General features: G+C 44.8%; 3 protein-coding genes and 2 long non-coding RNA genes across 5 annotated transcripts; 2 read left to right on the top strand and 3 right to left on the bottom strand.

Annotated features, from left to right (window-relative positions):
• Positions 1 to 8,994: 8,994 nt before the first annotated feature.
• Positions 8,995 to 13,411, bottom strand: LOC125507625 (uncharacterized). Its single transcript, XM_048672153.2, has 3 exons — positions 13,308 to 13,411; positions 12,107 to 12,272; positions 8,995 to 11,791 (listed from the first exon to the last, which is right to left on the bottom strand). Exons 1-3 carry the CDS (start codon positions 13,409 to 13,411, stop codon positions 11,231 to 11,233), a joined length of 831 nt encoding a protein of 276 aa, XP_048528110.2. The 3' UTR covers positions 8,995 to 11,230.
• Positions 13,412 to 15,743: 2,332 nt separating this feature from the next.
• Positions 15,744 to 17,674, bottom strand: LOC147974001 (uncharacterized). Its single transcript, XR_015603080.1, has 2 exons — positions 17,124 to 17,674; positions 15,744 to 16,168 (listed from the first exon to the last, which is right to left on the bottom strand). It is a non-coding gene; the product is annotated as an uncharacterized LOC147974001 (long non-coding RNA).
• Positions 17,675 to 29,112: 11,438 nt separating this feature from the next.
• On the top strand, positions 29,113 to 30,143 carry LOC125506487 (uncharacterized). The gene is made up of 2 exons (XR_015603716.1): positions 29,113 to 29,285; positions 29,633 to 30,143. It is a non-coding gene; the product is annotated as an uncharacterized LOC125506487 (long non-coding RNA).
• A 731-nt stretch (positions 30,144 to 30,874) lies between these two features.
• On the top strand, positions 30,875 to 33,738 carry LOC125511593 (uncharacterized). The gene is made up of 2 exons (XM_087522323.1): positions 30,875 to 32,424; positions 32,550 to 33,738. The coding sequence occupies exons 1-2, from the start codon at positions 31,652 to 31,654 to the stop codon at positions 33,172 to 33,174; spliced, it is 1,398 nt and encodes a 465-aa protein (XP_087378449.1). The 5' UTR covers positions 30,875 to 31,651; the 3' UTR covers positions 33,175 to 33,738.
• A 74-nt stretch (positions 33,739 to 33,812) lies between these two features.
• Positions 33,813 to 41,227, bottom strand: ASG3 (SNF2 domain-containing protein / helicase domain-containing protein). Its single transcript, XM_048676998.2, has 17 exons — positions 40,967 to 41,227; positions 40,831 to 40,838; positions 40,586 to 40,664; positions 40,339 to 40,496; positions 40,005 to 40,130; positions 39,737 to 39,917; positions 38,678 to 38,813; positions 38,475 to 38,592; positions 37,854 to 37,943; positions 37,618 to 37,725; positions 37,318 to 37,521; positions 37,000 to 37,125; positions 36,257 to 36,915; positions 35,867 to 36,012; positions 34,746 to 34,904; positions 34,206 to 34,320; positions 33,813 to 34,112 (listed from the first exon to the last, which is right to left on the bottom strand). Exons 1-17 carry the CDS (start codon positions 41,154 to 41,156, stop codon positions 34,067 to 34,069), a joined length of 2,649 nt encoding a protein of 882 aa, XP_048532955.2. The 5' UTR covers positions 41,157 to 41,227; the 3' UTR covers positions 33,813 to 34,066.
• Positions 41,228 to 60,948: the final 19,721 nt, after the last annotated feature.

Here is a 60,948-nt window from a genome sequence, read left to right as displayed (position 1 = left end):
TGGGTCTTAGATGACATCAACTATTATTCGTTTGGTTCTCAGCCTCCAGAAGACAACAAGAAAGCAAGAGTTGAGGAGTTTGAGTGGAGCTCAGAGAATGATGATGATGATGATGATGCTGATGACAAGAGTGAGATTGTCGGAGAAAACAACTATGAAACATTTCGTTCACAACTTCCGGAAGTCAACGAGAAAGCAATGGTTCAAGGGAGACTTGAGCGGATGCACAATACCGAGGCGGTTGATGACAACGAAGACATGGTTGGTGAGCGTCACCATGCATGTGACGTGCTCGGATTTCATCCCTACAAAGAGATTCTCTTCTTGAGCAGCTTCAAGGAAAGGGAATGGAAGGCTACGGTGCATGCATATCATTTGAATAGCTCAAGGGTCGAATGCTTAGGAAACATGTGCCCAACGCAATACCAGCAAATCGAAGACTAAGAAGAGCAGGAGCTGGGAGTACGTGAATATTTTCCATACACGCCATGCTGGACCGGTGACTATCCTAGAAACAAATAATTTATAATTTCACCTGGAGCTTTAGTATGTTGCTTTGGTTTTGTTTATTTCCTAGAAAGAATTTGATCGTTATTGTTTTGTTATAAGCTAGCAGTACGTAACTCTTCTTACAATATAGCTAGATTTTCGTGTGAATCATGCATGCGAGTTTGTCATTGTTTTCTACTGGTCTTTCAATGGGAAATAATCTATAACTCCATCTGGACATTTAGTAGGTTGCTTCAGTTTTGTTTATTTCGTGGAAACAAATGGATAGATTCTCCTGTGCATCATGCATGTGAGTTTGAATCAACTATAAGCATCTAGCTAGCATAAACAAGTAGATCAGTATGCGACAGGTTTGCATGACAAGGCCAGAGACGAACATACTGAGCAGTGTTTTGTGCACTCGTGCCGTACCAAAGGAGTTCAAACTCTTAACTGAAACGCACTCTTAATTAATGGATAAATATCTGGATAGACTACCGCAAGACTCAAGAAACACCACATCGTCCAATTTATTACCAGAGCTAGGTTTGTGTGTTTTTCCCCGGAGTTTTTTTTTTTCGTGGGAGATTGGCCCTTGCGTGGACCGGTTGGTGGTATGGAGTTAGCAGAGATGACATTATTCTCTCTCCCTGTCTTGTGCATCTCTGTTGGTTCCTTCTTGTTCCAATCCTTCGGTTTGGTGCTTGCTATTTGTAGCATAACAGCTCCCCCCCTCCCCCCGTCCTTTCTTTTTAAGAAACATGATATCGAGTTGGGTCGATGCATCCTTTGATCCTCCTCCAGGTGAATTAGGTGCCACAGAATGACATTTTGTCAATCCTGCGCGTGCTGGGATGCATTGTTTCTTTGTCAAAGGCTTAATCTTGGTTGGTGTCTCACTTGGCGCTCCTAGAGTGTCCCTAGTGGCGCTTTGCATCCTGCCCTTGCCCGTGGCCATGAGCGGCGTGTACAAATGCAGGACAACAATGGTGTCATTGTCCCATTTTATAGATAAAACAGACTACTATCAAATACTAACAACAACGTACAAAAGTAGCAAGAAAGAAACGAAAGAGCCTGCTGTCCTGCTGAGGCCACAACACAAGTAAGAGCGTAATAAGACCCAATTAAAAAGAAAAGATACACGAAGGACAACAAAGGCCCCACCTTCAAGTGCCATAGATATCCCAAAGTGAAAAGAGAAAAGTATATTTTGGGTACCTCAGGTTTACCGAAAGTCAATATCCGGTCCCTCAACATTTTTTGGGGGACATTTTGTGCCTCATGTCTCAAAACCATATTAGAGGGAAATACCGCTCATGTGTCATTGGTTTTCTCTCTTCTTACTTGCAACGTCGAAAGGTCCTATTTTTCGCCGTTATCTCTCTTCTCCTCCTCACCCCATCCCGATGTACCACCACCATGTGACGACCCTCCTACCTTGACCGCGTTGCCGCATGTCTCCCCTCCTTCCCCAGCCAGCCACTTCGCCACACATCCCCCCCCCCCCCCACACACACACACCACTACCAAGCAGGCCGCCCCAGGCTGCTTTCGTATGCTGTAGCAATTGCTACAGTATACAAAGGATTTGGGCACCATGCCCCGGGCCTGGGCCCTAGATCCAACACTGCCACCACCTACCACCTACCCTACCTCACCCAACCCCCGGCGCCTCCACCTCCTTCACCAGCCATGGGGGCCTCAGGGGCACCAGATCTGGCGAGATCCGCAACGACGCGCGAGTGAGCTCCTCCGCGCCATGCCTTGTCCTACACCATAGTCAAAGAAGCAACGACACTCTCAGGCTTGAGCATGTGGCGGGCCTCATCGGTCGGGAGCTTCCCTGTGGACTGCTCGAGGTCATTGAGCGTGTCGAGCTGGCAGGTGAGCGATGCATCCGAGGAGTCAGAGGCAAAGGTGTGGTCAGTGAGGAGGTCGCCATAGAAATGGTCGAAGCCGAGGAGTACTAGGGCCATGCAGCGCCAGCTGAGGCGTGCCACAACGGTACCGATATGGTTGAGCGTGTCGAGCTTCTTGGCAAGTGTGAGGGCCAGGAGCCTTGCGTCGTCGCTTGGGATGAGGGCCTTGGAGCCGAGGCTGAGAGGGTTCAACAGGTTTCAGTCACTTGGGATGGTCAACTCAAAATAAGGGACACGTCAGCCGAATACCGCTTTGTTTCTGGTTTTGGATGAATTGTGTCCGGTTTTGAGACATGGGGGACTAAATGTCGCCCAAAAATGATGAGGGGCTGCATGTCAACTCTTGGTAAAAAAATGCGAGGGACTCTTGCTAAATTTGAGGTAACCAAATATATACTTTTCTTTTTTAACCTAATATACCTTTTCTTTTGATAAAAAAGCCTTTAAGAGAAAGATGAGAAAAACAAGTTCCGGATGCGACTGAACAAAATAATTTCAGATGCAAATTAACTAGTTACATGAATAGCAAAACTGATCAACAAAACAATGGGAGGGCAATTCTGAAACATTTAAGAAACTGGACTCTAGGTTCTTTACTTCTCTTTGTTGTGTTTACGCACGGTACAGGGTTTCCTGCGTATATACGATGCATTGTTCTTCCGTCTATGCATCCAGCTGTTCCGCCTTCCGCATACGTACGTACTACCGGCCGGCACATCCAAACTCGGTCGATGGAACGCCAGCGGCTGAAAGCTCGCGAAGACCACGACCTACCCGACGACGTGCTGGCCGACGTCCTCCGAGTCTCCCGCCTCGCTGGCTCGCCGCGTCACGGTGCGTCTGCAAGGCCTGGCGCCGCGTCATGGAGGACCGCCACCTCCTCCACGCCGGCCTGCTCCCGCTCTCGCTCGCCGGTATCTTTATCCAGTTTGAGGAGCACGCGTTCCCGGAGTTCTTCGCCCGCCCCTCCTCTTCCCCGGTTAACACCAAGCTCGACTTCATGTCTCCGGTCGTCTCCCCCTCCACTGAGATAGGTGATGGTTTCGATGAAGACTACTTCGTGCGAGACCACTGTAATGGCCTCCTCTTGCTCAGCAACTACGTGGTTAACCCTGCCACGCAGCGCTGGGATCCTCTGCCTCCTAGTCCAGACCTTGACCCCATGGGGATCGCCCATGGTTTCGATAGGTATCTAGCCTTTGATCCTACCATATCGCCTCACTACCAGGTGTTCAGCATCCCTTATTTGCATGAGACGAGTGTCTACAACGGTATGGCCAACCGCGGTACTGCCCAAGTAGACCCCTTTGTGGAGAAATCCGAATGGCCGCCATCCACATGCATCATGAATGTCTTCTCGTCAAGGTCGGGTCATTGGGAACGGATGTCTTTCGCTAGAGAAGGTGCTGTGGTGGGGTCTATTGCTGAGATGCGTCACGGCTGGCCCAATTGTGGTGGCGTCTATGGTCGACCAGCACTTTATGTGTACTGCCAAACTATCTTTGTCATGAGGTATCTACTCGGTCTACAGGATCAGTTACTAGTTTTATATGCCAAAAACTTAATTATTTGTGCCATAATTAAAGGATTGCTGCATTAATTATATGGATATGTTTTCAATGTATTTGCCAATGATCGATTTTTGCAGGATATCTCTAACCGATGATACAAACCGTGTGATTAAAGTGCCGTTGGACGCACTCGGTTATCTGGGAAGATCAAAAATGGGTGTGTACTTTGCATCAACTCGCAGTGATGGCCTTAAGGTTTGGATCCTCGATGAATCATGTGATGAAATGAAGTGGGTGTTAAAGGGACAGTGCGACCTTAAGCCTGTGCAAGCGTTCAATCGGCGAGTTCATGGTCCCTGGGTCTTGCAAGACATTAACTATGAGTTCTTTCATTGTCAACTTCCGAAAGTCAACAAGAAAGCACTAGGTGAAGAGGAATTCGAATGGGACTCCGACAATGATGACGTTGTTGACAATATAGACGTGGTTCAAGACGGTCGCAATTTATGCAACATACTTGGATTTCACCCATTCAAGGAGATTCTCTTCTTGAGCAGCTTTCGAGGAAAAGAATGCAGGGCTACAGTACACGCTTATCACTTGAATAGCTCGAGAGTTGAATGCTTAGGAAACATGAGCCCAACCCATTATGATAGTTTTGAGCCATTGCACACACCCCTGCGAGAATACCAATATTTTCCGTACACACCATGCTGGATGGGTGAACTCCCTAGCAACATATAATATAGAAGAATATCGTCCGCAGAAGGCTAGAAGCATTCGTGTATCATTTTAGTTATGTTTATTTTATATTGCTATTGCAAGTGCTATTGATAATCGTTATGTTGTCACTGCAATATATCGTACCTTACAAGGTACATGACCCCACGTAAGTTCAGCCAAGTGACGGGGACAAATCTTTTAGCAACTTTGTCACAGTGGATGACAACTTCATCTCATAATCCTAGCCACTCCGATCAGATGAAGTTGTCTTCTGCTCCTTGTTGGGCTACCATGACATTAGCCATTCCAACAATGTGGCAATTCTTTGATCCACTTGTTTATTGTTTGTTTTGAGATAGCTAATCAGACTCGATCGTCCAATAATCACTGCTATCGCCTATCATGGCACTAGCCATTCTAACAAAGTGGCGATTACTTTGCCTATGAGCAACATCGTTGATGACTCCACCCAACTAAAACTTGCATCAAAGATCAGACGACATAAATCTCACCTATTAAAAACTATAAGTTTCAAAATCAACTGAATGAACGTAAAAATGAATCAAACTTGAAAAAGAATAAAGAAAATAATTAAATTTGGTGTATTAGTAGCATGAACCATTTGTATTTTCACCTCAAGAATATGTTTTTTTTCACCATCCGAATAGAACCATATATAGCATATCTAGACATTTCACCTAAAGTCAAGGTCTTGAGATCTCTTGAGCTAAAATATACTTGAAAAAAAAAATGAGAAAACAAATCTCGGGTGCGACTAAGCAAATTAGTGGACTGAATAATCTCGGAAGCAAATAAAGAACAGAAGTCAACAAAACAATGGGAATCTAAAAACAATGGGAATCTAAATCTTTTTGCCTCTATAAGTAGTGTCAAATATTATGGTTTGTACCTAAAAAAATTATGTTTTCTTTTTCATCATTTTTTATTGCCAGAAAGTAAATGAAAGCTACACACGCACAAATCTTGAACATTTAATAGGCCGTGGGGAAACTGGACTCTAGAGGCCCGTACTTTCATTTGTGTGCGACACCAGGCTTCGCTTATAAAAGCATCTACGGGCATCCCAAATCTCAAATACTCGGGCGGACTGCCCGGTCAGTGATTGGTCACGTTGTTTCGATTTAGACGGACGCCTCAAAGAGACTTCAAACGTTCGGGCTGATCAACATCCTCATATCCAGCCCAAATACGGGGCGGATATGGGCGTTCGGGCACGCCCGTCACGTCAGACCCGGCACATGTTGGCCCACCCGACCCCACATATATTCGTCCTCATCCGCTTGCCGGAGCAAACCCTAGCCACTTCATCTCAGTCCCCTTCATCACCCGAGCTCACCTTCAGCGGTTTCTGGCCTTCTCCGGCGTGTCATGCAGCGGATCGAACTCCGACCAGTCCGGATCCGTCGACTGGGGTGTCATCCCGTGTGGGTTGGAGGAGGCAATGGCAGTCTGCATTGCACTCCGCCGCTCCCGCGAGAACAACGCCCGGCCGACGGACGGATCCGTTCGCCGCGACGCCATAGCGTCGGCACACTGGGCGCTCGGGTCCTCTAGTGTTGGATCCTCGTGGTCCTGGCAGCCAGAACACCTATCCTTCCCCATCACCGGTCGGGCAGACTATGAGTCCCATCGGGAACGGGCGGTTCGCCGTGGGAAGGAGAGGATAAGGGTCGCCGAGGCCCGTATCACGGCGGAAATGGAGGCGGCTGATGCGGCGGCGCCGGAGGCCGGTGAGGAGGAAGCCATCCACGCCCGCATTATAAAGAAACGGCAACAGAAGAACAAGCGCACCCTCACTCGAGAGCAGAATCGGGCGGTCCGTGCCATGACCGGATTGCCACCGAAGGAGGAGGAGAACAGCTCCGACGACAAGCAAATCCGGCTTGATCCTACCGCATCTTTGGCCTGTACTTCTGCAAGAAGGACGGCAAGGACGCCGGGAAGGGCAAAGGCAGCCCTGGATGAACAAGCGCTGGGAAGGAGCGTCCGACTGGACCGGCCAATGGCAGAAAAATAGCAAAAAAGCCGCCAACCTGGGCGGAATTGAACTCGCAGTGTGACAATCACCACCGCATGCTGCTAGACACTACGCATTATGGCTGCCTGTGAATTATTTTTAAAAACTCACTAGAGCGGGATATTTACTGTAGCATGCAGATTATTCAATTGTTTGAACATTTTAGAAAACATGAACAATTTTTGGAAAATGCAAAGGAAATTCTGAAATTTTAAAATAGTTTTCTAGTTGCACGAACATATTTTGAAAAACAAAAACATTTGCAAACATTTTATAAAAAAAAGAAAAAAATTCTAATAATGATTTTTACTCCCTCTGTACCGAAATAGTTGTCGCTACTCCAGTGACAACTATTTCGGTACAGAGGGAGTATGTTCGAACAATTTTTGAGATTTTTCAAACAAATTTAGAAAATCCGAACATTTTTTGAAACACATAGAAAAAACTATAAAATTCTTGACCAGTTTAAAAAGCATGAACAAAAATTATTGAAATTCCGAAAATTTTCTTTCGAATTTTTAAAAAAATTCTGAAAATATGAACATTTCTTGAAAATATTAAATAAACTTTAAAATCCTGAAGTAGCATGAACAAATATTTGGAATTCCAACCATTTCTTCCAACATTTCAAACAAAATTTTGAAAATGTTTTCTTGGAAACACTGAACAATATTCGAAATTCTGAACATTTTTTTAAACATGAAGAAAAACTCAATATTTGCAAACATTTTTTGAAAAAGAAGGGAATAAAATTTGAAAATCTGAACATTTTTGAAAAAATTGACTTTATAAAGAAAATAAAAATGAAATATACAAATAAAATGAAAAAAATAAAAGAAAAAAGAGAAGAAACCAAAAAAGTACCAACGAAAAACTAAAAAACCATATGTGAACCAGTAGGGAACTGGGACCTCCTATGCGCAGCATTCTGCGGCGAATATGGAGCGCGACAAATAGTTAACAGTAGTAAAAATCGAAATATTGTCTCAAAAAAAAGTAAAAATCGAAATATCATACCGACAAGGCAAATATAGGAGCCGTGTGGCTGGGCCCGCCCACTAAGACACACCGCCAGCAGCTAACAGTAGTAAAAATCGAAAAATCATACCAACACGGGGAATACAGGAGCCGTGTGACTGGGCCGGTCCACTAAGACACACGGCCAGTAGTAAAAATCGAAAAATCAAAAGAGATGCTAGTGTAAATGGACACATATGACGAAAAACGCATGGCAAATTTATTTACGTACTTACCGTTGCAGGATATTCCTAGTTAGCATATATATATTTTTGAAAATTTGAACACATTTCGAAAACACAGGAAAGAATTTTTAAAGAAATGTGAACAAAATGTGAAATTCTAAAATAGTCTTTGAAAAACAAGAGCAAAATTTGGAATTTCAAACCTATTTGACAAAATACGAAATAGTCTTAAAAAATAAGAAAAAAATTGTGAACGAGTTATATTTACTTTGGAACAAAATTTCAAAATATTAGAACACGTTTAAAAAATAAAGGAATTAATTTTGAAACCCCGAACATATTTCAAAAGAATTAACAAAAATTGACGTTCCAAACATTTTAATTCAAAAATAGAATGTTCTACAAAACACAAACTCTTTCCAAATTTCTGAATATTTTTTCTAAAAACTGTTTTTCAAAAAACAGGATTTTTTTGAAAATCATGAAGATTTCTTGGAATGGGAACATTTTTCCAAATTCCAAAACAAAATTTGGAGACGCGGACATGTTTTGAAATTCCTAAACATTGAAACCACAAACATTTTTTGAAACTTGCAAACAATTTATCAAACTGGCACATTTTTTGAAAATCCGGAAAAAATGAAAACGTGAACATTTTTTGCAGTTGGCGAACAATTATTGAAAATGGGAACAATTTTTTTAATGCCCAAACATTTTATGAATAGGTGTGAAAACAATGAACAAAAGCATTCGCAACACTTTTATAAAAAATCGAACATTTTTTGAAATTAGGAACACAAGAACAATTCATGAAATTGGCCTAACATTTTTGAATTTTGAATTGTTTTTGGAAAAATGAACATTTTTTTGTAAAAATGCGAATTTTGTTTCCTCTAAAAATGAACAATTTAATCAAAACAGGAACAATTGATGAAATTTCCCTAACATTATTGAATTTACAAACAATTTTTGGAAAACATGAACTTTTTTGAATTTGTAAACAATTTTTGAAAGCAGGAACATGTTCTGAAATCCGATATTTTTTCAATTTGTGAACAATATAGGAAAGATTTTGAGAAATTTTAAATTTTTTTGAATATATTGGCATATTTGGAAATGAAGTGAACACATTTTGAAATACTAAAACTTTTTTGAAATTTCTGAACAAAATTCGAAAATAGGTACAAAATCTGGAACATAAACAAGTTTTAAGAAATAGGACATTTGAAATTGCTGAAAATTTGTTGAAAAAAGAAATTAACTTGAAAAGGAAAAAAGAAAAGAAAAGAAAAAAGAAAAATAAAAAACAGGAGAGAAAAAAGAAATAAAAAACAGGTTCAGGAACCTTCCCGAAGATTCCCAAAACCGGTAAAAACGGCTGGGAATCCTCTAAGGTTCCTAAAACCGGAACCTGAAAACTGTAGGTATGTTACAGATGGGCCGGCCCAAATCGTTCGCTATGTCGCGACACCTATGCGATTCGCCGACAGTTTGACGCAGAGCGCGTTGAATAGGATTTTCCTTAGGAACCTTCTATAAGGTTCACAAAATTGGGATGAAACGGGCCGGCCCAGTTAATCGCTTGCCTGGTTTGGTCTATGCGTTTGCCCACGACTTGATGCAGTAAGCGTCATATAGGGTATTCCAATATACAGAGTGGTGCAATAAAACTAGGATGAAAACCATAATAAAAGAAGAAGAAAAAACCTGACTAGAAACCAAACAGACTAGCACCACCAAGCACGACCTCCATCAAGGGCGATTATGAGCGAGGTCTTCAGTAACACCTTCAAGAAGGTCACCGGCACCAACCCCAACCCCAACCCCAGTCAACCACAAAGCTTTCGCCCAAAACTACACAAGACAGCCCCGCCGAATCTTGGCAACAAACTACCACCGCTCGAACATGTCCCGGTGATAAGGGAAGTGCTCCTCGACAATGCCTCCAAGGAGTGAAAGGACACCCACGCCCTTATTGCCGGCAATGACCCCTTGTCAAATCCAAAGCTTCCGCCCAGAGTCTAATGCCTCACCACGTTAATAGACCCCTTGGAAGGAGCCTAACCGCTACGAACATGCGAGACAGAGCCGAGACTTTGCTGGCATTCATCAGCAACGAACCAAGCCAAACGGAGTAGACGACCATGGAGGAAAGTTTGGAACCATGCCGACACCTCCTCTGCAAGGCCAACAAATCCACCACCACAAGCTCCGTACGCAGTCAATGCAAGCCAGGAGACCACGCAACATGGCATGCCCAAGCCATGACGACGGCGCCCGCATGCCGCTGCTCCACCTCAACTGCTGCAAAGATGCAGCTCACTTGACCCAGATCGGCCACACCACCGCGACGTCCAACCATGGCAACGCCATTGTGGTTGTCCTTTCGTATTGACTGCGAACTGCGACCACCGCCATGGCATCACCGCTTGGTGGGCTGCGAACTGCGACCACCGCAGACGAAGGGCGCTGCAGCCAGCCGCCAGAAGTGTCGGAGCGACAGAGGTTCGATCTTGTCCCCCATCTCCCTCACCGCCCGACCCGCCAAAGACCATGCAGCTCGCCGGATCAGCCGCACTGCCGGCCACCTTCCGCACCCCACGCGCCACCGGAGAAGCGCTGCGCGGCTGCCCAACCACCGCCGCGGGCTCCCCACATCGCTAGCGGAAGAGAGATGAGTCCCACCACCGTCGGCTCCATAGAAGTCGTCTGTTCCAAGTGATGTTCCCATGTTTTTCATTGACTGACTAATGTTATTCTGATTTCACGATGTACTTGCTGAGTATTTCTGCATTCGCTCGTGCGTTCGTAAAGGTGAGTGCATGTGTGTATATGTATGCATCTGCGTTGTACAACGTGTTCGAAAACTTGTTACAATCACGGCCTCAGCCGAGCCGATCAAACACCATGAAGCGAACATTTGTCCCATATATATATATTTTTCGTACATCTCTTCTCCCTAATAATAAAGCGCCTGCTACAAATCAGGCGGATGATTTCCTAGAGAAATCATCCGCCCAGCCAGCCGTTCGATCCTGCACCGATGGCCGTTTGATTGAGTCACCACAGGCTTGGCCTTCCTTCTCTAATCCCCATCCATCTGATTCTGATACAGAGCAACGCCGCCTGATGCAAAGCAGGAGAGCACCCCCCTGGCACCTTGCATCGGCGATCTTGCGTCGGTGACCTCGCGTCACTGGAGCCGCCGGCAACTGCTGCATCGCAGCTCCAAGAGTCGTCGGCAACCGCTGCATCACACCATCGAAGCCACCGGGTGCTTCTCCATAGCAACACCGAGCGTGGCGAAGAAACTTGGATGCATCGCCGATGAGCTCTGGCGAAGCTTCATTGACGCACCCGCGAAGCTTCATTGGAGCTCTGGCGAAGCTTCATTGCAGCATCGCTTGCTGTCGTCGCAGCACTGGCGAAGCTCCATCGTAGCGCCGGTGCGGCAAAATCTACAGGGTGAGGGCAGCAGCTCGGCGAAGCTCCATTGCAGCGTCGTAGTTGCAACGCCATGGCCGGCCCGTCGCGGTCGTCGTCTCGGCACCGGCAAAGCTCCAGTGCAGCGCTGGAGTTGCAACCGCCATGGCCGTCGCAGTCATCATCACAGTGCCGACGATGCTCCAATGCAGCAGCGACGGGCGCGCGCGATGCTCCGTCGTAGCGTCGGCAGCCACGGTCGGAGGCGCTGATCAATTGCAGCACACCGTGCTCGCCTAGCTGATCTCCATGGATGTTGCTTTTTTGGAGAGGTAGCAGGGCAGTAGCAGTGTTGGGGCGGGCTATACGGCAACGGGTGACGGTGGTCAGCGACGAGGAGTTTGCAGCGTGTCTTTTGGGAGAGGTAGCAGGGTAATAGGAGTCGTGTGTAACGGCGGCGGTGGTCGGGAGAGGTAGCACCACCTGAGGAAGAAGAAGGCCTGTGAGAAGAAAAACTTGTGGACGGGAGCTTTCCCGTGAAGATAACGCTACGAGGAGAAAGCGATGGGTGGGCCAGTAGGGGACGCGTGTCGTTCGCTCGAGGGGGCTTACAATCCAGTGGGATCATTCGGTTGTTTTTAAACATTTTCCTAATAATAATAAACCACGCAATGATTCGTGGTACGTCGTCGGCGCTTTTGCATAAAAGTCCCTTCGTTTTCTAGAAATTAACCCGCAGTCCTCCTAACATGTCAAACCGAACCAGTACGGGCGATGGAAAAGAAAAAAAAAGCTTACCTCCCCCGTCTCCACCTCCAGCGCGCCGCCGCAGTCGGCCCTCGCCCCTCCGCCGCACGCCGCACGTCGCCACCGCCCCAGCGGCTTTCCACCACCGGCGACACTCGACGCCGGCGCCGCACCTTCCCCCAACTCCTCTCTCTCCTCCTCCTTCGCCGTCACCGCTCTTCATCATCCGGCAGACTCCGTCGAAATGGGCAGGCGGCGCTGGAGTTCACCGGAACGGGTAGGCGGGCGGCGGGCGGCGCGAGGAAGATGGCGGATCCGGGCGCGGCGTCGAGGGTTCAGGCGGCTGGTGCGGCAGCTTGCTCCGATGGCGGCGGTGTCCTGCTCATCCAGAGAAAGAGAGAGACATGGCGTGAGGGGGAGAGGAAAGAGAGGAAGAAATGAGAAGGAGAAGGAGCGCAGGGTGAGGGAGGCAGTCGCCGGCGGTGGTGCCGCTCTGCCGCTGCATCTTTCTTCCCCCACGTCCCTACTGCTGCTCCTCTAACTCCATCTCTCTGCTGTCGATTCTCTGTCCGCTGCTACCTCTCCTCTCTGCTCCTTGCTGCCTGTGGCTGTCCCGTCTCTCCTAGCGCTGCTGCTGCTGCACTTCTTCTGAAGCTATTCTCAAATCCGTTGATGCAGTTCTTCTCTGAACTCCAACCTGCTGCTGCTTCTCTCTCTCTCTCTCTCAATTTTTCTGTAATTCTGTGAACCATTGTTGTGCAATTATATGATTTGTGGTATTTGCTTGAGTGAACCCGTAAGGTTTGTACCTTCTGGAAGGTTTGTACCTTCTGGAAAGTGCTAGCACCTACATATTATCCAATTTTTTATAAATGTCATGAGGCATGAGCCACAATTTTTCTCAACAACGACCCTTGGTATATATAAGGCATGCATACAATTTTAATAACACTCGTTTTGCTCTCATTTATCTGTTGGCATAGAGCATCGTATAATATAGAAGATTCATTCAAACACAGCTCTTTGAATATCGGAAAAAATATTGGTTGCCTGATTTATTTATAAGAAGATTCTTCTATGTATTTAGTTACATGATTTTAATTTGATCGTCTTCTTTCAACTTTTTTTTGCTGAGTATGATATTTCCTTAGGTTCACCTTGACCTTCACTGCTCTTGTGTAAGAGCTTAAGTAAATTGATGTTGTATCATCAGAATCTGTAGCCTTGCACAGTTTTTTTTGTCTGTACATACACTTCAATTTCTTTCTCGCACTGAAATCCCTCTTTGTCACAGGATGAATCAGAAACTGAAGATGATGATCCCATGGACACAGAAGAAGCTTCCTCTATCCTCATCGCTGCACTGCAGTCTTTCAGTAAAGCTCTGGTGAACTTTGAAATCCAGTTTAGAGAATTGTTCATGACTTGACAGAAATCATTCTTATGAGCACATCGTTTGATTCTATTACTAGGTCAATCAACTTCAACTACCATGTGGAAGTGGAACTATTGTTGTCTGTCAGTTAAGACAGTCGGGAACTTGGTGTTGTCATTCCTGGCTATTGTATTAGGATACTAGCAGCACTTACATGCAGATATGCTTGTGATTCTAAAGATAGTACACTAGGTGATTGATGTGTGGGTCGCTCAAGTCCTGTGGGGTGCTGGGCTAAAGGTGTTCCATATACATGAACCATAAACTGGAATTGAAATTATTCTCCGCACGCACAAGTAAAACCTATGCAAAGTGAACAATCTCACAGTTGCAGCTTATATTCAGTACTTCTTCATTACAACTGTCGGTTTCAAAGCATTTTCTTTCTCTAATTCTGCAACTTTATAAACTGCAACTCAGTTTTGCTCACAAATGTTTTGCTCCTCATAAAACTAATTTTCTACTAACTGATTTTCGTATTTCCATTATAGTTTATTCATTACCATGGTCAAGGAATTATCAGCGTTTTTTCTGACTTGGTCAACTTACCCTTGCAGTAATCTGCCATAAAAGACAGAATGTAAGAAAGGGTCTACTTTAGCAGTTGAGATCAAGATGCTACTCCAATCTATATATGAAACCAAATCAGGTGGGCTCGATGACAAAGAGGTAATAAGAGATGGACTCTTCCAGTATAAAAAGTTGATGGTCCTAATTAGTTTATAGCTTATTTCTTGATCACTTTAATTTGGTAATATATTTGATTATAGTCACAGCTTACGCAAGATGATTATTTACGTTCTTAATTTATCTTCCTCTATCATGGTGGTAGGGAAACATCGCCGTTAGTTTGCCTGAGATAGAAGGGCTTCACATAATTTTGTCAATAGCATTGATCAGGATATCTTTTTTCTCATTCCTTTCTATTTGTAGACAAGGAAGAATCATAGAGAATCTCGATCCTTACACTGTAGCAGTACCTGAAGCAGAGCAAACCGCTGTCTCAAATTTAATAGTAGATGGAAAGGAATGGTTGTTTTTGTTGCAGGTTACTCCAAGAACAAGTGCATTGTCAAGCTAGATGTTTTATATTATCCGTCCATAATCTGGATGCTTGTGTATCCTGCGACTTGGTTCATCCTGGAGATATTTGTGTTCAAACACAAGTGTGGGCTGCTTGCAGGCTAGAGCATAATTGGATTTTAAAGCCATTTATAATGTCCCGCAAAACTATAAGTTTGAACAAAGGTACATTAAGTTGTGTCACTCACATGGACAGTGTTGCCATCTATAATGCCTTACAAGTCTGAGCTCCATCACGATAATCTGATTAGTGTGTCGCAAGTCTGCTATTTCTAACTGTACAAATTCTGCACTTATTTAGCATTTTACATGATGCGTAGATTTTTCAGAATAGAAATAAGTGAATCCTTTTAACCTGATTTTGCTATATTATTTAGTTCGAAGTTACTTTGTAAATCCCAGTTTCTCCAGTATTGTAACTCTGTGTCAAATCAAACTGATATTTCTCTTGTGGACAACTTCAATTTGTAATATCATGATTTTCTTTTTCAGAAACCACTTCAACTAGCCTAGGGCTATGTCTATTAGTCCTCCAGTATTTCTTGGAATGAGATAACACATGTTTCTTCAAGTGTCTACACACTACATGAAGTAATTAAGTTTCTTATAGAAGTAGTCAAACCTGGATACCAATTTATTGGAACATTATATTTCTTATAGAAGTAGTCAAACAAGGATATCAATTTATTGGAACCATCAAGGAAGAGACACTCCTGGAGGGTCAGAAGTAATGCAATATATTCTCCCTCTTATGCCTATTTGAAATACAGTTGTAGGGTTGTACTTTGCCACTCATATTGCAGTACTCAACTGTAGCATGGATGGAGCAGGAAAGTGTGCTAAACCTTCTAACATGGACACTGCACTTGTACGAGCTACGGGCCACTATTGTTTGTCATATGGATTGTAGATGTAGTGGTAATGTACCACATTTTTCTTTTAGTAAGGATGATATTTGTACGGAGTATAACAATCTGGTTGCTGTGATCTTCCTATTGTCCTTAGAGCCAGAAGAAAAATAGAATAAAAAATTTCATTAGACAAATAATAGAATTGGTGATTGAATATCACATGGCTGTAATTTTATATCTATGTGGGAGCTTGACGTAAGAATACACGTAGAGTATACAAGTGAAAAACATTATTTATTTACAGGCGTTATTACCAGAGTTTTTTTAACAGGGAGGGATCCCGAAGCTTTATTATCATCGTAATAACATGATACAACACATATGACATCCAGGCCCTAAAGAAATAAGAAAAATACATAACAAGTCAATGGACTTTTACAAAAAGGACCTCAAACTGAGAGACAAAAACATGATCAGGTCCTTGCGTCAGTGTAGGTTGCATCTCGCCGCCGTCGGGGATGAGCCACTTGGGGCAACGAGGTTGCTATGGCAGTATGGCTCGAGGCCATACATAGCCCCCACATAGAAGAAACAATGCCTCCTTGTTGGCATAGCCCTAGAAGGAAGAAAGAGGCGTGCAGACAGACCCATCGCCTTAAAAGGTTGCACTTCAGCTTGAAGATTCATCAGAGCGACGAAGACCGTCCATCGATTGCGAAAGACCAACTTCAGCGAGCAGCGTAGCTTCATAACAATTGCCGGTGAAAATAAGCTCATATCGGATCATATATTATATTTTTGGATGAAGTTAACACCAAAGCTTCTACTGGTAAAAATTAGGGCCAGTTCGGAAGTGAAAATCCTAATGAAGTCTTGTTAACCTCAAATATTGGCTTTACAAGAAAAGACTCTTTTTTTCGCAATAATGGATGAGCAAGAATTTTAGAAACCAATGTTTCATTGTTGTTTCCCGTGGCAACGCACGGGCATTATTTTACCAGTAATCGTCCTTCATGGCAGTTTTGCAAAAATGTCCCCGCATTTCGGAGAAATTAACCCTCAATCCTACTTAAAGTGTGGTACTGGTTGATAACGTTTCGTTTTTTTGCAAAAAAAAACCCTCCCACCTCCACCACTTATCCATTGCTTGCCTGTACCGTCGAGCACGCCCCGCCTCTTGCCGCCGGCGTCTACGCCGCAGAAGCCAAGGAAGGGGAATGGGGCAAGGCGTCGCGGCGGGTGTTGTAGAGCGTGGTGGACTGAGGCGTCGCGGCGGAGGACGATAAGGAGGCCGGCGTGCTCTCTTGGGGCGAGGCGTCGCGGCGCCCCGGCGGCAAGCGAGGGCTGTGTTGGATACTGTGGAGCGCGCTGTGGCGGGGCGGCGTCAGGCCGTAGTGGCTGAACTGGAGTGCGTGCGCTACCGCAACGACGAACTAGAGAGAGGCTCCGGCAGAGGACACGGCTATGGCAGAGCAGACTGGGGCGAGGCGACTGCTGGGCCGTGCCTGGACGAGGCACTGGCTTCCTCGCGGTCAACGCGAGCCGCGAGCAGAGGAAGCAACGAGGATGAAGCAGTGGGCCAAATCGGACGACAACAGAGGACGAGCTCGAAGATGAAGCGGGTCAGGTGATGGATTGGAGGCTTCTGGGCGGTCTGAATCGGGGTTATCGAATAGAGGGAGGCGGTCGAGGCCAGTACCGGAGATCCTCCTGCTGACGCGGGCATGCTGGGTCGCAACGGCGGGTGTCGGTGTGCAGATTCGGGCGACTTGACGCGAGTGTGACGGCGGAGTTATGGGCTCCATGGTGGCGGCGCCATTGTTGTTGTTTGAGTTCTTCTGTTCAAAAGAGAAGAGAGAGGGCGAGGAGAGAGATGAGATTGATGGTAGAATTGGATGGGAGAAGTGCGGGAAAGAGCTCACCGGCGGGGTCCTGCTACTGTTGTTGCAGATCGCCGGCGAGGATGACTGGCTCGAGCTACTCGGGTTCGAGCTGTGGGAGAGGGGCGCCTCGGAGGCTGCCTGCTTCCTCGACAAGGGCGCGAGGAGGCTGGATCTGGGGGAGAAGAGGACTGTGCTATGTTGTTGTTTTTTGGGGGGAGAAGGCGACAGTGTTGTGCCGCTGTTTGCACGTATTTGGATGGACGATGGAGAATTGATCTAATCCAGCACATCGTAAATGCCTAGCCGCCTTGTGTGAGATACACACGCGTCCACTAGGAGGTCCCACGCACCGCCACATCATCTCTCCTGGTCCAGTTGTTTATTTCCACTTATCCCCATCCACATGCGACCTCTCTCCTCCATAAGCCTATACCCACACCAAGTGACACGCAAGGTTTTGCTCTCAAAAAAGTGACACACAGGTTTTTTTTAACAGGTGGTTGGATCCGAAGGACCCAGAAGCTGCAGTAGATAAAAGAACTACTCCCACCCGGACCCCTATTTCATCTCTAAACGCCTAAAACGCCTGCCTGATCCGGTTAGTGTTCTGTCAAAAAAGTGACTCAGCCAAACCCCTTATTTTCTTCTTAATCATCCGGACTGACTAGCGTGTCTCAAACTGGGACCAAATTTGCGGGCAATATAAAAGTGGCCAGAATCGCAAGGGCACCTTGCTCCACGTCATAGCCATTATAGACTGTCCCACCTATGGCCACCTACTCCTTCTCTCTCTACCCCGGCAACGGCACAGACAGAGGAGATGGTGCCTCACGATGGCGACGGTGTTGGCAGAGGCGGCGGCTAGTGCTCGCGCCCGCTGGGGATGGAGCTCGTGGGCGTCGGGGCTACCGTGCCGCGCCGGGGACAGAGCGGAGCCCATGTGCACCGCGGCCGAGCCGGATTTTAAACCCCATACCGTTTGTATAATGAACCCACGATCCATCTTTCTTTCATACCAACACCGACCGAGATTGCAATGAACACCTCATCAAAACCAAATTGGAGACAAAAGAAACCGTCAATAACAGTGCATGTACGCCTCGGCAGAATCTTGCATGAAAAAAACAACAGATTTTTCATCTTATGTTGAGAAAGAGAGACCCTCATCAAGACTTATTGGGGTCTTACTCATGATTATTGGATTAGGCCCGTGTAATATTTTCTTCTACCGTTGCAACGCATGTGCTCTTTTGCTAGTAATAATAAAAATAACAACCACAGTACGCCCAATTTTTTATTAATAATAAATAATAATGCTGTAATTCCGAAACTAGTAATGATAAGTTGGAATTTCAAGAAATAGGAAGGACGCCATCAATAGTAGCGTCCAGACCTGGTCGCTGTTGCAAACAACGTCCACACCTGGACGTTATTCTTAGCAGCGTCCAGTGTTTAGTTCAACCTAGCCTAGAAAAGTCCTCGCCTTCGTCCGATCTAAGGGCAACTCCGACGCGGCAACCTAAACTGATACAAATTTTGTCCGTTCTTTGTTCATTTGGATCGGTCAATCGGACGTCAATTTCTGTTTTTGTCCGCCGGTCCGAAGATGCTCGGACAAGCATATTTCACATTTGCACTGGATTTTGATTTTTTTAATAAAACAGCAAGCAGAATCCAATTTACATTAATTAAAACTAAAAAAATATTAAATGAAAAGATAAAAGAAACAGTTAGCGGCGGGCAGTAGATCATCGTCATTTTCTTCCTCCTCCTTGGCCTGGTCGACGTAGACTGGTGTCTCCATCCACGGGAACGCCTGCTGGATGGCTGGCAACGTAGCCACTTGCTGCACCACCAGCTGATGCTTCTCCTGCCGCTCGGCCTTCATCGCCCGCTCTGCAGCCTACCACTCGGCCTCCTCGTCTATCGTGCCCATCCACACGGGCATGCATGATATACGATGGCAACATGCTCGTCCACGACCATGATTGCCCAAGCCGTGGCCATGGCTCCTCCTCCATAGGCTCGGGCGCAAGCGGTGCTAGGGGCGGTGGGGGCATGTTAGCCTCCACTCTGGCCGCCGATTCAACCAGTGAGTGTGCAAGGCTAGGCCACTTGGCGAGCTCCTTGCGCTCGGCCTCCTCAATGGACCTCCTTGTGGCCTCCTCGAGGGCCACAATGTAGGCCTCCTAATCCCCCCCCCCTTCACCATGACCGACGGTGATGGTGGACCAGTGAGCGTGCGTGGTGCACAAGACGCATCCTTGTAGCACGACCGACAATGCTGGTCGTGCTCAGTGGCGAACTACGCGTCCTAGTTCGACGAATCCATTGTGGACGCTGGGTTGCGGCAAAGGTCGTCCGAGAGTAGACACGACAATGGTGGATCTCCATCAGCTGCGTGCGGCCTGAGTCCGGCACGGTCGGCACCAGAACCCTATCGAGGTTGAGGTGCCACCCATGCGGCAGGTTCACGTTGGGCTACGACACCGGCACACCATGCTTCCAGAATTGCTGGCAGTGGTGCACTGACATGTAGAGGCAAAAGCACGACAGCCGACTCAAGATCAACTTATCTATTATCATAAACTAGCCAGTTACCAATTGTATTGCCCAAAATAACAACCTAGCCAAATATATAATATACATTTGTAACCATTGAATAAATTATACACAAGACCAGACAAAGAAGATTCAACCGAGGCCATGGAACAACTCACATGCTCCAACCATAGGTCTGGTGGATGATCCTAATGATGAGCGAATGATCCTAATGACAAGCAGCTAGTGAGACGATGTTGCTCCTGTGATGATTGATGATGTCCGTGCTATAGCTTGCTTACCACCTAGCAAGGTAAGAAGCGATGGCTGCAGGTGTATTAGAGTATATTGGTCATGAAATATCTATCTATCAAAGTAAAACGACTCGGTTGAGCCTAATCAGAGCACCAATGAAAGGCAATGACTGGACGCCATCCGTACTAGCGTCCAGACCTGGACGCAGTTAGCAATAGAGTCCATCCTGGACGCTGTTATTCCTGGCGTCCTTCCTATTTTTATAATTTTCACCAGCTCTTTACCAGTTTCGAAATTACAGAATTATCATTTACTATTAATAAAAAATCCAGCCGCTGCGGTACACGCTTATCATTTGAATAGCTCCAGGGTTGAATGCTTAGGTAACATGCGGCCAGCGCAATATCATCTTTATGAAGGCACAGCACCTTGCCAAGAGCGAGAATACAAATATTTTCCATACACGCCATGTTGGATCGGAGAGTTCCATAGCAACAAGTGCAATTTATAACGTCGATTATCTGGAACCTGGGTATGCGGTTTAATTTTGATTATTTAGTTTTACATTATTGTTATGTTATTAAGTAGCGATATATTTGTAATTGTTGTTATCAACTAGCTAGATTCTTGCAAATGCTTTTGACTGAAATTAAGCAACTATCTCCGTTTCTAAGTATAAGTCTTTTTAGAGATTTCAACATAGACTACATACAGATGTATATAGACTTATTTGAATATAGATTCACTCATTTTACTCCGTATTTGAATCTCTAAAAAAGACTTATATTTAGGAACGGAAAGAGTGGTAGCTAGTATGAACAAGTCGATCAGTATGAGCAGCGCTTGCACTGCAAAGACTGGCTATTAACTCTCAACTGAAACGCTACTAATTAATGGATAGACAGTGAGGTACTCCCTCCGTTCCAAATTACTCGTCGCAGAAATGGATGTATCTATAACTAAAATATATCTAGATACATCCATTTATGCGACGAGTAATTCAGAACGGAGGGAATGCCTGATGTCGTACGAAACATCACATCGTCCAATTTGCGTCATCACACGTCAACCTGAAACAGCTTTAATGCCAGATAATCAGATATGCAACAACAGGCAGCTTTTTGTTTACTTGCCTCATCATCCTAGCATCAGACAGCACTATCAGTGTCCAGGGCGTGTCAAGACATTACCTGAAAAGGATAACAAAACAAAACTTATAACAACAAGAGCTTTTGCTGTAAAACAACTATGACCTGAGCCCTGAATCTTCATGTAATATTGACTTCAGAGGAAATGAAAAACGAATGCTGCATCACGGAGAAAGGACAACGACTGCAAACTGAAGTTAAATGTTCCAATATTTCTCACATGAAACATGACATGCAAAAGTTACATATATGCTACATCCATGGTCCCTGATTCTTCTTGTGCCCAGGTTACAGCAGGAACATCGCTACATACACGGCTACACATAGCGAGGTTGAATGCTTAAGATGGACATGGATTAATCTGAGTCTGGCTGTTGCCTGGATGGTCGCCGGAAGTAGTACCTGTTACCAGAAAACAAAGATGATTATTCATTCAATAGCAAGCATTTACCAATGAAAAACTAATAACAAATTTGAAGTGAGACTGTCGCATACACGAAAATGTGGTTCATTAGTACACAACTGCACCGGCATTTGATTCATTAGTACAAAGTGTGGTTCAGAAGAAACTAAGGAGTGCTGGAAGGAATTCAAAGAAATTTAAATCACGCATTTCAAGTTAAGCAGTTTAAAATCTGATCTCAAATCTCAAAGCCTTCTATAAATGAATCATGTGATGAAATGTAGTGGGTGTTAAAGGGACAATACGACCTTAAGCCTGTGCGAGCGTTCAATCGGCGAGTTCATGGTCCCTGGGTCTTGCAAGACATTAACTACGAGTTCTTTCGTTGTCAACTTCAGGAAGTCAACAAGAAAGCACTAGGTGAAGAGGAATTCGGATGGGACTCCGACAATGATGACGTTGTTGACAACCTAGACGTGGTTCAAGAGGGTCGCGATTTATGCAACATAATTGGATTTCACCCATCCAAGGAGATTCTCTTCTTGAGCAGCTTCCGAGGAAAAGAATGGAGGGCTACAGTACACGCTTATCACTTGAATAGCTCGAGACTTGAATGCTTAGGCAACATGAGCCCAACCCATTATGATTGTTTTGAGCTATTGCACACCTGTCACGTCCTCGATGCGGCTATATCTCCCACGTGTCGAAGCACGACTTAGAGGCATAACCGCATTGAAAGCAATGTCGCAAGTGAGGTAATCTTCACACAACCCATGTAATACATAAGGGAAAGATACATAGTTGGCTTACAATCGCCACTTCACACAATTACATGAATAAAGCATTACATCATCCAAATACACTCAAGGTCCGACTACGGAACCAAAATAAAAGAAGAACCCCAAATGCGACAAAGGTCCCGGATCGACCCCAACTGGGCTCCACTACTGATCAACTAGAACGAAGCAAGACAAAGGACAAGATCTTCAACGAGCTCCTCCTGAGCTTGGTTGCGTCATCTGCACGGTCTCATCGGCACCTGCAAGCTGGTTTTGGAAGTATCCGTGAGCCACGGGGACTCAGCAATTTCACACCCTCGCGATCAAGACTATTTAAGCTTATGGGTAAGGTAAAAGTATGAGGTGGAGCTGCAGCAAGCGACTAGCATATATGGTGGCTAACCTATTCGCAAAAGAGAGCGAGAAGAGAAAGCAAAAGCACAGTCGAACAACTATGATCAAGAAGTGATCCTAGAACAACCTACGTCAAGCATAACTCCAACACCGTGTTCACTTCCCGGACTCCGCCGGAAAGAGACCATCACGGTTACACACGCGGTTGATACATTTTAATTACGGTCAACTTCAGGTTTTCTACAACCGGACGTTAACAAATTCCCATCTGCCCATAACCGCGGGCACGGCTTTTGAAAGTTCAAATCCCTGCAGGGGTGTCCCAACTTAGCCCATCACAAGCTCTCACGGTCAACGAAGGAATAGACCTCCTCTCGAGACATTCCGATCAGACTCGGTATCCCGGTTCTACAAGACATTTCGACAGGGTAAAAACTAAACCAGCAACACCGCCCAAATGTGCCGACAAATCCCGATAGGAGCTGCACATATCTCTTTCTCAGGGCACACCGGATTGTCCAAACTTCCGGTAGGCCAGCCCAGAGTTGCCCCTGGTGGCCATCGACGGCTGACAAGTTGGACCAACACTCAGAGGAGCACTGGCCCGGGGAGGGGGGGGGGTAAAATAATGATGACCCTCAGGAGCGCGACTCCCAAGGGAAAAGAAAAGGCTAGGTGGCAAATGGTAAAACCAATGTTGGGCATTGCTGGAAGAGCTTTACTTAAGGCGAACTGTCAAGGGGTTCCCATTATTCCCCAACCGCGTAAGGAACGCAAAATCCGGGAACATAACACCGATATGACGGAAACTAGGGCGGCAAGAGTGGAACAAAACACCAGGCATAAGGCCGAGCCTTCCACCCTTTACCAAGTATATAGATGCATTAATTAAATAAGATATATTGTGATATCTCAACAAGTAAACAATGTTCCAACAAGGAACAATCTCCATGTTCCAACAAGGAACAAACTTCAATCTTCACCTGCAACTAACAATGCTATAAGAGGGGCTGAGGAAAGCGGTAACATAGCCAAACAACGGTTTGCTAGGACAAGGTGGGTTAGAGGCTTGGTTCAACAATATAGGAGGCATGATAAGCAAGTGGTAGGTATCGCAGCATAGGCATAGCAAAAGAGCGAGCAACTAGCAAGCAAAGATAGAAGTGATTTCGAGGGTATGATCATCTTGCCTGAAATCCCGCAAGGAAGAAGAACGAGTCCACGAAGAAGACAAACGGACGTAGTCGAACGAATCCTCACAACACGACGTTATCGGAACCAACCCGAAGAAGCAACACCGGAAAGAAGCAAACAATCATGGTAAACAACCACCACATAATCATGGCATGATGCACAATCAAGTATGATGCATGTCCGGTTTAATGAAGCATGGCATGGCGAGGTGCACAAGCAATTCTACAAATTAAGTGGAGCTCAATATGCAACTCCGTTGCATATTGACGAAACACCACGTTCAAGTTATTTAGTTCGATCTCGTTTATGTACCCAACAATATTAAATGTTGTTAAACATGGCAAGAGGGTGAAGCAAAAGAAAACTACCTATCTAGTCAAGTTTAAATGAGGCCGGAAACAACAAAACAACAAGTCCGGAAACTCCTCATATGCATATATATTAGGTTTGGTACTGTTCTGCCCTAAACACAATTTTATAGTTGTTAAACATGCAAAGTAAAGCCATCATGTTAAATTAGGCATTTTTCTACCCCATTTACATATAAAGTTTATTAAAATCCGAGTTACGGTTATTTAGATATGAATTAAAGCATTTTAACATGGCATTTAAGCAAATTTAACTAAACATCAATTTAGACATTTTAAACATGGATGAAAGTGGCATATTATTAAACTAGATGAAAAACTAAGCAAGTTTCATATTAAGTTTGTTTTAATCCGATGCACGGTTGTGAAGTTATTAAATGCATGATCCCAAAGGGGTTTTCTGTAAAACTGCAAAACCTGAGATAAATAGCTAAATTCGCAGAGCCTAAAAAAATAGATACTGGGCCAAATCCTGTTGGCCCAACAGGAAGAGGGGATCTGGAGGGCGGCTCACATCGGCCCGACTGGCGCTGCGGATCTGGACCGGGGTGAACTGGGCCTTGGCGCTGGAGGAGGTCTATGTTGTGGCTGGAGTTGGGCCAGGGTGAGGCCACGGTCAACGAAGGCTCGAGGCAGGGGCGTCTCCCTCCTGCTCGACTGCAGAAGCAGAGGCGCGGCAGCGAGCCTGCAGCGGCGCGAGGCTGCGATGGCGCTGGAGGCGATCGAGGCCTGCAGCGGTGTGGTCCACCCAGTGGATCTGGAGGTCAACGCGGCGCGGAGCTGGGCCAATTCCCGATCGAAGCGAGGCGGCGGACCGGGCGCGGGGTCAGCAGGAACTCCGGCGGCCATGGGGGGCCTGAACATGGCAGGAGAGAGAGAGGTTAGAGGAAGGAGGAGAGGGAGACGGCCAGGGAAAAGAGCAGTGCGGCGGGGTACTGGCCTGGTCGGTTTGTCCGACAGCGGCGCTCGCCGGCGACGAGGTAAGGAGGAGGAGGAGGTTCGGCCGGCGCGGGGACGCACCAGATCGAGCGGGAGGAGCTCGATGCGGCGTACGGGCGATGCGGCGTTGTTCGGTTCCTGCAGGGGAGGCGAGGTGATGGTGACTCCGGCAGTGCAGCTGCTACGGGTTGGAGCTAGGATCTCCACGGCGGCGCTGCGAGACAACACAGAGAGAGAGAGTAGCGTGAGAGAGAGAGAAAAGAGAGAGCAGGTGGGGAATGAAGGGAGCAGGGCACGGCGGGGAACTCATCTCCGGCGAGGTCCGATCTCCGGCGGGGATGAGAAGGCGTCGGGGTCCTCACCCGCTTGGGATCGAGCGAGGAGGCAGAGGCGGCCCTCATGTCTGTTGGATGGATGGATGGATTTGTGGATGGCCGCGAGCTGGTTGGGTGGATCGGGCAGGGGAGATCCCGATGAGGATTTGGTGGAGAGGCGGCGCTGCGATGGGACAAACCTCCTAGAAATTAGGGTTGGGTTGATTTGGTAGGTGGTGGGCTTATATATAGTAAGAAGGTCCAAAAGAGGCTAGATCGGACCCTCCGATTTAAATCGGGCGGTCGAGAAAAATAGGCTAGGGAGTCCAAATAAGAAAACGGTGATGTTTTGTTGATGTTTGGGGATGTTCCGGACACAACGGTAGCGACAGCCCGAGTCGGGTCCGGGACAGCTTTCGGACGCGCGCGAGGAGGATCGCGGGCTGACGAGAGAGGTTAGGTAGGGCCTGGAGGTAGGTTGTGAGCTGTGTAGACGGTCTCGAGCTGAGAGAAGAGAAGAGAGGGAGGCCCGGCGACTGTTTTCGGAGATCGAAAACGTCCGACGTTAGACCGGCTACTATCGCCGCTATATTTATCCGTTGGGGCATCAAACGGACTCCGAATGCGATGAAACTTGGCAGGCGGTCTACTGACAACAAAACAACACCGCATGCCAACTCTCATCCCATTCCGAGAACATTTTCCGGCCAATTATAAAATAATATTTCGGACATGCCGCAGGCGCGTGCAAGTGTGTCTGGGCTCAGAACGGACAACGGAAGGAACGAGGAGACCGGGACGGATGCAAGTTTTGAAAAACATGATGATGCAATGCACATGATGACATAGCAAGATGCAACACGCAAGCAAATGACATGGCAACGACAGCGAATAACTGGAAGACACCTGGCACATCGGTCACGGGGCGTTACAACACCCCCTGCGAAAATACCAATATTTTCCGTACACACCGTGCTGAATGGGCGAATTTCCTAGCAACATATAATATAGAAGAATATCGTCCGTGGAAGGCTAAAAGCATTCGTGTATCATTTTAGTTACGTTTATTTTATATTGCTATTGCAAGTGCTATTAACGATAAAGGGTTTCCTCTGTTCTATACCCTCCGTCCGGAAATACTTGTCATCACATCCCCTTTTATCCATTTTGATGACAAGTATTTTCGGATGAAGGGAGTATTATATAAAGCAACCAACCGATACAGTCAACGATAGGTGCCCTGGTGGAAGCAGTACAATTACGCCCAAAAGAAAAGAGAGAAAAGACAAAAGGAACAAATGCTGACAATGATGGATGAACAAAAACAAAGAAGCCTCGTGACTGTTGCGCCCACCGGAGATCTCCCACCAAGCTCCTAGGCTTCGAAGCGCTGGTACCCATCAACACCTCCAAGAAGAAACGCATCAATGACGATGCTACTACCAAGGGTTTCCCTCGGTACATGATGAGGATAAAGGGAGGGTAGCACCCGACGCCCTTTAGGAAGGTCCGGCGGCACCTCAGGTGCCACCGTGTCGGTGTCGGATAGGCTGACATGGATTTCTCCCGATCCCAACCATCATCCTGGGCGCTCCAGAGCCCGCCAACATACCGTCCACCACCTTACGCCAACCCGGTCATCAAGCCACCCACGCTGTCTCACTACAACAGCGCGAAGTGGGGCCTGCACAACAAAGAAGAAGAGCTGAGACTAGGGGCAGCGGCACCATCAGCATGCGAGAGGGACCGACCTCCACCGTCAATGACGGTAACCGATCGAACGCAACATCAGGAGCATACTAGGCCCGACCGGGCCCTGAGATGCATGTAAAGCTCCCACTGTCGTGCTGCAGAAGGCACGCCGTCGGCGACGCCGCCTCCCGTCCGAGCCGCTCCTCCTCTTCACCAAGCAGAAGGCAGTGAGGCCGCACCGGAGCCGGCCTACTAGGACCCAGATGGGGCCCAAAGAGACCCCGCGCCACCAGGCCGCCTCGCCGCCAAGGAGCAGCGCCACGATCGCGCCTGCCGCCGGCCACCGCCACCAGCCTAGCCTCACCACCGCCAACCCCTTGCCCCGGGAAGGAGGGCCAAGCGCGCGGGTACAGAAGATCTCGTCGCCGCTGACACCATCCGGGCCAGATCCATGTGCACCCCCCGGCAGCGGCAGGGGGAAGTGAGAGGATGAGGGGGTGGAGGAAGGGGGGCGCGTGCCTCCCCGGCCGCCTCACGGGGAGACGACGCTAGGGCAGGTCGGAGTCGGGGTCGGGCAGATCCTAGATTCTTGCAAGTGCTATTGATAATAGTTATGTTGGCACTGCAATATATCATTCCTTACAAGGTACTTGTCCCCACGTAAGTTCAGCCAAGCCACCGGGGACAAATCTTTTGAGCAACTCTGTTACGATGGATGACAAATCCATCTCACAATCGTAGCCACTTCGATCCGATGAAGTTGTCTTCTACTTCTTGTTGGGCTACCATGACACTAGCCATTCCAAGAGTGGCAATTCTTTGGTCCACTTGTTTATTGTTCGTTTTGAGATAGCTAACCAGACTCGATCGTCTCATAATCACTGCTATTGCCTATCAGGCTGATCGTAATGGTAATATCATAGCTGGTATCATGTATGTCAACTAGGCAATTTTAATAAGGTGTTATAAACTTAAATGAAGAAAGAAAGGGTTGAGTATCATATCATGATACTGTATCATAATAAATATTATGCTACTATGTGTCATGTATGATAACAAATAAAATACTGTATGATACTAATATATGATACTATGCATTTGAGAGGTATCATATGCATGATACTAGTATATGATTCTCCCTATTACAACCAGCCTCATGGCACTAGCCATTCTAACAAAGTGGCGATTACTTGGCCTATGAGGAACGTCGTTGCAACAACAACAACGACAAAAGGTCTGGGGCAGTTGAACCAGGCTTGAGGCCGTCGGGGAAGGCAGTGTGGGGGAGGAGGTGCACTTGAGGCCGTAGGAAGGGGAGGATGAGCCCGCCGGCTCAAACCTCGTCCAGATCTGGCTGACCATGGCGGAGCGGCAGCAGCGGGCGACAGGCCACGGCGAAGCGGTGGGTGCATACGTCGTGGTGGCGCAACGGGGGCCACCTCCCTTCCGCCGGCGAGCAGCTCCACCACCCATCCTCCCTCCTTCCTGTAGCTCCACACGCTCCTTCTTGCGCGGCAGCCGAAGCTGCAGTCCGCATCCTGCGCGCGGAGCTGGACTCCGGCGAGACGCGGCGGCTCGACGACTTTTAGGCGACAGCCGAGCGGAACCGGGTGGAGACGATGCCGACGGCGTTTGGTGCGGCATGAGCAAGGGAGGCTGGAGGAGCCCGACTTCCATGACGGCGTGGGGAGAAAAGAAAGGAGGGGGAGTCACGGGCAGCACGCCGGAGTTGGAGACTGACGGGCGGTGTGGTTCCAGGCACGGGACCAGAGACCGACGGAGGTGCCAGAGAAACTCCTCGCAGCCAGCAGCCAGGGCGCCACAACGGCCAAGGCACCTCGCGGCAACGGCCAGGGCGTGGCACCAACACGCGGCGACGTACTCGGGCGCATCTCGGGCAGCCACGCCCGGAGGAGTGCCTGAATCGCCGGCCTTCAGCGAGACTCCGGCAGGTGCTTCCGGCGGCGGTGATGTGGAATCGAGAGGAGAGGGTGGGTGGCTCCGCTGACTCCTTTTCTTCTTTCTAATTAATGGGCTAGATTGGTTTTCTCAACAGATGACATGTGGGCCTCTGTCCATTTTAACAGTCAACGCTTACCGCTTCACGATATTCTTCCCTTTTCGAAAAGCGTCTCACATGAGCAAATTTATGCTTCTTTGTGGAACCATATTTTTTTCATTTTCCTCTATCATTTCGTTTTCCGAAAACTGTCATTCTTTCAAAAATGTTTCATGTTGTTGAAAAGAATCAGAAAATTTAAAAAATGTTAGTCAAAATTTCAAAAAATGTTCTTGTTTTTAAATTTTTGTTCTTAATTTCACAATTTCTAATTTTTAGGAAGCTTCAGAGTCAGACACTCCGCTGAGGTCACCTACTAGCTCAGGGAGGTTAGAGGTCGCCGAGACGATGTGGTCGAAGGCAACTACGCAGTCACAAATTCATGACCACATGGCCGACGGCGGAGGCGGCGGCCGTAACTCTCTTCCCCAAGAACCAGCGTGCAACTCTTGCTCTCTTCCTCGGGACCCGGCGGCAGGCAACCAGGTAGCTCGCATGGGAGGCCACAGGGCGGCAGCTAGTAGGGGGGGGGGGGGGGGTGGCTGACGCGACGATCTGCGGCGACCGGTTAGCAAATAGCGACGGTGCGGCGCTGCGTGCCAGAGAGAGAAAAAGGAATTTTTAGTTCAAAAAATCTTCCGATTCAGCAATTTATCGTCCGATTTATGGCTACTCTTGGGGTGACCGATAAGATTATGCCTTATCTTCATCGTTTATTGTTTGGGCCAATTTATCACTATGACAAGCGATTTATCAAGAATCTATCAATAAATCGGGCCTATTCATAGCACTATGTTTGCAAAAACTATACTTATTTGTGTTTTGTGGACCTTGTTACACTATATGTATTGTTGTCCTATTTTGTTTATTATTATACGGGGATTCAAAGGCTAGGAATCAAGGTAACACTTATCTCCAATATTGTTTTGGTGTTGAATATAGCATATTTTAGTGTTAGGAACCTGAGATTTGAAAAAATGGCCGATTAATAGTCGACCGATAAAATCAATTAATCGGCCAATTTCCAATTAATCTCTAATTCCCAACTGACCGAGACGATAACGATAAGTGATATCCTCAACATTGCCCTCGCCTGTGCGGGATTTGTATCGCACCTCTGTCCATTTTGCCCCTTCACTAGAAAGTACTACTATGATTCTATGGTAGTATTGATGAATCTACGCCTTTGAATCGGCTGAATGAATGGCTAATATTTACTGGAACATACCGTAAAAGGTCTCTAAATTGAACTAAAGAAACGTCTTATATTTGTGTACAGAGGGAGTATATGACATTTCACCTAAAATCAATGCCTAGAGATCGATCTCTTGAACTAAAATGTTGTTGAACGACAAAAGATGAGGAAAACAATTTCAGGTGCGGCTAAAAAAATCCAATGGACATAATAATTTCGGATGCAAAAACACAACACAAGTAAACAAAATAATTGGAATGAAAAAAAAATGATGTTGGGATGGAGTGCTACAAATTTCTGGTAACTTTTACCTGTCTATACCGCTATATAATGTGCGAATAACTTTGAATAACAACCATTGAATGAAGCCGATCTAACGGTGGAGACGTGGCAAATCCAAGTGTTATTGACCGTTGGATCTTCTCATTACTTCACTGGATTTTTTCACGTGTACTATCTAGAAGATTCTATGGTTGGGCTAAAGCCATATGGACATTTTGCACAAAATTTAAAGCACACTTCTACTTTATTCTAGACTCTTCCATACTCAGACTCTCCTAACTTCTTTTTCTATCGAAACTATCATTCATTTTACTTCGTATTCAAGTCTATGTACCTTCATAAATCATATTTATCTTTACAGATACTGTAGAACATTAGCTTTGAGATAGCCAAAAAAGATACCTAGATAAAACACGCTCAGTATATTTTACGTGATTTTTGTATGTTATACTTCATGCATATGCCTCATAATTTCATTTGCCGGCATAACTAGCCAAAAAGGATACCTAGATAAAACAGGCACAATATATTTTACAGTAACAATATGTCTATCTTTGGTTGTAGTTTGACTATATGAGCTCTCACGTGCTATGCACGTATAACTTACTAGTATAAGTAGTGTCAAAATATTATCGCTGGTACCTAAATATTTTATAGCTAGAGCACGAATCTTGGAACATACTATAAAATTACGCCGTGAGGTAATTTGTTTGTGTACGACACCCGGCTTCCTGCATATACACGTACATCATTTTTCCATCAGAATCTGTTCCGTATTAGATACTACCGGCCAGCACATCCAGCTCCAGCCCGAGAGATCCATGGACGACCTACCGGACGACGCTCTAGGCGATGTTCTCCGCCGTCTTCCACCACGCTGGCTCGCCGCGTCGCGGTGCGTCTGCAAGGCCTGGCGCCGCACCATCGACGAGCGCCGCCTCCTGCGCCCTGACCTGCTCCCACTCTCATTCGCCGGCATCTTCATCCAGTTCGACTCACACGCGTTCCCGGAGTTCTTCGCCCGCCCCTCTCCCTCATCAGCCAATACCAAGCTCGACTTCTTGCCTCCCCCCATGTATCCCTTTGATGGGGTAGGCGACGGGTTTGACGAAGACTACTTTGTTCGAGACCACTGCAATGGCCTCCTCCTGACCAGCCTGTACGTTGTCAGCCCTGCCACGCGACGCTGGGATCTTTTGCCTCCGCGCCGGCGCCCGGCCGATCCAGAATGGATGACCTTTTGGTTCAATAAGCATCTAGTCTTCGATCCCACCGTGTCACCCCACTACCAAGTGTTCAGCATTCCCAGTTTGCGCGAGCAGAGTACCTATAGGGACATGGGGGTCTGCAGTACCGTCCAATTAGACCGCTTAGTGGAGAAATCCGAATGGCCACCGTCTACATACATCCTGGATGTCTTCTCCTCAAAGTCGGATCGCTGGGAGGAGAGGCCTTTTGTTAGAGAAGGTGATGTTGCAGGGATTGTCGCCGAGGCACGACAAGATCACCCCTACGAATGGTCATCGGCCAAACGTGGCGCCGCCTACTGGCAACAAGCACTTTATGTGCACTGCCAGCCTAATGCTGTCATGAGGTGTACATATATATACTTGATTACAACATTACCAATTTCATACCGTCACTTGTTTTACCATGATCAAAGGATCACTTGATTCTATGGACTTGTATACAGTTTCTGTCAATGATTTGACCTTGCAGGATATCTCTTTCCGATGACAAGTACCGCGTGATTAAACTACCAACCGACAAGGAAACCATGGCTTATCTAGGAAGATCAAAAAAAGGCGTGTACTATGCATCGTTCGTTAAGGATCTCTTTCGAGTTTGGATCCTGGATGAATCATATGGTCAGATGAAGTGGATGATGAAGGGTGAATATGACCTTAAGTGCGTGCGAGCGTCAGATCAGCGTGTTCATGGTCCATGGGTCTTACAAGACATTAACTATGAATTCTTCCGTTCTCAACTTCCAGAAGTCAAGAAGAAAGCAATAGTCCAAGAAAAAACTGACTGGGACTCTGACAATGACGGTGCAGACAACATCGTAGACATGGCTGAAGAGCGTCGTCATGGATGTGATGTACTTGGATTTCACCCATTCAAAGAGATTATGTTCTTGAGCAGCTTCACCAAAGAAACATGGGATGCTACGGTACACGCCTACCATTTGAATAGCTCGAGGGTTGAATGCTTAGGCAACATGCGCCCAGCCTGTTATAATCTTTTTGAAGGCTTCAGATCTACCGAACAAAATTATGAATATTTTCCGTACACGCCATGTTGGGTAGGCGAGTTCCATAGCAACAACAAATGTAATTTATAACGGCAGTCATCTGGAACAAACCTGGGTATGCGGTTTTAGTTTTGATTATTTATTTTCTGCAGTGCGTACATTATTGTTATGTTATTAGCTAGATATATATTTGTAATTTATCGGTATAAACAATCTAGATTCTTGTGTGAATCTTGCATGTGTTTTTGACTCAAATTAAGCATCTAGCTAGTATGAACAAGTCGATCAATATGAGCAGGGTTTGCACTACAAAAAACTAGCTAGAAACTCTTAACTGACACACCACTAACTAATGGATACACAGTGAGGTACCTGTTGCCGCGAGAAACATCACATCATCTGATTTGCATCGACCAAACACGAATCAGTCGTCACTCGTCAACCTGAAACAACATTCATGCCAGATCATAAGATATGCAGCAACAGGCGTCTTTTTGCTTAGTTGCCTCATCACCATGGCGTCACAAACACAATGGTCTGGTCTGGACCCAACTACTGAAAAGGATGCAAACAGGGTCAGCTCGCAAAATGCCTCAACGATACAAGAAATAACAACAAGAGCTTTTGCTGTAAAACAATTATAATTACCTGAATGTTGAATATTCATTTAATATAGACTTCAGAGGAAATGAAAAATGAATGCTGCGTTATAGAGAAACAACAACAGCTGCAAACTGAAGTTAAAGGTTCCAATATTTCTCACATGACACATACAAGATACCCTTTGATCTACAGCCGGATAAAACTGTGTAGTAAGTCCATTCGGTCCAGCTATCCATAGTCAATCCAGCTACAGGACAAGCAAAGGTTACATATATGCTACATCCATGGTCCCTGATTGTTTTTGTGGCCAGGTTACACCAGGAACATCCCTACATACATGGCTACATGTAGCTAGGCTGAGTGTTAAAACAGACAAGGATTAATCTGAGTCTGGCTGTTGCCTGGTTGGTCGCCGGAAGTAGTACCTGTTACCAGAAAACAGTGATGATTATTCATTCAGTAGCAAGCATTTACCAATGAAAACCTAATAATAAAATTGAAGTGAGACTGTCGCATACACGAAAATGTCGATGCCATGAAGCGATGCGTATTTCCTGAGCAGGCGTTCTATGGTATACCACTCTGATCGCTGGGAGCCACTTCGCTGACCAATCCGAGGCATGTGGATACTCGCTTCAGGTAAATAAACGGAAACAAATTAAGGTGAGCCTGATAAACTAACTAGACTCAATCACATTGGAAAATACAGATGTGGAGCTTTTTTTTAAGATAATGTAGAGCTTGTTACTGCTTGAGAGGATCAAAGTAGTTAACCGACACAAATATGCTGTAATTATTGGTCTATTATCACCAGTCACGCCACCTCATGAGCTACTGAATAAACTTGGTCCAACTGAATTGAGCTGGTTTCAGAACTAAACTAAATTTACTCCACAAACAATTCAACCCAATATGTCTTGCTACGGAGTAATCGTTCAAACTATTTAAGATGCTAACAGCAAACTTGAACAGGTGAAAACACAAGGTAGCATTCTAATGTCATGATTCAAAGATACACCTCAAGTTTCTAATGTTAAAACTCAAGAAGGAACTGATACCAGAACGCTGAGCAGCTGAGAAGGCCGCCTTTGACAAACACAGCTCCAAGTCAGACATTGAGATTTCACTTCTTGGAATCTTACGTTTCGGATTATAATACTGCACAACAGCTAGTGCCACCCATAGAGGTGCGTCCAAATCCCGGCTACAGTTGGCTTCTGCAGAGAGGATACAAATGCAGTGAAATACAACGGTTTGGACTCACTGTAGACTATGATGATTTATAAAACTAATGTAAATTCTAGAGGATACAGAGGCAGTGAAAGAAAAACTAGCTCAAGTAACTGTGGACTACATTTTAAAAGGTAAATACACTTGATGTTAAAGCTTCCATACATGTACAAACATCGTAAAAGGCATATTTTTAATATAGCAATGGAGTTTCAATGCACTTTAGATACCAAGCAGACAAATATAGTCTAAACTCACATTCGAATGCAAATGAACGAACTCAGATTTACTTTATATAACATAAGATGCTCGTGGCCTATGGCACACTCCCCACAAAACCTATGTGGACTGCAAATACATCCAAAGTCTACCTAACTCAGGTTACCATAATATAGCTTTTGCAGGAATGTATCATTGTTATTTCAATGTAAACCCCCTACAGTGGACTTGCAAAGTAACCAAATGAGCCAGAACTGCTACACATGAAAAGGTGCTGAACATGATTCTGTCCTTAAATCATATAATTTTGTGGTGCTACGTGAAATTGGTAACTAGATGTGCGATCTATTATGGACAGCAATACTGCAGTATGCTTGATTTATTTTAGCAAGCATTCTAACAGAGAAGAGATATACACCACTAACAACGAGTCCACGGGCTGTCACCTGTCGAAAATATCATATATCATAATGCCAAATCTCTGATGGTCAATTAGTAACTAGTTAATGTGATTATGTTTGGCATATAAGAAATGGCACAACTTGGATTTGATTTGCATTAGTAATCCTGCCAAGGTTAGAGAAAGATAACTGTTCATCATCAATGTGAGCAGTACAGCGAGCATATAAACATCAGTGCCAATGATATTTTCAGGCATTCAAGTAGCAGTTAAGTATGATATGCTTGTCATAAAGAAGCGAAAATAAGCGGAGCTAGCATAAGAACCAACCATCTGGCTGAATCAAGTGAAGATCCCCCATGTGAAGATCGTCGACTTCAGAAGCACGATGATAAGCATCTGGAATGTATGTTGAGAGACTAGTCAAAGCATCAAACATTCCTCCATGACCCCATGTTCCAGAATTATCTACACAACTGCACCAGCATTTGATTCGTTAGTACAAAGTGTGGTTCAGAAGAAACTAAGGAGTGTTGGAAGGAATTCAAAGAAATTTAAATTGCACATTTCAACTTAAGCAGTTTAAAACCTGATCTCAAATCTCAGAGCCTTCTATAAAGGAATAGCGTATAACATACTACAGTTCCATCAAGAATTCTAGCAAGGGGTAGTGGACTTCGCCAAATAATCTAATCACACTTCTTCCCTGAAAAAACATACCTGAATATAATGGCAGGCTTTGCAGCGCAAACTTTTGATGGATCAGTGCAATCTCCATATACAAGTTGGACGGATCCTGAGTTAGAAATATTCTGATTTGGTATGTTATCAGGAACTTTGACCCCTAATGTCTGGTACCCCAAATCTTTCCACTTGGCCAATCTCTTTTCTTCAGCCTTTTTCTTATTAGCTTCACGTTTCAAGAGCTTATCTTCAGGTGCAGGTCTTTGCCTTTCTAATTCAACTGGGACATCTTCAATAGAATGTGAAGCCTCCTTAAACTTCTCTACCCAGGATAGGTATGCAGCTTCGTCAACCCCTGGATCAATGCTAATAGAATCACAAGCTCTTGTAATTACAAGCCCGCTGCCCTCAGTCAAATCTGGATTGATTTCAAATGCTCGGTCATCCTTTTCTGAAGGTTCATGAGTACGCATTTTGATAACATTTTCTGACATTGATTTCAATTTTTCCAGTGTCTCCTCATTGATTGTTTCCGCAGCTGTATCTGCGGGGTCAAACTGGTGTAAGCCAAATATAATCGAACGCATGTCATTAGCTTCATTTCCCAAGTCATTTCCTTTCCCATCAGTTGCATCCTTATCTCCAAAAATATTGTGGCTAAGCTTAAGTTTTCTCTCTGCTCTTCGCATGATGACCTGCAACCATTTCAAATTAAAGAGAAAAGGTCAGGAGCAATTTAATCAAGAAAGTACTGGTACATCGCAAGTCAGAGTTTTGACCTCTTCAATCGTGCGTTGCGATACCAAATTTATTGATAATACATGATTCAACTGTCCAATGCGGTGAGTACGCTGCAAAGCCTGTTTGTCAGCCTGAGGATTCCAGTCTTGCTCATAAAAAATAACCTGCAACCAATCATGTCAAGAGCAACAAAATTGATCAATAGCATAAAGTTTTCAAAAAGGACAAATGATCATCAGTCTGGAACTGTCTGCTGGGCACTAAATACACATTTAGGATAAAGAAACCATAACTGGAATCCACAGATAAGAAAACTGGATCTGATTAGCTATAGTTTCAAAATGAATTATACTCACAGTATCAGCACCAATGAGATTAAGCCCAACACCCCCTGCTCTAGTTGATATCATGAAAACAAAAGCTCCACTTGGATTACTGTCATCTCTTACAACACCTTTGGTAGGTTGAGAGCTGAAATTTCTGATTGCTGCAAACCGTTCCTCGGCACGTACTGAACCATCCAGGCGCTCATACGTGTAATTACGCAGTTCTAAGAAATCCTGTTTAAAGGATGGTGCAAGAGAAATTATTTACATATGCGCAGCCATAAGAGAAATAGGTCATTATATGCCAGCATGGTTCAAGAAAAAGAAAACCTGCAGAATGTCCAGCGTCTGAGTCATCTGAGCAAATAGCACAACACGATGACCTAACCTGTGGAGCTTCTCAAGAACAAGGTCTAGCACAATGAGCTTTCCACTAGCCTGAATAAATATCACATAAAATATCATTGGACATCCGGTCTGTATAGTCCCTCTTAAAGTCCCATGTTTAAAAGGCACAATCTAAATATGCTCTTAGTTGTCCTGTTCAAAAATAAATCAGAACTGACCTGAACCAAATGCTCCCCTTCCTCATAAGGCTCAGGCTCAATACCACTGAATAGATATGGATGACTGCAAGCTTTCCGCAGTTGTACTACCTGATAGGAGTTGCAAAAACAAGACATGGAACTTAAATTTATACAGAGCCTCTAATGTGCTTAACTGTCAAAAGGCAAAAGAGTCAAAAAAGCAAGACTTGATATAAATGGAAGATCACACATCCCAGCACTCTGGAATGAACTAACTACTCTGAACAAATAAATAAACTGTAAATGGTATGTAAAGACACATCAAAATACAATTTTACTGAGATGTAATCTTGTTTATTATGCCATGATCGATAAAAATATTTAGTTTTGCTACAAGAAAACTAATATTTAATAGATAAATAATTCATGGTTCAAATAGGTAGTTAATAAATAATAAGTTCACAAAGCCAGACACGAGGCAAAGCGAATGAACTGTAAAACTGTGCCAGCTAAAAACAAACAACCTGATTTCATTTACAGGAGCACGGGTGGCAAGCATGAAAAATTACACTGAGGATACACGTACTGAAATCTATATAATTTCATATTGTGGAGCTGTAAATAGATACAAGATGCTGATAAGCAGAAAAAAATCATTACAATGTTCTGCAGAGATTGATGACGAGAAGATCCACCAGTAAATGAAAGAAGTGTTTGCAGCTCTTTTCTCAACACTGATAAGTATATCTTCTTCTGTAAGGGTGCCAGAGGTACCATCCTGTAAAGATCATATAACTTTAGAAAGGTTAGGGGGGTAAAAATCCAAGAAGGTTATGCTGAAGCTTAGATAATGTCATACTGACACTGTCAGCTCAGTTAATGGAGGCAATTCCAGAATTCCACTCTCAATTAGTAAAGCCTTTGTTCGTCGGAGCATAAATGCTCTGAGTATATGTTTAAGGATCTTGAATTGTCTGTTTGCTTTATTAGCTTCACTACCTGTTGAGAAACATATTGCCGTTTTTAAAACCAAAAGAAGCTGACTTAAAACTGAAAATAAGATAATGTTAAAGAATGGTGCATGTTCACATTTTTGGAAAAAAAAAAGCAGGCAAGCAGGGCAGGTGCCGCTGTGCTTATGTGAAGATCTCAAACAAATAAAATGAAAAGACATGATGTCACAGATAATTTAATGATGTGGGAAGAACTGGTTCGAATGATTAGAAAGAACTGGTTGGCACAGCCAAACATTGTGGGCTTGTGGCACCTTATATCACTACCTGATGACCAAAGTTTGATTTCTGGTTCCCCACCAACCATAATTGTTTGGGTTATTCTTGTGGAAACTCCACTAAGATTTGAAGTGATTTGAACTTGTTACTTGTTTGTTGTGACCCTTAACATGACTATACCACTATACCAGACAACTGCGTCACCATATCCAATATCATCTAATGTATCAATGACATGTGGGATGTGGCCCAGGGCCTACATTGGATATGTTTTCCGATGTGCACCACTTTTCAACGGTACTGTGATAATTTTCTCTTTGTAAAAGCACAAATACATTTCGTCGCCATAAAGAGAGGAATGCCAATCAAACCACTGTCTTCAAACAAAAAAAATCTTTAGAAGGTACATTCTGATTTTCTGTGTTCTCGAAAAAATAACCAGGCCATTGATGAAAGAGTAACAGTTTTTACCAAACACATCGACATGTCCGCACCTAAATATAATATAACATGAAGCAATAAGAGACTACACATATGTTTGCACACAAGGTGTCCGGTTAATGAAAAACATTAATCTCAGTGGTACTGTACATGAGGTATATGGTGCTCACAGCCAAGTTGCATAGATGTTGTTTCAGACAGAACAAAAACTCTCACCTAAGAATCACTCTATAACATTTAGGTAAATACCTGATAACAAATTCCCTGCTTCCTTGAAAGTAGAAAGAAATTCATCTAGGGGCCCAAAAACTGAAGGCATGCAGAAGTGCATCAACGCCCATAGTTCAGAAAGGTTATTCTGGACAGGAGTGCCTGTTAGTAGTAGACGCCTTGGCATCATAAAGCGTTCTTCAAGAACATTATACAGTACCTGAAAAAAATGCAGAACTAGTGTCATACAACTCCTAATCAGAGCCCGCAACTCCCATTATCATAGTGAAGCAGCGGTTTTACATACACTTGATGGATTTTTAAGACGCTGGGCCTCATCAATCACCACATAGAGCCAAGGAACTTGGGAAAGAAAATCTTGATCCATTAAGGCTATGTCATAGCTCGTCAGCATCACATCAAATGGTAATTCCTATTTGCAGTGGTGAAAAAATAAAGAAGTCATAGGCCATGTACCAAAATTCCTACAGAAGTAGAGTGAGAAACAATGCTCTAGGACAAGCAAACAAAGCTATTTTGGGATGTATGGGAACAATAAATATAACATCCAATGGGTGTTGTTGCCCACATTTAGGGAGATTTAGACACAAAGTACACAAACTAGTAAGAGAGCAGCATACATCTGAATGTGAAGATTTTTGGACATCTTCATGGATCGTTCTCCGTATCTGACGACGATGCGGCTTATCGCCAACATACTGGATGACCTTCAAGGTGGGGCAGAATTTACCGAACTCCGACAACCAGCCATCCGTCACACTTAGAGGGCATAACACCACTGAAAGAAAAACCATACCCTTATGAGATTAAATGGAAACAATAGCGCGGTTAGCTATTAAAGCTTGACAAATGGATGGGAGTACACACGGAACGGTCCGGGGGCGATGGATTTGATCTTCAGGTAGCTCAGCAGAGAAATCGCCTGCAGGGTCTTCCCCAGCCCCATCTGCACATTATGGTCAGGCACAAACATCAGCAAAATGTGGCTCTGAAAGTGTTAGCAGCGCCGGATTTCAACACGCCGCAGCCGCCGTTGGTGGCCGAATCGAAGCTGCGCCATCCCGTCCCCAGGTAATCGGCTACAGAAGTGCGGCCGGAATCAATGGGCTCACCTCATCGCCTGCAAAACGAACGGGACTCGATTGGTTAATCGCGACGGCGTAGTGCTCAAGGAGAAGCTAAGAGGTAGGGGAGGGGGGAGAGGAGAAGTCGGGCAGCGGGGAAGGAGGAGGAGGAGCGGGTGCGGACCGAGCAGGACGTTGACGCCGAGGTGGTAGCGGCGGATGAGCCAGTCGACGCCGTCCAGCTGGTGCGGCTTGAGGTCGGCCGTGACGCCGAGGTCGGTGGAGGAGAGGCGGGGGAGCTGGGACTTGCCGTCGGCGGAGAGGACGAGGTCGGCGGCGGCGAGCAGGCGGCGCTCGTAGGCGGTCGCCGCCATGGGGAAGAGGGGCGGGAACTCGTGAAAAAAAAGAAGGGAAATGGAGGTGGGGAATAGCCGGAGCGACGTGGAAGAGACGAGAAGGCTGCCCGCGTGTTGGATACGGCCCGGCCCGGCCCGGCCCGGCGTCAGCCCGCTTCTCTCAGGCGTCCCCTCCCTTGTGCGACCGGCAAGAGCAATAGAAAAACACGAAATCACTAGTTAGAGCATCTCCAATAGATGATTCAAATTTTGACGATTTAAAATTAAAGATGTAAATTTTGGACCGCTAAAAAATACGTTTTGAACCTCCGAAAAAAGGCCAACTCCAACAGATGGTCCAAATTCATGATCAAAAAAGCAACTCCAAAAGATGGTCCAAATTCATGGTCCAAAACCGGCCAGCAGCCGCCCGGCTGCTGTTCGCCGCTATCCAGCCGCACATATTTCAAAATAACATAAAAAAAATCATGTCCACAATATCAAATTATTACATAGTTCTTCAGATCCAGGAGATGCAATGCAACACAAATACAACATAGTTTTGAACAAACAAATAATGAATATATGCGGATCTTTCCCCGTGCCGTTTCCAATGCTCTTTCATCAAATCTTTCTGGAGTTGGTCATGCGCATCACTATCTCTAATCTCGCTGTACACCTTCATGAAACGTCTGATGCGCTCCTCTTTGCGCATGGGGTTAACACGAATGTCTATCAATCGATAGAAGTTGTAATCTAAAAATTTTCCACGCTCGTTCTCAATGATCATGTTATGCATGATCACACAAGCGGTCATGATGTATCAAAGGATCTTTTGATCCCAAAATCTACATGGTCCTCGCACAATAGTAAATTGGGATTGCAAAATCTCAAATGCCCTCTCAACATCTTTTCTAGCCACCGCTTGTGCATTATGAAAGACAAGTTCTTTCTTACCTTCAGATTTTGGAACCGGCTTGATGAATGTACTCCACCTCGGATAGATCCCACCACGAAAGAGGAGTCAACCGAGCTCATCTACAATGCACACAACCACCGTCAAACATACTATCCAATCCCAAGTTAAATCATCAAGTTTTGTAATTTTTTTACCTTGGGGAATTCCGTCGAACACCTTGTGCGCGCGGTGGGAGAAGATGGCCGCCGGTTGGATTGGCTGCTGCTGACGGCTGCGGACGGCACCGGACGGAGGCGGAGATAAGAAATGAGGTTGGAGGTCGGCCAAGAGGAGCTCGGCGGGCGGCGAAGACTAGTTCGGCAGACGGGCAGAGGGCTTGGTGCGGCGGTCGTGCGGCCGGCGCAACTGCCGTGGACAGGCTCACGACCGACGGGAGGAGGTCGGCGGCAGTCTAAGACCCGGCGGAGGCCTACCGCGGCAGCCGGACCGCCGGAGGGGCCGAATCCCGCGCCGGCTGTGAAGGATGCCCTAGAGGCAATAATAAAGTTATTATTTATTTCCTTATATCATGATAAATGTTTATTATTCATGCTAAAATTGTATTAACCGGAAACATAATACATGTGTGAATACATAGACAAACAGAGTGTCACTAGTATGCCTCTACTTGACTAGCTCGTTGATCGAATATGGTTATGTTTCCTAGCCATAGACATGAGTTGTCATTTGATTAACGGGATCACATCATTAGGAGAATGATGTGATTGACTTGACCCATTCCATAAGCTTAGCACTTGATCGTTTAGTTTGTCGTTATTGCTTTCTTCATAACTTATACATGTTCCTATGACTATGAGATTATGCAACTCCCGTTTACCGGAGGAACACTTTGTGTGCTACCAAACGTCACAACGTAATTGGGTGATTATAAAGGTGCTCTACAGGTGTCTCCAAAGGTACTTGTTGGGTTGGCGTATTTCGAAATTAGGATTTGTCATTCTGATTGTCGGAGAGGTATCTCTGGGCCCTCACGATAATGCACATCACTTAAAGCCTTGCAAGCATTGCAACTAATGAGTTAGTTGCGGGATGATGTATTACGGAACAAGTAAAGAGACTTGCCGTTAACGAGATTGAACTAGGTATTGAGATACCGACGATCGAATCTCGGGCAAGTAACATACCGATGACAAAGGGAACAACGTATATCGTTATGCGATCTGACCGATAAAGATCTTCGTAGAAAATGTAGGAGCCAATATGAGCATCCAGATTCCGCTATTGGTTATTGACCAGAGACATGTCTCGGTCATGTCTACATTGTTCTCGAACCCGTAGGGTCCGCACGCTTAACGTTACGGTGACAATTTCATTATGAGTTTATATATTTTGATGTACCAAAGGTTGTTCGGAGTCCCGGATATGATCACGGACAAGACGAGGAGTCTCGAAATAGTCGAGACATGAAGATTGATATATTAGAAGCCTATGTTTGGACATTGAAAGTGTTCCGGGTGAAATCGGCATTTTACCGGAGTACCGGGAGGTTACCGGAAACCCCCGGTAACCTAATGGGCCTTAATGGGCCTAGTGGAGGAAGTGGAGAGGAGGCCAAGGGGCAGCCGCGTACCCCTTCCCCCCCCCCCAAGTCCAAATTGGACAAGGAGGGGGGTCGGCGCCCCCCCCCTTTCCTTTTCCCTCTCTCTCCTTCCCCCCAAGTCCTAGTCCAACATGGAAAGAGGGGAGTCCTACTCCCAGGAGGAGTAGGACTCCTCCTGGTGCGCCCCTTGCCTGGCCGCACCTCCTCCCCCTTGCTGCTTTATATACAGGGGCAGGGGGGGCACCCCAGACACAACAGTTGATCATTGATCTCTTAGCCGTGTGCAGTGGCCCCCTCCATCATAGTCCTCGATAATATTGTAGTGGTGCTTAGGCGAAGCCCTGCGACAGTACAATATCAAGATCGTCACCATGCCGTCGTGCTGACGGAACTCTTCCCCGACATTCTGCTGGATCGGAGTCCGGGGATCGTCATCGAGCTGAACGTGTGCTAGAACTCAGAGGTGCCGTAGTTTCGGTGCTTGATCGGTCGGGCCGTGAAGACGTACGACTACATCAACCGCGTTGTGCTAACGCTTTCGCTTTCGGTCTATGAGGGTACGTGGACAACACTCTCCTCTCTCGTTGTTATGCATCACCATGATCTTGCGTGTGCATAGGAAATTTTTTGAAATTACTACGTTCCCCAACAGTGGCATCCGAGCCTAGGTTTTATGCATTGATGTTGTGCACGAGTAGAACACAAGTGAGTTGTGGGCGATATAAGTCATACTGCTTACCAGCATGTCATACTTTGGTTCGGCGGTATTGTTGAATGTAGCAGCCCGGACCGACATTACGCGTACGCTTACGCGAGACTGGTTCTACCGACGTGCTTTGCATATAGGTGGCTGGCGGGTGTCAGTTTCTCCAACTTTAGTTGAACCAAGTGTGGCTACGCCCGGTCCTTGCGAAGGTTAAAACAGCACCAACTTGACAAACTATCATTGTGGTTTTGATGCGTAGGTAAGAACGGTTCTTGCTTAAGCCCGTAGCAGCCACGTAAAACTTGCAATAACAAAGTAGAGGACGTCTAACTTGTTTTTGTAGGGCATGTTGTGATGTGATATGGTCAAGACATGATGCTAAATTTTATTGTATGAGATGATCATATTTTTGTAACCGAGTTATCGGCAACTGGCAGGAGCCATATGGTTGTCGCTTTATTGTATGCAATGCAATTGCGCTGTAATGCTTTACTTTATCACTAAGCGGTAGCGATACTCGTGGAAGCATAAGATTGGCGAGACGACAACGACTCTATGATGGTGATCAAGGTGTCGCACCGGTGACGATGGTGATCATGACGGTGCTTCGGAGATGGAGATCACAAACACAAGATGATGATGGCCATATCATATCACTTATATTGATTGCATGTGGTGTTTATCTTTTATGCATCTTATCTTGCTTTGATTAACGGTAGCATTATAAGATGATCTCTCAGTAAATTTCAAGATAAAAGTGTTCTCCCTGAGTATGCACCGTTGCCAAAGTTCGTCGTGCCCAGACACCACGTGATGATCGCGTGTGATAAGCTATACATCCATCTACAATGGGTGCAAGCCAGTTTTGCACACGCAAAATACTCAGGTTAAACTTGACGAGCCTAGCATATGCAGATATGGCCTCGGAACACTGAGACCGAAAGGTCGAGCGTGAATCATATAGTAGATATGATCAACATATTGATGTTCACCATTGAAAGCTACTCCATTTCACGTGATGATTGGTTATGGTTTAGTTGATTTGGATCACGTGATCACTTAGAAGATTAGAGGGATGTCTTTCTAAGTGGGAGTTCTTAAGTAATATGATTAATTGAATTTAAATTTATCATGAACTTAGTACCTGATAGTATCTTGCTTGTCTATGTTTGATTGTAGATAGATGGCCCGTGCTGTTGTTCCGTTGAATTTTAATGCGTTCCTTGAGAAAACAAAGTTGAAAGATGATGGTAGCAATTACACGGACTGGGTCCGTAACTTGAGGATTATCCTCATTGCTGCACAGAAGAATTACGTCCTGGAAGCACCGCTAGGTGCCAGGCCTGCTGCTGGAGCAACACCAGATGTTATGAACGTCTAGCAGAGCAAAGCTGATGACTACTCGATAGTTCAGTGTGCCATGCTTTACGGCTTAGAATCGGGACTTCAACGACGTTTTGAACGTCATGGAGCATATGAGATGTTCCAGGAGTTGAAGTTAATATTTCAAGCAAATGCCCGGATTGAGAGATATGAAGTCTCCAATAAATTCTATAGCAGCAAGATGGAGGAGAATAGTTCTGTCAGTGAACATATACTCAAAATGTCTAGGTATCATAATCACTTGACTCAACTGGGAGTTAATTAATCTTCCTGTTGATAGTGTCATTGACAGAGTTCTTCAATTACTGCCACCAAGCTACAAGAGCTTCGTGATGAACTATAACATGCAAGGGATGGAGGGATGGATAAGACAATTCCCGAGCTCTTCGCAATGCTAAAGGCTGCGGAGGTAGAAATCAAGAAGGAGCATCAAGTGTTGATGATCAACAAGACCGCCAGTTTCAAGAAAAAGGACAAAGGGAAGAAGAAGGGGAACTTCAAGAAGAACAGTAAGCAAATTACTGCTCAGGAGAAGAAACCAAAATCTGGACCTAAGCCTGAAACTGAGTGCTTCTACTGCAAGCAGACTGGACACTGGAAGCGGAACTGCCCCAAGTATTTGGCGGATAAGAAGGATGGCAAGGTGAATAAAGGTATATGTGATATACATGTTATTGATGTGTACCTTACTAGAGCTCACAGTAGCACCTGGGTATTTGATACTGGTTCTGTTGCTAACATTTGCAACTCGAAACAGGGACTACGGATTAAGCGAACACTGGCAAAGGACGAGGTGACGATGCGCGTGGGAAATGGTTCCAAAGTCGATGTGATCGCGGTCGGCACGTACCTCTACATCTACCTTCGGGATTAGTTTTAGATCTAAATAATTGTTATTTGGTGCCAACGTTGAGCATGAACATTATATCTAGATCTTGTTTGATGCGAGACGGTTATTCATTTAAATCAGAGAATAATGGTTGTTCTATTTATATGAGTAATATCTTTTATGGTCATGCACCCTTGAAGAGTGGTCTATTTTTGATGAATCTCGATAGTAGTGATACACATATTCATAATGTTGAAGCCAAAAGATGCATAGTTGATAATGATAGTGCAATTTATTTGTGGCACTGCCGTTTAGGTCATATCGGTATAAAGCGCATGAAGAAACTCCATACTGGTGGACTTTTGGAATCACTTGATTATGAATTACTTGGTACTTGCGAACCGTGCCTCATGGGCAAGATGACCAAAACGCCGTTCTCCGGTACTATGGAGAGAGCAACAGATTTGTTGGAAATCATACATATAGATGTATGTGGTCCGATGAATATTGAGGCTCGTGGCGGATATCGTTATTTTCTCACCTTCACAGATGATTTAAGCAGATATGGGTATATCTACTTAATGAAACATAAGTCTGAAACGTTTGAAAAGTTCAAAGAATTTCAGAGTGAAGTTGAAAATCATCGTAACAAGAAAATAAAGTTTCTACGATCTGATCGTGGAGGAGAATATTTGAGTTACGAGTTTGGTCTACATTTGAAACAATGCGGAATAGTTTCGCAACTCACGCCACCCGGAACACCACAGCGTAATGGTGTGTTCAAATGTCGTAATCGTACTTTACTAGATATGGTGCGATCTATGATATCTCTTACAGATTTACCGCTATCATTTTGGGGTTATGCTTTAGAGACGGCTGCATTCACGCTAAATAGGGCACCATCGAAATCCGTTGAGACGACACCTTACGAACTGTGGTCTGGCAAGAAACCAAAGTTGTCGTTTCTGAAAGTTTGGGGCTGCGATGCTTATGTGAAAAAGTTTCAACCTAATAAGCTTGAACCCAAATCGGAGAAATGTGTCTTCATAGGATACCCAAAGGAAACTGTTGGGTACACCTTCTATCACAGATCCGAAGGCAAGACTTTTGTTGCTAAGAATGGATCCTTTCTAGAGAAGGAGTTTCTCTCGAAAGAAGTGAGTGGGAGGAAAGTAGAACTCGATGAGGTAACTGTACCTGCTCCCTTGTTGGAAAGTAGTACATCACAGAAACCAGTTTCTGTGACACCTACACTAATTAGTGAGGAAGCTAATGATAATGATCATGAAACTTCAGATCAAGTTACTACCGAACCTCGTAGATCAACCAGAATATGATCCGCACCAGAGTGGTACGGTAATCCTGTTCTGGAAGTCATGCTACTAGATCATGATGAACCTACGAACTATGAAGAAGCGATGATGAGCCCAGATTCCGCAAAATGGCTAGAAGCCATGAAATCTGAGATGGTATCCATGTATGAGAACAAAGTATGGACTTTGGTTGACTTGCCTGTTGATCGGCAAGCAATTGAGAATAAATGGATCTTCAAGAAGAAGACTGACACTGACGGTAATGTTACTGTCTACAAAGCTCGACTTGTTGCAAAAGGTTTTCGACAAGTTCAAGGGATTGACTACGATGAGACCTTCTCACCCGTAGCGATGCTTAAGTCTGTCCGAATCATATTAGCAATTGCAGCATTTTATGATTATGAAATTTGGCAAATGGATGTCGAAACTACATTTCTGAATGGATTTCTGGAAGAAGAGTTGTATATGATGCAACCAGAAGGTTTTGTCGATCCAAAGGGATCTAACAAAGTGTGCAAGCTCCAGCGATCCATTTATGGACTGGTGCAAGCCTCTCGGAGTTGGAATAAACGCTTTGATAGTGTGATCAAAGCATTTAGTTTTATACAGACTTTTGAAGAAGCCTGTATTTACAAGAAAGTGAGTGGGAGCTCTGTAGCGTTTCTGATATTATATGTGGATGACATATTACTGATTGGAAATGATATAGAATTTCTGGATAGCATAAAGGGATACTTGAATAAAAGTTTTTCTATGAAAGACCTCGGTGAAGCTGCTTACATATTGGGCATCAAGATCTATAGAGATAGATCAAGACGCTTAATTGGACTTTCACAAAGCACATACCTTGACAAAGTTTTGAAAAAGTTCAAAATGGATCAAGCAAAGAAAGGGTTCTTGCCTGTGTTACAAGGTGTGAAGTTGAGTAAGACTCAATGCCCGACCACCGCAGAAGATAGAGAGAAGATGAAAGATGTTCCCTATGCTTCAGCCATAGGCTCTATCATGTATGCAATGCTGTGTACCAGACCTGATGTGTGCCTTGCTATAAGTCTAGCAGGGAGGTACCAAAGTAATCCTGGAATGGATCACTGGACAGCGGTCAAGAACATCCTAAAGTACCTGAAAAGGACTAAGGATATGTTTCTCGTATATGGAGGTGACAAAGAGCTCATCGTAAATGGTTACGTTGATGCAAGCTTTGACACCGATCCAGACGATTTTAAATCGCAAACCGGATACGTGTTTATATTGAACGGTGGAGCTGTCAGTTGGTGCGGTTCTAAACAAAGCGTCGTGGCGGGATCTACATGTGAAGCGGAGTACATAGCTGCTTCGGAAGCAGCAAATGAAGGAGTCTGGATGAAGGAGTTCATATCCGATCTAGGTGTCATACCTAGTGCATCGGGTCCAACGAAAATCTTTTGTGACAATACTGGTGCAATTGCCTTGGCGAAGGAATCCAGATTTCACAAGAGAACCAAGCACATCAAGAGACGCTTCAATTCCATTCAGGATTTAGTCCAAGTGGGAGACATAGAAATTTGCAAGATACATACGGATCTGAATGTTGCAGACCCGCTGACTAAGCCTCTTCCATGAGCAAAACATGATCAGCACCAAGGCTCCATGGGTGTTAGAATCATTACTGTGTAATCTAGATTATTGACTCTAGTGCAAGTGGGGGACTGAAGGAAATATGCCCTAGAGGCAATAATAAAGTTATTATTTATTTCCTTATATCATGATAAATGTTTATTATTCATGCTAAAATTGTATTAACCGGAAACATAATACATGTGTGAATACATAGACAAACAGAGTGTCACTAGTATGCCTCTACTTGACTAGCTCGTTGATCGAAGATGGTTATGTTTCCTAGCCATAGACATGAGTTGTCATTTGATTAACGGGATCACATCATTAGGAGAATGATGTGATTGACTTGACCCATTCCATAAGCTTAGCACTTGATCGTTTAGTTTGTTGCTATTGCTTTCTTCATAACTTATACATGTTCCTATGACTATGAGATTATGCAACTCCCGTTTACCGGAGGAACACTTTGTGTGCTACCAAACGTCACAACGTAACTGGGTGATTATAAAGGTGCTCTACAGGTGTCTCCAAAGGTACTTGTTGGGTTGGCGTATTTCGAAATTAGGATTTGTCACTCTGATTGTCGGAGAGGTATCTCTGGGCCCTCTCGGTAATGCACATCACTTAAAGCCTTGCAAGCATTGCAACTAATAAGTTAGTTGCGGGATGATGTATTACGGAACGAGTAAAGAGACTTGCCGTTAACGAGATTGAACTAGGTATTGAGATACCGACGATCGAATCTCGGGCAAGTAACATACTGATGACAAAGGGAACAACGTATGTTGTTATGCGGTCTGACCGATTAAGATCTTCATAGAAAATGTAGGAGCCAATATGAGCATCCAGGTTCCGCTATTGGTTATTGACCAGAGACATGTCTCGGTCATGTCTACATTGTTCTCGAACCCGTAGGGTCCGCACGCTTAACGTTACAATGACAGTTTCATTATGAGTTTATATATTTTGATGTACCGAAGGTTGTTCGGAGTCCCGGATATGATCACGGACATGACGAGGAGTCTCGAAATGGTCGAGACATGAAGATTGATATATTGGAAGCCTATGTTTGGACACCGGAAGTGTTTCGGATGAAATCGGCATTTTACCGGAGTACCGGGAGGTTACCGGAAACCCCCGGTAACCTAATGGGCCTAGTGGAGGAAGTGGAGATGAGGCCAAGGGGCAGCCGCGCGCCCCTCCCCCCAGTCCAAATTAGACAAGGAGGGGGGTCAGCGCCCCCTTTCCTTTTCCCTCTCTCTCCTCCCCCCCAAGTCCTAGTCCAACATGGAAAGGGGGGAGTCCTACTCCCAGGAGGAGTATCCTGGCGCCCCTTGCCTGGCCGCACCTCCTCCCCCTTGCTCCTTTATATACAGGGGCAGGGGGGCACCCCAGACACAACAGTTGATCATTTATCTCTTAGCCGTGTGCGGTGCCCCCCTCCACCATAGTCCTCGATAATATTGTAATGGTGCTTAGGCGAAGCCCTGCGACAGTAGAACATCAAGATCGTCACCACGCCGTCGTGCTGACGGAACTCTTCCCCGACATTCTGCTGGATCAGAGTCTGGGGATCGTCATCGAGCTGAACGTGTGCTAGAACTCGGAGGTGCCGTACTTTCGGTGCTTGATCGGCCGGGCCGTGAAGGCGTACGACTACATCAACCGCGTTGTGCTAATGCTTCCGCTTTCGGTCTACGAGGGTACGTGGACAACACTCTCCTCTCTCGTTGCTATGCATCACCATGATCTTGCGTGTGCGTAGGAATTTTTTTGAAATTACTACGTTCCCCCAACAGGCCGCCACCCGATTCGGCGGCGTCCGGGCGGCGGCGGGGAGGCGACGGGGGCGGCGACGGCGGAGGGCGGCGGCGGGGAGGATGTGGGGTGGTGGCGGCGCCGACGGCGAGGTTTTGGGCGGTCGCTGCGGCGAATTTCAGCCGGCTGTTCTTGGGGCGGGCGGACGGGCACGGACGGGAAAGGAAATGAAGTGGCGGTTGGGCGTTCGCGGGCGGCGGCTGGTTTTGGACCAGATGCACCTTGTGATGTATATTTGCACCGCGAGGTGTTGTATTTTATATCACGAGAAGGCCGCGGGCCAATTTTTTTTTACATATGGACCGTCTGTTAGAGCAACGTTTTTTGCCTCAGACGGTCTAAAAATTAGGTATTTTTACATATGGACCATTTATTGGAGATGCTCTTACGAGGTACCCTTTGTAAACGTCACTTTCAGCTTCTCAAAAGACTGACAATTGACTTGTGGGGTTTTCCATTTCTTATAGATTCTGTTTCTTGAAAACATTTCTCATCTTCTCAGAAAATGATAAGTGACTGTTAGTTTTTTCCTTTTTTATATAGATTCATCTTTTTAAACATTTTATCTCTTAACCCGTGCATTCAAATCCTGAACTGTTTTCCTTGTTGAATTTCTTATGTTGAGATATTCAAAACTAGATAAGATGTTAATAGGTTTCGACGAACTTTTTTCCGCAAAAACACAGACGCCGAAAGCAAGGTTTTTTCCACTTTATTTTTTCATCTTAGAGAAGCATAGATCCGTACCTCCACAAAATTCAAATCTCTGCTTCTCGTGCAAACAAAAAAGTTACATTTTTTTCTTACTAGAAAGAAGAGTTGTGCTTCTTACGGAAGCAAATCTGTGCTCTCGTGAAAGAACACAAAAACAATTATGCAAAAGACAAATCATGATATTTTTTTTCCTTCCGAGAAGCATCTGTGCATCTACGAGAAGCAAATAGGTGCCTCCATGATAAGCAAATATGTGCCTCCATGATAAGCAAATATCATGCAAAAGGAGAACTCACGATGTTTTCTCCCTTTCCGAGCAGTGTCTCGCAGAAGCAAATTTATGCTTCTCGTGGAAGCATATTTTTTTCCTTTTTCCTTTTTCCTCTATCATTTTGTTTTCTGAAAATTACGATTTTTTCAAGTTTTTGAAAAAAATCGGAAACTTCAAAAATTGTTTGTGAAAATTTTAAAAATGTTTTTCTTTTCAAATTTTGTCCATAATTTCAATTTTTTTAAAAAAAATTGTTCAAAATTTCAAAAAATGATCTTTTTTCAAGAAAAATCATAAATTCAAAAAATGATTGCATTTTTAAAAATTTGGTGGGGAACTTAAAAAAATGATCGTGTTTTTCTAAAATTGTTCAAAATGTCAATGTTTCTATTTCCAAATTTCTCTCGCAAACTCAAGAAAATGTTCAAGTTTTCAAAAAATGTTTGGGAATTTCAAAAAATCATGCATTTCAAAAATTGTTCAGAATTTCAAAAAGTGTTCCCATCATAATAAAAAATTCACGAATTAAAAAATTATGTCTTTCAAAACTTGTTACCGTTTACTAGAAAAAATTCACATTTCAAAATGCGGGCGCTGCTTCTTTTGAGATTTTTCTGTTGCGCGTTACACGCTAGAGAAAACAATTACTTCGCTCTAGTGGCCCGGCCCAGTCGGGTGACCCACGTATAAAAATGTTCACTATTAACAAATAATAAAAAGTTAGACAATTAGAAGACTCAAAATAATATAAAATTGTTCACCCTTTGGAAAAAAAATTCTTAATGCAATAAAAGTAATTCCGGAGTCCGTGAGGCAGCGGAACGCTACCCTTTGTCCATGGCAGTGGTAGAGAAGGGACGGGGGGAGGACGTGCGGCGGCAGAACCTTTTGTCGTGGTGACCGGCGAGCGCGGCTCAAGTGGCCGCAGCGGGGCCGGAAACACTATCAAGAGTTCAAAACGAGCTCTCCTCCTTTTTGTTCTGGTTGGGCACGCGGGCGTGGCTTTTTTTTGATCGGGTTCTTAGGCAGGTCGCGTGGTGGCATTCTGCCAGTAATTTGCACCAACTTCATGGACAACCAAATGCACCTCTTCGTTTGTAAGTAGCTTCTGCGAGGAGCTGGTCTCTACCCCCAATTTATTTTTATTGTGAAGGAGGAGGTGGTGAAAATAAGTTAAGCTCAACACACCAATTAAAGGTTTTTTGGGCTTTTGGCTTAATTTGGCAATAAGCTTAAAAAGAGCTACAAAAGAACTGTACGTGCTGACCTTGTATGTGGTATACGCTACATCGAACGAAATATCAATTGTTGTGCAAGGTGGTGTACGTATGTGGTTGAAGTGGGTAGCCACAGAACTATTTATTCAATATGGATGGCAGCATAATCTTCAGATCGGCCCACCTTCTCGATGGACATAGGCAAAATTTTGGTCTCATATGGCTTTACTGTTGCCAACTTGTCGTTTTTATATTTTTTGTCAAACAATTTGTTATGAAGTTTGATGTATGTGTGCATGTTAGCTATACAGAGGTCAGATATCACTCATTATGCTATGTATCCGCTCAGTTAACAAAAATGCTCTTTTATGAAAAGGAAAATTTTATTCTACTCCATAGCAATGTATGAGCATCCAGCATGCACCCTTGGACGTTTGTTTCTTCCGGATAGTATGTATAAACTTTCGTACCTTCAGGGAACCAATCATTGTTAGAAGGAGGACAGTGGTATCTCTAACCCACCAGGATTTAAATCCTAAACTTTACATTGGTGCTTGCATTATTTTTGAATTTATTTCAGCCTTCTGATGATATCCGTTCAGTGGGAGGAGACTATTCCGTCGACTGTGAGGCGCCGACTTCGTTAAACCTCAAGTTAGTTTATCGAAGATGTTCACAAGGGTAGAGTGTGCTTGCATGCATTTATAGGGTGAGTGTATGCTCGTGTATATGAGCGACTTCGATTTTACTCCCTCCGTCCAATAATGTAGTGTCAAAAAACGTCATTATAGGACTGAGGGAGTATTGTGTTAAAAAAAAACTTTTCATAGCTTCATACATACACACATGACATGACGTCCATCCAGTCAAGATCGATCCACCAAAGCTAACTAACCTTTGTGTGCCCCTGACAGTATGAGTATGAGAAGGGGAACCTGCCATCTATCTATCCATGGAGCAATTTCACCGCCATCCTCCCCAGGCGGTACTGCATCTTCCCCAACCTCACAAGCTTGGTCCTCGATGGCTGCGGCTTCGGTGACATACTGCAAAGGCATTGTCTGCACAACACTTCTGAGTGTGGCTTGCTCCGAGAAGTTGCGAGGTACGTACTTTCACCCATTCCAAATGCATATTGTGGATTCACGAGATAGAATAACTTCAGAATAACAAGCATAATTTTGAGTGGGGCGTTTTGGAGCTCAGCCTCCATGAAGGCCAATTTTTTTGAAAAAAATCAAAATTCAAACCTTTTAGTTTCAAACAAGTCTGAAAAGATTATACAAGTAAACAAAGATGTGATGTGTATATGAGTAAAATCTCAGAATGAAATACCTTGAAACACGATCTGTACAAAGACAAGACCGTGGACTCTGAGAATGAATAGTGCATCTACTAAAAAGGCTCAGATTTGTCTTTTTTGTGTAGCACTCATTTAACTTATTTTGTCCTGAAAATTTACACACTTGTGCATCGTGTCTCTATGTGCATGTGTACTTGTTTCAGTTTTTTTAAATGTGCAAGTTTGAATTTTGACCATTTCATATTCGGCCTCCATGGAGGCCGAGCTCCATTGAGCATTTTTGCATAATTTTAACCTTTTTAATCGGAAAATACAATGCAATGACAATGCAATGTGTATTTTCTTCTTTGCAGTGGCATTTTACCCATGCGTGGACTGAATGTGTCATATATTGGATTCAATCGTGATTAATATGTTGACTAACATTTTTTCTCACGTGAGTGCATGCTGTGGAAGAGTATCCATATGGTTATTCAAAGAGGGAGGAAGAGCATGTCAAGCCGAACCCTCAAATTGGCATAACTCCTCAAATTGTCATCTTTTGAGGAGTCAAACTGCACCTAACCGAAGTCTCAAACTCATATATTTGATGAGTTAACTCTCAAACGATTCTTTCAAATCTGAGAGAGCTGCGCCACTTCTCCTACCATCCTAAGTTAGCTCTTGTTAAAAAAAAATCAACAGAACCATCTGCACGACGGCGGCTGATTGACCTTCTGCCGCTATAAATTCATACCGGTGCCTCACCCAAATCCTATCTCCTCCTTGTCATCGTTCCCAAAGGTCACATGATTCTGGTCCAAAATCACTGTCAGCCCCGGATTCTCAACCGCCGTTGTCCGAGTCGCTCCTGCCGCTCAATTGGTCACTGCTGTCGCCATGGTGACGCTGCTGCCCGCCCACACGGCACACGCGACGCCTTACTCATGCCAACACCTCCCGCAGGTCGTCGTGCGGGGAGCTGCCTACGAGATGATGGATGTGGAAGAGGAGCAGCCCCACGCTAGCGCCGAATCATCATTATGGCCAGAGGAGGAGGGGGTGAGGGTGAGCAACCTGACGAGGGCGCCGATGCACGGCGACAACATAGTGGTGCCCCTCCAACCATGAAAGGAGGAGGAGCACCGCATCGTCGAGCAAGTCAACGTTGTGGTCGTCCCCGCCCTCCTCACTGACTCGCGAGCGGTGGCGGAGCATCGTGCCGCCAAGGCGGTGTTGCAAATCTCGACGCCGACGACTAGCGGCTGCCGAAGATGCACATGTGCGCGCACGACGGCGAGGCATCGTGCTCCGGCAGGTCGTCGGTGATAAACCTCGACACCAACTCTGATTAGTGTTCATTTTAGCATAAATGTAGGTTATTTTAGGTTTAATTTAGCTCCAAATTGAGTGTTCTACTTTAACTATGAATATGTTATGAACGAATGTCTATAATTATTCACTGTCTGGTTTTAATCTAGTTTTAATGTTGAGCTTTGAATGAGACATTTGTGTATAATTTGAATTTGACGAGTTGAATTTAAGGGTTCAGTTAGAGGTGCTCTAAGAACATGATTCGGAGACTGCGGCAATGTCCCCCACCCTAAAGTTGGTGCGAATCATTGACGGATGACGAGATGATGTCCATGATTACAAGGAAGCTACCCTCGGCTACCATCACCTATTAAGATCAAGAAATATTTAACTTGTGCTTCTTTTTTTAGCGATTACCCTGCTGTAAACGAATGACCTTCTGAGACACTCTATCTTTCTGTCCGGAAATATATTGCATGCATGGAACTTTACAATTCTTACTCATTTTTTTACTGTGAATGTAAGAGCTTAGTGTTGGATAAATTATGCATCTCTGGGATGTCATTAGCAGGAACTGATTGCATCTAGATCACCTAAAAGCATGAACAGAGAAGGGTTTAGGGGATCATTACATGTCACGGCAGTGGACATGATCGCCTGCTTGGTGCAGGCTTGATGCGGGGGTGATGTAGTCGAAGTAGAGGTTCTCCTCGACGTCCTGATTCCTTCAGGGCGCCACCGGCACTGCCCGGGGACAGCAGCGGCGACAGGCTTCGGTCTTCCCGTCCCTGCAGCACTCCCCCTGATCGGATGGGGTGAGAGAATATCGGGAGGAGAGTAAACCTTACGTGAATTGTGATCTCGCAGGTGGCCAGCTCTCTCCCGTATCCCTTTTAATATGGCGCTGGCGACAGGGGACCCAAAACCTGAGTTGGTTTTTGGGCGCCCTCGATCAGGGCGCGTTAGTTCTGATCGAGGCTCACGTACGTTGGTACGTGGACCCCTTCACTTATCTTTATCCCTTCATCTTTTTTTTCTGTTAGACTAATTGATCTAACGGGCCTGTTTAAGCCGTCAGATCAAAACCAACATTCTCCCCCTTGATCGTTAGGCTTAACTTCATTCGCCCATTCTACATAGGAATGATGTACCAAAGTGTGGTGTTACTACAGCTCGAAACACTATAGAACCTCAACACTTATAGCACACCCGCCTATTTCGAAATGGAAAACATTTTGCTAATTGGGGAGTGGTTTATTTTAATGGTCCTCTTATTCCAGAATCATAAGGCTTCCAGTAGTCCCATGCCGGCAACATGCTCACGAAAAATAATGGGTGGTAAGCCTTTTGTTAGCGGATCCGCAAGCATATGCTTCGTTCTTATGTGTTTAACATCAACTGTTTGATCCTGGATTCTATCTTTCACAACACGATACTTTATGTCAATGTGCCTGGCAGCATCACTTGACCCGTTGTTACTCGTATAGAAAACTGCGGGTTCATTATCGCAGTATAATAAAATTGGTTTAGATATGCTGTCAACCACTTTAAGTCCGGGAATAAAATTCTTTAACCATACAGCCTGCCCGGTGGCCTCATAACATGCTACAAATTCTGCTTGCATCGTAGATCCAGCAGTTAAAGTTTGTTTGGAGCTTTTCCACGATATAGCTCCTCCCGCGAGTGTGAATATATAACCTGACGTGGATCTCTTACTATCCACACACCCGGCAAAATTAGAGTCTGAATAACCAACAATTTCTAGGTTATCAGTTCTTTTATATGTAAGCATGAAATCCTTAGTTCCTTGCATTTAACGCAAGACTTTCTTTGCGGCCTTCCAGTGGTCCGGTCCTGGATTTGATTGGTATCTGCCAAGCATCCCGGTTACAAAACATAAATCTGGGCGTGTACACACTTGAGAATACATGATGCTTCCGACAGCTGAAGCATAAGGAACCGACTTCATCTGATCAGTTTCACATTGGTTCCTCGGACATTGAAATGTCCTAAACTTATCGCCCTTAACTATAGGAGCAGGTGAGGGTGAGCACTTATGCATATTGAATTTTTTCAGTACTCTCTCAAAGTATGCCTTTTGAGATAGTCCTAACGTTCCTCTGGATCTATCTCGATGAATCTCGATGCCGAGGACATACGAAGCTTCACCAAGATCTTTCATATCAAAACTGGATGACAGAAAATTCTTGGTCTCATGCAGCATATCCTTATCGCTACATGCCAACAATATGTCATCAACGTATAGGACTAAAAATGTGAACCTACTGCCTTTAAACTTAACGTATATGCAGTTGTCCACAACATCTTCGGTGAAACCAAAAGCTTTGATAATTGTATCAAACTTGAGGTACCACTCTCTTGAAGCTTGCTTCAAGCCATAAATCGATTTCTTTAGACGACATGCCAAATGTTCCTTCCCTTCCACAACAAAGCCTTCTGGCTGAGCAATGTAAATGTTTTCTTTTAAGTCACCATTTAGAAATGCCGTTTTAACATCCATTTGGTGTAGTTCTAGGTTGTAATGAGCTACTAATGCCATTATGATTCTGAAAGAATCCTTGGTTGACACAGGAGAGAAGGTTTGCTTATAATCAATGCCTTCTCTCTGTGTATACCCTTTTGCCACTAGCCTTGCTTTGAACCGTTTGACATTCCCTTTGGAATCATACTTGGTTTTGTAGACCCACTTGCAGCCTACTTTCTTAGCTCCATCAGGAATTTCTACTAAGTCCCATACGTCGTTTGAGCCCATAGATTTCAACTCGTCTTCCATGGCAACCAACCATTTGGACGAATTTTCGCATTTAATGGCCTCCTTATAAGAGGTTGGATCCTCCACCTTTCCCAGATCATTCATATCCTCAATCATGAAAGTGATATAGTCGTCTGATATGGCTTTCTTCCTCTCACGCCGTGGTCTACCCACAGGAGGAGATGGTGGTGGTACATCATCATTTTATGAATCACTAGGAAATTGCCCGTGCGTTGCAACGGGTACATAAATATTTTATATTTAATCAATGTGATTTATTTAGCATGGTTCTCGCATTGTGCCAGAGAACCGAAATAAGAGATGCGAGATCACAATTTGTCAAATGAGTACACAATCAACTGTCATTTTTCTTTTTTCAGCTATGACACAAAGCAACGTCCAATCTTTCAATTCCCATTTCAATTATATTGGCAATATAGCTATATTTCTAGTGGTTACAATACCAATAGTGCACTGAAGTGCACCATATAGTCATACCACACGCATCAATTCACAAGCAACTGATTTGAATATGTGAAAGTAAAAAAAAAGGAAAATCTAGTATACCTTTGGCACCCGCAAAAGAATCAGTAGAACTTTGGATCAAAAAAGTACATCGGAAGGTCTTGTTAGTTGCAACTCTTGCACAAGAGTACTCCTTATGCAAGCCAAAAATATATTGGCAGCGTGTGCTTATCTAATAGATCAAGGGCAAGAAAAAGCAATCGTTCCCAGATGCCCTGAATATTCCTCGGCAAAGACCTTGCATTGCAAGTTGTTGCAGTAGAGAATCACCATGTATGCTGCCGCCTACACGCCCCTGTAGCAGCAAATAATGCACACCGGCTCAATATAGGGAGTTGCAGAGAGAAAGCGAGCTGCCGCTCTACTCACATCCAGTAATAAGTATGTTCTTTTTAAGTAGAAGGGATGAGATTAATTAGATTTTTCACTTTTGTATATTGGCACCTTGAATACCAGTGGTTCTTGCACTTATTTTTGGCCGGGCTGCACTATCATGTTCACAATGGAACACAATGTCTATACCTTTACATAAAAATCTACAGGGGAATATGAGCTGCCAACCATCGTTCATGTACACTTTGATCTGAGAACCTGCTGTAGGCAAGTGAAAACTGTTTCTGAATTTCAGAAAGGAAATGGAAAAAAGGGTATGTGTTATATACCTTCAGAGTTTGTCTTCATCGAAAACCTTTCCAAGCGAACAACTATGAATTAAGAAACTGTATTTATAATGCACAAACATTCTCTTCATGAAAATCCATGCATTAACCATCGGGGAGCTCTTCCATATCCTTGCAAAAGTAGTGTGGTTATGTTAGCAACAACTGAAGAGAACACGTATATTTATCTTAGCATCCCAGTGGCAAGGATAAATATTAAGAAACAATATGCACTATAACGCAACTAATTAATCAGAGCAATTCACTTCCTGTAACCGGAGATCTGTAAATAGTAGGTATTCAATCACACTACAATCACAACTGCATATGCATCTCGAATGCCACCATTTGAGCATCATGCACGCCTAGCCAACAAATTGATTATAGTTCGATAAAACTGAAGCAGGTCCCCTTGGAGTAACACCTTTGCAAGGCATGGTTTTCTGACAAATGACGATTGAGACTACAACCAAAGGAACAGAAGTACCAAACTGAAAGTTTTCACATATCGCATTGTGTGCTATGGGAGCTTGCCGAGGGTAGGGCTGTCCTTGAGCCTATGACAAGTGGTTTGAGATTAAGCTTGCGGACAGTTTTGGCTGTGATAGACATTACCTATTGATGCTATGGTAGGCAAGGAACAAAAGAAAAAGCAAACACATCCTACATTAGACCTGATCGCATGGGCAGTCGAGCTGCTGCTTTAGGAAACCTTGGGCGCATATGAGCCAGAGGGGCTGTCCGCTACCCATCGGTGGTCGCCGGTGCTGCGACCCTTCTTGCTGCAAGGGTGGATTAGGGAGTTGTCGCCGTTGCTGGAAGGTCCTTGGTGGAGGACATGGGAGAAGATGGTGGTATGGAGAGGAGACTCTTCCTGGCTCGATTGCCACTGGTCTTGTTCCCTGGAGA

This window comes from Triticum urartu, chromosome 5A (assembly GCF_056163025.1).
Source record: "Triticum urartu cultivar PI428250 chromosome 5A, HENAU_Tu73, whole genome shotgun sequence".
Lineage (NCBI taxonomy): Eukaryota > Viridiplantae > Streptophyta > Magnoliopsida > Poales > Poaceae > Triticum > Triticum urartu.
Note: the sequence above shows the minus strand (reverse complement) of the source record. Positions and strands in the feature narration are given on the sequence as shown.

What these genes read in the sequence shown, in the direction of transcription:
- LOC125507625 (XM_048672153.2), bottom strand. Translation starts at nt 13,411, where the DNA reads ATGAGGATAGAGGAAGCTTCTTCTGTGTCCATGGGATCATCATCTTCA. An exon ending in TGCGAGAAAGAAATTGAAGT is followed by an intron (nt 12,273 to 13,307) that starts GTATGTACAGAC and finishes CGGATGATGAAG; the next exon opens with AGCGGTGACGGCGAAGGAGG. An exon ending in TGGAGGTGGAGACGGGGGAG is followed by an intron (nt 11,792 to 12,106) that starts GTAAGCTTTTTT and finishes CTTCTTCCTCAG; the next exon opens with GTGGTGCTACCTCTCCCGAC.
- LOC125511593 (XM_087522323.1), top strand. Translation starts at nt 31,652, where the DNA reads ATGGACGACCTACCGGACGACGCTCTAGGCGATGTTCTCCGCCGTCTT. An exon ending in CAGCCTAATGCTGTCATGAG is followed by an intron (nt 32,425 to 32,549) that starts GTGTACATATAT and finishes TTGACCTTGCAG; the next exon opens with GATATCTCTTTCCGATGACA.
- ASG3 (XM_048676998.2), bottom strand. Translation starts at nt 41,156, where the DNA reads ATGGCGGCGACCGCCTACGAGCGCCGCCTGCTCGCCGCCGCCGACCTC. An exon ending in GTCTTAAAAATCCATCAAGT is followed by an intron (nt 39,918 to 40,004) that starts GTATGTAAAACC and finishes CATTTTTTTCAG; the next exon opens with GTACTGTATAATGTTCTTGA. An exon ending in AGCAGGGAATTTGTTATCAG is followed by an intron (nt 38,814 to 39,736) that starts GTATTTACCTAA and finishes GTTTCTCAACAG; the next exon opens with GTAGTGAAGCTAATAAAGCA.